Below are 70,299 nucleotides of genomic sequence, written 5' to 3'. Positions count from 1 at the left end.
TAATACTTTTATTCCCATGGCCTAATAAAACAGGTGAGCTAAGCTGGTGCAGGCTCAGCAGCACTTTCACATTTGCATCTATGAGAATGTCTGAATGTAGTAACTTTAACCAGCTGTTTCACCAACACTCTATCATCATTTTATCAGATCTATCAGATATTGACAGTTAACCATGTCACACACTGCTCAAGCCTTTAATTCTGCTGTTTTTTTTGTTACTGATATATCTTAATATACTTTTTTAAATGAAGATGTAGGCCTGTGTTTCTGAGCTTATGAAGAACTGTTTTTTCCAGACATACATGGTCCTCACAAGATGGCCACTACAAGCATGTGATTTATAGAGTATATACTGGACATTAAACAGAATATAACATATTTAAAATGAGCTCAACCTCAAACATAGGCAGCAGTAATATTAATTTAACATAACAGAATTAATACTTTTACTTTTGAGATAATCCAATAATACAGTTTTATGTGTAGTGAGGTGTTTTCATATTGTTTTTTTGCTTCTTTTCCTAAGAAACTATCACTGTCAGTAAATGAGTTTTGGTAATATAGCAGATATTTATTTAAAAGTACAAGTAATAATATTTTACAAGAAGGAGTGCACAAAGGTGAAGATGTCCTTAGAGTACAAACAGGCAGCATAAATGATATGGTTTAAACCTGATACATTTTATCTTCTTAAATTGTTAAATAGAGGAGGGATATTTATGTGTGTTTAGGAGAGTACAAATCCTCTCTGCTGGATTTATATGGAATATATATTAAAAACGTAGTGATCCTAAAATTGATCTTTGGGGAACTCCACAGGTTATTTTTTAGAAAAGTTATCACGTACAATAAAGAATTATCACCCAGAAAAATAATCCAAAATAAAAAATCAATAAGAAGACTTGAGGTGACTGTTTGGTGTGATTTGGCGCTATATAAATAAAATTGAATTGAATTGAACTTTAGTCTTCTCTTTGCCCTTCCCCACCTCAGCATGCTGGATCCCCATATGTCCTGTGGCCACCCTTTTATTATATTCAGCCCTGAAAATAAGGACCTGACATCTCTACCCAGTGATGATTTGGAAACTGAACAGTGACGGGAAAACAGCAGCAGGCCTGACGATGTGACTCATGCACACGTTCATATCTGTATCCTTTACTCTGTGTTTAGATGAATAATAAGATGTGTTTGTGCTCATGTGTGGAGTGAGTGGTACCTTGTATGACAAACTTACATGAAGCATTTCATGCAGCAGTGTAAACAGAGCTGGTGTGTGTGGATGTAGATGTGTGCGCGTGATAAGGTCTGCAGCCTGCAGGTTGTTCCAGGGCTTCAATAAAAGGACAGCAGATGCTCATAATTACACTCACTCAGGTCTGTATTTCTGTCTTTATGAGGACCCTCACCAACGTAATACGTTACCAGACCTTTCATCCATTTCAATTAAAAACATTTAACACTGACCCCGATGTGAACCTGATTCTAACCCGAACCCTAAAACCACATCTGAGCCATCAAACAGTTAAACATCCTCACGTTGCATTGATGTCCTCACAAAGACTTAAATATACATAGGTCCCCAGAAGGATAGGAAAACAAACACACACAGGTCAGCGAGTGTGTCAGTTGTCTGTGTGTAAATATGTGTGTGTGTCTCCGTATTGTCTGTTTTTGTCATTGTCAGAATAAAAAGGAAGATAACATTCACCTCCTCACGTACTCCCCTTCCACCCTTCCTCCTCTCCTTACCTCCTCTTTCCTCCCCTGTCCGTTGATCTCTCCTCCCCTCAGGTTGGATATATAGCTGATTGATCAGCATCTGAAATATTAGGAAAACGAGCGTCCATCAAACAGGTAGGACCCAAGTCTGTTACTGTTCATTTAATATGGAAACATTTTGCTGTTTATAGTTGGTTCTGTTTATATTTGAACCTTTTATAGATGAGTTTTATAGCATATTTCATTTTTAAATGCTTTGTTTTAGTAAAGTTTTTATTTTTCTCGATGATCCTTATTTATTTATTTATTATTGATTTACTTACATTTATAGTAACTAGATTTGACATATAATTATGAAACTTATAACATTTCTAATTTTAATTTACTTTAATGTTTAATTTTTAAAATAAACTTCATTGTTTCCAGATTTAATAGCTAATATTTTTTTTATCATTGTTTATTTATGTATATTTGTGATTATTTTGTTCTTAATTATTTTCTTATATCTATTTATTTAGAGCTAGACAGCAACTGTCTTATTTTTCATTTAAATTTCACTGAAAAACTTTAATTGAAATTGTACTTGATATTTAAATTTAGTCTAATGATTTTCTTATTTCATTTTTTATGGAAAAGTAATTTATCTATTGATAGGTTATTTGTTGCTGAGTTAGCTTCTCAGTGAGGTTATTTTAATGCTGACAATTTTTATATTTATCTTCTTTTGTTAATTTGTGTGAATAAAGATTTACTCAATTCTTAATGTTCATCCATTCATTCATTGTATTTTACTCAAAGTTCCATTTCTTGTGAGCTTTTATTTTTTTAACTTCAAGATTTGTTTAACCTTATTTCTGTGTATATTTCTTATCATTTTGTTCATCTATTCTCAGTTTATTTTAGGATGCTTTACTTTACTAAATGCAAAGATTTTATAGATATAATTTACTATAATTTTGTTCACAGTTTCTGTCAGTATGATGTCTGTCTGAAGGTCACGTATCACTTCAGCTCTGATTGACTCACACCTGTTGCTCACTCAGCATCACAATGTGTTTTTTTCTAATTTTGGATTCTTGATTAGATGTTTCACTATTAATATATTAAATACAACACAAGTTAGATCCTGCAGATCATCTCCATCAGTGTGTTCAGCAGGTCTCTGCCTCGCAGCTGCATTACACAAAAGATTCTGCGGCAAAATTACATTTCAAATCAGTTTTCCATCAAACAGGAGAGACAGAGGCGGGGGCAAAGCAAACGAGATGATGGAGATACGAGAATAAAAGGAGGTGTGTGTATGTGAGATAACTGTGTTAGTGAGGCAGGAAACGGCCTCTAAAACAATCAGCAGTCAGCAGACAGCAAACATGACGTTCATGCTAAAGAGGACAACTCTAAAAACACTGATGACGTGCTGAAAAGTTTTCCTTCAGTTTGTTTTCTGCAGATGCAGTGAATTCCTCTTAAAGGATCTTTTTAAACATTTTAAAATCCAGGGCCTGTTGGTGTCTGGTCTTCATTTGGGATAAAATTTAGACTTAGACATGTTAGACCTTTTTGGAGTTTTTTGTGTTTACGTGTGGCTTGTTGGTCTTTGCTTTAATAACTTGATTTCAGAATTCAGGCTTCTGACTTGTCTTGGAGGTTATGGGTCAAGGCTTGGAGACTGCTGGTCTTAACTTGGATAACTTCTTTATCTTTACTTGGCTGTTGACTTGCTATTTGTCTCAGTCTGGGAATTATTAGTCTTTACATATTATACTTGAGACAGTTTGGTTTTTCTCTTGAAGCCCAAATGCCTTGATTGAAAGTTCCCCACTTCTGTCTGTCTGACCAGTTCCTCAGTGGTGCTCACTCTGTGACAGTCTGTTGTCATGTGTTACTGGGCTGATCTCGTCCATTTCCTACAGTGTATTTTTGATGGAGGTGCACCTATTTCTGATTGTCTGGCCCACCCACGTCCACATGAGGTCAACAAACGTGGTTCTTTTGGTGTAAAAGTTAGATATCTTGTTGAAGTTATCATTCTAGGGTGGACATAACCCAGCTCTGGTAAAGCCTTGGCCTTACTTTGGTCTTGGTTTGTTGATGTGTTAAGTTTTTATCACATATGTGTAGCTTATTTTATCTCATTAATGATTGTATGCTCACCGAAGAGTAAAAATACTTGGTGATAGATAAAAGCTACTTCATTTAGTCATCACAGGAGGTAGCTGTGCATTTTTGATTTGGCAGACTTGTTAACACTATAACGCCGGGCGATCGCTACTGAAGCACCCATTATTTGCCCCTACTAGCCGTGAACAGCTGGTTAAGACCAAGCTGAGCCTGCTGATCAAAGGAACTTTGAATTATCATAATTCTGCAACCGTTTGTCCTATTGGAAAAATTCAAATGGTTTCTGAAAGCTGAGAAATTGTGCTTCACATCCAATATAGGATTATTACGGTAATTGTACCCAGAAGTCTGCGAAGAGTGGCACTTCTGAAGTACACTGTGTTGCCAAAGGCACATTTGGGGTTATAGGGTTAAATACCAGATGCCCTTCCTGATACAACCCTAAAGGGATTTGTGACTCCTCCCAGGAACAAACCTTGGATCTTTTGCTTGTTAGGAGAATGTGTAAAGCATTATGCTGTGTAGCCACCTCAAATATTAGTAGATACATTCATATAATTGGCACATTAGATTTGTCAGTGATAAACATGAAGAATTCACAGCCCGTTGATGTTCAAGCTATACAGATCCAGACACTGCTGTTCAGAGACCAAACCCCCATCCTGACAACAGTGAACATCTGTGGTCTGGAGACAGACTAATATGTGGAGTCCCTGATAATAACAGCATGTTCTGCTGTTTTATTAAAGATTAAATGTGATATGACGGCGCTCTCAGTCTCTGCCCAGCTGCTCTTATTGCAACACAGAACCATTATGAAGCCAAAAAAACACCATACAGATTCAACCTTTAACCTCATTGCAGAAATACCTGTTTGCATGCTGTGTCAGCTAACTAGTTGTTCTTCTGACTTTGCCCACCACTTGATCAAATACAGAATTAATTTTTCTAAATAAGGTTTTTTCCACAGGTATAAAAAAATACTAGTTTGTGATATGATTTTGTTTTACATTGGAATTTGACTTGGGACTTGATATCTTTGTCTTTATCTGGAGTTTATCTTGAAAGTTTTGAGCCTTTAATTGAATTGGGACAGAATAGTCTTTCCTTGTGACTTGAGGCTGTGTTGGTGTTTACTTGAAGTTCAACTTGTCTGAGTCTTTACTTTGGTCTTAAATTTGAACTTTCAGGTCTTTACTTCAGTCTGAAATTGGAGATGTGTTGGTGTTCACTTGGTGCTTTTCTTGAGAGTTGTTTGTCTTTCTGTTTGTCTTTATTTGGTATTTGACAGGGGCTTTACTGTCTTTAATTGAGACTTGAAATGGGACATAATGATCTTTACCTGGAACTTCCTTGGTGTCTTGTCTTTTACTGAGGCTAGATTAGCAGATATGTTTATCTTTGTTTAGTGTTTAACTTTTCGGTCTTTACTTTGGACTTTAATGGAGACATAATGCTCATTGGTCTTGAAATGGGATTCAGATTGTAATGTGTTGGTGTGTAGAATCAGTTTTTACTTGGGACATATGGATCTTGACTTGTGTGCATGTTTATCTTTATTTGGTGCTTAACTTCGGACTTGAAGCATGACTTCTGAAACCATAAGGTGGGCCTACATGTTATACAAACATTGGTTATGGTTTGTCTCCAGGAATGACTGTAAATTGCTGTGATCCTGAAGTGATGGCTGACTGGCTGTGTGTTTTTGCAGACATGGCGTGGCTCCATCAGAGTCGAGAGTCACCCAGACTCGTCCTGGTGGTGGTTTGTGTTGCTCTGCTGCTCGACAACATGCTGCTTACTGTGGTTGGTGAGTGAACAAGCACGCACAACACAAAAGGATGCAACATGAAGAGTAAATATTTGATTAGAAAGATGAGAGCGTCAGAGCAATGTCACAGAATATCTTCATATGTAAGGAGGGAACCGTTACTATTTATATATCTAATTCAAGCCCTGTTCAGCCAGTTTGGCTGAATCAAGACAAAGCAGAATTCAAATTTTCATAGCTTCCGTACAATTTATTTATGGATTTGCACACAGCCACCACTGGATTCATGCAAGACTGAAGAAAACATAAAAACAGAAAGATTCTCAGGCAGGTTCTGCAGCTTTAAGGAACTGTTTTCCTTTATGATTTCTAAATTAGTTTACACACACATTTAGTCATGTTACACATCAAAGATGTTTGTTTACATGGTGTCATATTGAGCCCAGGTAAAGTGGCCAAATGATCCTCCAGAATTTGTTACAGGCAAGGTATGGCTGGAGTACTGTCACGCTGAGTATTTTCAGCGTGACAGTACTCCAGCGGCTGAGCCGCCATCAGAGAACCATGAATGAGAACACTGCACAGCTCAAAGTATGCAGACAGATGATTATAGAGACTGCAGCTCTCTGATGGCGGCTCAGCTGCTGGAAACAAATTTGTGACGCAACTGGAAACCTCGAGGTCAACGCCGTCTTTAGCGGTTAGACTCAGAACTGTATGTGCAGGCTGCAAAGGTCATCTCACACACACACACACACACACACACACACACACACACACACACACACACACACACACACACACACACACACACACACACACACACACACACACACACACATTCATCACCTCCTGACCTGAACCTTTAAAGTGTGCTGTCAGCTCAGTGATGTCGACTTCTGTCTCCTCTCAAATTAAATCTTTTTCTTCTCCTGTGGTCTTTTATCCTCAAATGGTTTGTCTTTACAGCTTTATATATATTTTTTAATTAAAAAATATATACTGTCTCAGATTTGAGGACCTCGTGTTTCAGAATCAATCATTTTTATCTCCCTTCTGCAGTGCCAATCATCCCAACATTCCTCTATGCCATCGAGCATCCGAGTCCAGAGCCCCAGACTGCCCAGCCATCCCTGCTCCCTCTGCACGGCCTCCATGCATCACCCCTGGGCACTGCACCCTCACAGCCTTCCTCCTCCACCTTTAACTTCCAGACCTCCAGCAGGACCTCCCAGCTCTTCCAGCTGCTTCGGCCCAGTAACCGTGGACCGATCCCAGGTACAGGGTCTCCTCGCCCGACCCTCTCAGCTCTGGTGTCCTTGTTTGATAACTCGACCTTCAGCCTGCAGGAGGTCTGGACTGAAGCGAGCCCTGGCACAGACTCGGTAGACCAGACCTCTGTGACCACGGACCTGCAGGTCAACGAGACCACAGTAGGTGGAGATGGCCTACACCTGACCAGCCTATCACTTCCTAATCAATTTTTTATTTTGTCACCTCTGAATTTTACTGCTTCTCTCCTCATTTCTCTCTGTTTCCTTTATTTTTGTCTACTTTCTTTTTCTATTGCTGTTTTGTCTCCTTTTTTCTTATTTCTTCTTCTCATTTTTCTCATTGTTTTTTTTACTTTTTCCTTCTACACTTTTTTTATTTCCTGATCTCATCTGTTTCCTTTCCTCTCGTCCTCTCCTACTGTTTCCTCATGTCTTTGAAACATTTTATCTTTGTTGCCTTTCTTTTTCTTGTTTTTATTCCTTTCTTTTGGTCACCTCCTCTCTATTATTAACCACCTTGTTTTGTTTGCCCATTTTTTCACTTCTTTCCAAACTTTATTTCTCTTCCTTGTTTCGACTTCCTTATTTGTCTACTTGTTTTGGCTGTATTGATTTCCTTTCCTTTCCTTTCCTTTCCTTTCCTTTCCTTTCCTTTCCTTTCCTTTCCTTTCCTTTCCTTTCCTTTCCTTTCCTTTCCTTTCCTTTCCTGTAGGACTCTTCCTGCCTTCAGGACAGTTTGTTTCTGGAAGAGGAAAATGTTCGAGTTGGGTTGTTGTTTGCCTCTAAAGCTCTCATCCAGCTGCTTGTCAACCCCTTTGTTGGTCCACTGACTAACAGGTATTATTATTATTATTATTATTATTATTATTATTATTATTATTATTATTATTATTATTATTATTATTATTATTATTATTATTATTATTATCCATGATGGGGCGGAGTGGGGTGTGGGGTTGGAGTCTATCCCATCTATCACAGGGCTAACAGAGAGACAGACAATCACACCTATCGGCATCTCCGGTTAGCCTAACCCCACTAACTGCATGTCTTTGGACTGTGGGAGGATGCTGGAGAACTCAGAAAGAACCCAGACAGTCACAGGGAAAACATGCAAACTCCACATGGGAAGAACTCTGCTTGGTTTCAAACTGTTTGCTGAATGAAAACGTTATTTTTCTCTGTAGGATTGGCTATCACATCCCCATGTTTGCTGGTTTCATCATCATGTTTATGTCAACCATCAGTAAGTTGTTTCCCACACCCACACACACACACACACACACACACACTCAGGGGTGTTTTCTCTGCAGAAATGTGTAATCCTGGCTGTTTCTGTCAGTGTTTGCCTTCTCAGGGACGTACGCTCTGTTGTTCTTCGCTCGCTCTCTGCAGGGAATCGGCTCATCCTTCTCCTCAGTGGCAGGTTGGCACTTCACAACTGAAACAGCAAATAGTGTTTAACAGGACCTGTAATCACATCTGTAAGCACTCAGGACAGGAAGTCCCTGCCAGGGTCCAGAGAGTTTATAGAAATATGAGGTCATCCAGTGAGGAAGAAGGAATATTTTTTTCTTTAAAGAATGGATTTTAGAGTTTGTGCAAGCCTGGTTGTTAAAATGTATACATATGTTAAGTGTAAAGTGAAGCCACCTCAAGTGGCCACATGACAAAACTCAAGTAAAATGTGACCTTGGCACTGGAGCTTTCTCTCCAGTTTAACAATAAAAACATCCATTTGTTACAGAGAAAATGCCATACAGCTGCTTTTTACAGGAATAGTGCTGGATCATGATAAGAAAGAACATTACGTCCTCGTGTTCTGTAGGTTTGGGCATGCTGGCCAGTGTGTACACAGATGATGAGGAGAGAGGCATCGCAATGGGCATTGCACTGGGAGGACTGGCCATGGGAGTCCTGAGTGAGTCGCAAACACACTCGCAGCATATTGAACAGATTCACTGTGTTTTCACACCTGCTCTTCTTTAACCTGCTCCGAATCAGCTGATGAGTCTGTAAACTCAAAGCTTTTTCCTGTTCTTTGGTTCCTTTTCACACAGAAAAAACTGGTGAACTCAAAGTGAACCAAAATGCTTCACAACAAACCATGTGAGAACATTCAGTCCACTTATTGGTCAGATGTGTGTGGGGTGAAAACCTCAAAAATACAGGAAGAAGGTTCTGCGTTCTGACCGAGTGGAGAACATGGAGAATTTACGTTCATTTCGCAGCTAGCTGCTAGTCTGTACTGACCATTTGTGCACGATTTTGTGTCCCAGAATGCAAAGCACACGTGGCTATGGGAAGGTGTTTAGCTCAGACTTGCAGCATACACCCGGTAGCTGGGTCAGATCACGTTCACACCATAAACAAACTGCATCGGAGTACGAATACCGTGTTAACACCTGCACAAGTGAACTGCACCTGTGTATAATCTGTGAACTTCTGAGCTTCTGTACTATCATTAAAATAACATTAAAAACCAACATATTATATTATTCACCATTTTATTGACATGTAATCAGGGAAAAACAGTTTGTTCTTGGTGTGCTCAAATAGCGCCCCCTCATGTTCAATAACATGTTCAGAACCTCATCGTTAATAAGAAATCCACTGAATGCTGTTAGAGTTGAACGATTTTATTGTATTTTGTTTATATGATTAGTGTGCTGTGTTTCAGTCGGAGCTCCATTCGGCAGCGTGATGTATGACTTCGTGGGAAAGAGCGCCCCCTTCCTGATCCTGGCCTTTCTGGCTGTGTTTGATGGAGGTAAACCTGGAAACAAGGCTGTTACCACAGGTGCCGGTCATAAAATTAGAGTATCATGAAAAAGTTGATTTATTTCATTAATTCCATTCAAATTCCATTACACACAGACTGTGTGTTTGTTTCTTTTCATTTTGATTAAACTGACAACTAATGAAAACCCCAAATTCAGTATCTCAGAATATTACTTAAGCCCAATACAAAAAAAGGATTTTTAGAAATGTTGGCCAACTGAAAAGTATGAACATTGAAAGTATGAGTATGTACTGCACGCAGTACTTAGTTGGGGCTCCTTTTGCCTGGATTACTCCAACAATGCGGCGTGGCATGGAGTCGATCAGTCTGTGGCACTGCTCAGGTGTTACGAGAGCCCAGGTTGCTCTGATAGTGGCCTTCAGCTCTTCTGAATTATTGGGTCTGGTGTGTCACATCATCCTCTTCACAATACCCCATAGATTTTCTATGGGGTTAAAGGTCAGGTGAGTTTGCTGGCCAATTAAGAACAGGGATACCATGGTCCTTAAAGCAGGTACTGGTAGCTTTGGCACTGTGTGCAGGTGCCAAGTCCTGTTGGAAAATGAAATCTGCATCTCCATAAAGTTGGTCAGCAGCAGGAAGCATGAAGTGCTCTAAAACGTCCTGGTAGACAGCTGCCAGTGGACCAACACAGTGGACCAACACCAGCAGATGACATGGCACCCCAAACCATCACTGACTGTCGAAACTTTACACTGGACCTCAGCCAACATGGATTCTGTGCCTCTCCTCTCTTCCTCCAGACTCTGGGACCTTGATTTCCAAAGGAAATGCAACATTGACTTTGATCAGAGAACATAACTTTGGAGCACTCAGCAGCAGTCCAGTCCTTTTTGTCTTTAGCCCAGGAGAGATGCTTCTGACGCCGTCTCTTGTTCAAGAGTGGCTCGACACGAGGACTGCAACAGCTGAAACCCATGTCTGCATACGTCTGTGTGTGGCAGGGTTATAATAGTTTTGGATTTTACATTATAGTTTAGTTTTAGTTCGTTTTTACTTTTGTTTCTCTAATTCAGTTAGTTTGAATTAGTTTTCAGAGTGGTTTTGCTCGTTTTTATTAGTTTTTATTTTAGGTTTAATGCTTAGTTTTAGTTTAGTTTCGTTAGTTTCAGTATTAGTTTTAGTATTTTCATACTTTGTCAGGTGCAAGATTCAATGCGCAAAAGTGACTATTGTGTAATAAAAACTCAACAAAAGATACCATAAAGAAATATATTCAACAACCAACGGTTCACAAGACAGAAGCACTACATGCTAAATGTTTAATAATTAGGACACACATGAACATCAACAGGGAGAAACAAAGAAAAACAGGAACTCCAAACTCAATAAATTCTACAATAAACTCCCAATAAACGCCAGTGTCAGTGCAGTAGATTAACAACACCTACATGTGGTGTTTGACAAAAACAAACTCTTTGAAGGAGTCAAAGCTCAAATCCAGCTGCATCCTGATGTTCTCACCACCTGAAGCTTCTTCTATTTTGGAGCTAGCTTGGTTAGATGCTGCTAATTAAACTTGCAGGGTCTTTGCAGCCTCTGTACACAACCTACAGAAGTGCCCGACCTCATGTCCGCATTTATGCTTGTGTAGCTGTGTGTATTGTGTGTGTTAATTACCTTGTGGTCGTGTGCTGCAGTGCCAGCTGAGACTTTTTTTGGTCCTCGCTCTTTGTACTCAGTTTTTTGGCTGCAAACATATTTGTCCCTGTTTTTCCACTTCCTTCATTTCCTCACGTCCATTCCGACAGCAGTCTCCCTCCAGGAATCTGCTGACATTTGTGAGTCCTTATACTGATGCTTTGATTATTATTCCTGATTGTTATTCTCTCACTGATAAAGTAGACGGAAACGCACAAGAACTGAACAGGTTAACCACAGCGTTGCGGCAGCGTGGACCCGCTCTGAACCCGGTCGGTTCAGAGCGACTGCCGCTTTCTCGTGCACACGCACGCACACAGCTGCCCGACGGCGCTCCCAGCTTAAACTCGGAGAGCAGAAAAATTATCAATCCACAATAATTTCAGTTAGTTTTATTTAGTTTTTTAAACTCACAATACAGTTTTAGTTAGTTATCGTTTTTTCCTTTTAATTGTAGTTTTTATTTATTTCAGTTAACGACAATGTTTTTTCAATTTCAGTTTTCGTTATTTCGTTCGTTTTCATTAACTATAATAACCCTGGTGTGTGGTGGTTCTTGAAGCACTGACTCCAGCTGCAGTCCACTCTTTGTGAATCTCCCCCACATTTTTGAATGGGTTTTGTTCCACAATCCTCTCCATGGTGTGGTTATCCCTATTGTACACTTTTTTTCTACCACATCTTTTCCTTCCTCTCTATTAATGTGCTTGGACACAGAGCTCTGTGAACAGCCAGCCTCTTTAGCAATGACCTTTGGTGTCTTGCCCTCCTTGTGCGAGGTGTCAGAGGTCATCTTTTGGACAACTGTCAAGTCAGCAGTCTTCCCCATGATTGTGTAGCCTACAGAACTAGACTGAGAGTCCATTTAAAGGCCTTTGCAGGTGTTTTGATTTAATTAGCTGATTAGTTAATTAGTTAATTAGCTGATTAGAATGTGGCACCAGGTGTCTTCAATATTGAACCTCTTCATAATATTCTAATTGTCTGAGATACTGAATTTGGGGTTTTCATTATTTGTCAGTTATAATCATCAAAATTAAAAGAAATAAACATTTGAAATATATCAGTCTGTGTGTAATGAATGAATATAATATACAATTTTCACTTTTTGAACAGAATTACTGAAATAAATCAACTTTTTCATGATATTCTCATTTTATGACCAGCACCTGTAATGCAGGATGAGGATGACAGGTGTAACCACTTTGATGCCAACCATTGTTTTCAGCCATTGCGAGCCTCATGTGGCCATCAGAGGAACTGCAGGTTTTGGCACTCAGACCCAGAGGGTGATGGTTAAACACAACATGGTGTTCATTTTATAAATTATGGCCCCATTTGAGTCAAAAATGAGAGTAAAACAGCTGCAGCTCCACCCCTCATTTATGAAATCTGGTTTGAAAACACCATGATGGCGATGACTAAATTGTTTAGCTTGAAAGATAAAAGATCATTCAAAGATAAAAGTTCACAAAGGTCTGGTTGATGTCATGTGACTATGTCTGTGTTTAAGCCAAACCAGCTCACAAGCCTCACTCCAGCTGTGTGTGTGTTTGTGTGTGTGTGTTGTAGCATTGCAGTTGTGCATCCTGCAGCCATCAAAGATCTCTCCTGGGGTGAGTCCACTCTGAAACACTCTCATCTGCTTATTAAGTCAAATGGTTTTGTTTGTGACATTTGAAATAACAGACTCACTGGCTTATAGTTCCTTTACATCCTGTGCACTTACATCTCTTTGGGAATGTTGCTGCCCTCTTGGGCAGGTGTCTCTTGGCCAGGTTTTCTATGCTTGTAAGATAATCTAGTGGTGAGCCACCATGAACCATGTGCTTAGCTAGGGCAAGTATAATGTTATGATTTTCTGTCCAACTGCCACTTTTCCAGCACAGGAAAAGTCGGCTGAAGACACAGATGGAGAATCCCAGCTGGCACAGAACAAGCTGAGCAAAGATACAATCAAGAGCAACCTGAGTTACCAATACTTGTCTTTTGCATTTAATCAAGAAGTTCTGAAATTTTAGGAAACATAAAAAGTAAAAACTGAAAATTTTGAACAGTATGCTACATCACAACTGTGCTAAAACTGAATGAAATAAAAGGCAAAGATTTGGGGCAGAGATTGGGCGAAACTGGGGAGAAAACAGCAAATATTGGGAGCAAATGACCCAAAATATGGAAGAAAACAGGAACAAATGGAGCAACCTGAAGCATAACCAGAAATTTATTTTTTTGCTGATTAAAAATTATATATGGCTTTAACAGAGTGGATGGTTCTCTATGCTTATTTTGGGCTCTGACAGTTTCTGCTCAGGTTCTTGTTGGTTCTCCATGTTGTCCAGCTTCAGCTCGTAGTTTCTGTGTTTTCAGAGTGTGGAGGGAACACCGTTACTGACCCTGCTGAAAGATCCATACATCCTCATCAGTGCAGGTAAGCTGACTTTATGAACTGCATGTTTGGGGCTTATTCATTCAAAACAGAAATCATGTTTTTGGAAGTCTGCAGATACTCCTCATATTCTCCTCGTATAAATCTCTGCAACTGAGGTGACGAGAGAACAAAGTTAGCTTGACTCAAAGACAAAAATGACAAATTAATGGGAAATACACCATGTTGGAATAAAGTGGAATTATTTGGAATATTGTTTCAGTTAGGGATGGAGGAGGAAAAACTCAGCAGGTTGGTTTGCGATCCATATTTGATCACCAAACCAAAAAAAGCAGCAGCAGCACACCTTGAATAGACAGGTGTGAAAGTCCTGCCTATCAGATCACGGTAGTAACCTATGTGAATCTCTGTATGCGTCTGCAGGGTCTCTGTGCTTTGCTAACATGGGCGTGGCCATCCTGGAGCCGACTCTGCCTATCTGGATGATGCAGACAATGTGCTCCCCAAAATGGCAGCTGGGTACGTTCCTTTCTTCCTGCTCCTAAGCCTTTTCTGCATCTTCAAACACTTTGCATAAAGCTGCTGTAATCAGTGTTTTATTTTGATGAACGTTGCTGCTTGGAGTAGCAAACTCACAGATAACTTATCAGCACCTCTGTGCTGTTCTTCAACTTTACTAAAAACAACCCAGAGCCTCTTGTTTCTTCATTTGGATCTGAAATTTGCACCTCTGAGGTAAAACATCACCTCTGAAGGATCCTCCAGTGTGTGGTTCAGGCCTTTGAGGTTAAAATGTAGTTTTAAAATTAATAATTCAAATTCTAAATTTCTAGGTCATATTGTCCCATAATGGAGCATCATAGAGGACTTTCGAGACGCAACTACCTAAAAAGCAATTTGCTTCTCATGTCTTTGTAGCCGACATTTGGTCACTATAAGGGACAGTCCAGGCTAAGGTAGTGTAGGTAACCCTGTTGTTTATTTTACACACAGTCCTTGAAAGTATTATCAAGAAATTCCAGGAACAGACCTGCAAAATTTAGAAACCTTACTCAGTTTAAAACTGGCACCTCTCCAGCAAACTCTTCGTTTTGGACCAATCCAGACTTTCCACTTCTGAGCTCTTGTACTTTGGTTTCTGACTTCACCACAGAAGTTCAAACTTCCAAACAGAGCAAACATCATCTTTTCTTTCAAGGTGCCTTCATCGGTCACATTTTCCAAGATAAAGATGGTGTGGCAAGTGTATCCAGTGAGGAGTTAAACCACAAGCGCACTCATCATTTGTTCAACATTAATCGGGGTTGTTCACTGTGAATTCACCCCCGGGGTGAGACTTTCAATGCAGAGTTCTAGATAACAGGACTTTCAGGAAGGGTCTTAAACTAGCAGAAGTTACTGAAAAAGCTACAGATGATCATGTGACATTGACCCCAGCAGGTGCATGTTGTGTTGCAGGTATTGCCTTCCTTCCTGCCAGTGTGTCCTACCTGATAGGAACAAACCTGTTTGGAGTTCTGGCCAATAAGATGGGACGGTAAGTTCTTACCTATCTATCTCTGTGAGGACTGAGTTCATGTGCATGTCCATGTAAGTCCATGTAAGTTTTTCAAAGTCTCAGAGTGAGGAGGCTGGCCTGGGCACAGAATCAGAGGCCAGGAACCAGGCAGCCCCTGTCTGGAGGGAGTGTTGGTGTTTCCTGTTGGAGCTGCCAGATGAGACACATCTCATACAAATAGCAAACTTTAATTATAAGAAACTTTATACTGACTCTTTTCAGAAGAGTGTTTCAAAGTGTTTCACAGGGATTAATCAAGTAAAGACAAACCATATCTGAGCTGATCAGCAGCTCAAACCTTAAGCTTTCTTCTCCGGTTTTTAAGCTCTACATTGATCAAATCCTTCTGATAGATCCCTCAGTCCACAAGATGTTTCCTGGGAATCCGTCCAGCGGTTAAATCAGCAGATTAACTCTTCAGGAAAGTGGACTATTAAGATCCAGTTCAGACCTGATGCTGAGGGTTTCTGGTAAACCAGCAGCTATGAGAGGCTGATGAGTGTTTGTTGTCTCCAGGTGGCTCTGCTCCATGTTAGGGATGTTTATCGTTGGTATCAGTCTCCTGTGTGTGAGTACAACATAATTAATTCCATCATTCACTCATCCTTCCATCAGCCACTCATTCATCCATCTGTTTTTTTTAAATCTTACTATAAATTATCCATCCAGCTATGGCAACCCTCTTCCTGTCAGCTATCTATCCTTTCATCCCACTAACCAATGTTTAACCCATCCATCCTTAACTGGTTCATCCATCCATTCATTTTCTTATTTGGATTTGTGCAGCAGTGGTAGCAGACTAAGCATTCCCAGTTTAGATGAGATATATAATGTTTCCAACAGCTTCTCAAAGGTGCCCAGGAGGCATCCTGATCAGAACCACCTCACCCAGCTCCTTTGAGTGTGAAGGAGCAGTGCCTCCTCGCCGTCTGTCTGAAGGCCTTTACACAGCAGACGCACAAATTACGTGTTTTGTGCGTTAAAATATTTTTTGGACTTGCCTGTTCTTAATGCAGCTGTTCACACTGATCGCATCATTTCACAGGACAAATGTGCAGCATTAATTTTTTCATATCAAGTTCGATTTTTCTGACTTTTGCAAGTGAATAAACTGATCTGACCAATCAGAGCGCTGCATTTAGCAACATGTGAGCTCATAGCTCAAAACACACACCAATACACTGAATATACAATGATATATTTTACCTCTCACACACACCCCAACTCTGGGATCAAACCGTGAAACTCTCCATGCTAATGCTTTCTCATGAGAGTTGGATGAACCCAGAATCTGTTTCTTCCTTCTCTTGTTTAGAAACATCAGGACCTCATTACATCATCGCTTTACATCAACTGCATTTTTTTCACACTGCGTGTTATAAGGATGATTTAGTCGCAAAAGCGCAACACGTCTGGTGTGTACATAGGTTACACAACAAGTTCGCATCTGAAAGATTTGGAATTTCGTGCTGTTTTTATGCAACGCGTCCGGTGTGTAAGGGCCTTAAGACTGAACCCTGCAAGTTTTCCCAGGAAACTCCTTTTGCTAAAATAAGCAGCCATGCAGAGAAGCACAAATTACAAGTTAAAGCCTACATCAAAGCTTAAAAATGTACTTATTCACATACACTCTGCTCGTAAACTGTAAACTTGTTTTTCCACCATGTAAGTAACATTAGCTTTTGTAGATGAAGTAGTCAGGTTTCTATCAGCCAAAGCCCTTATCAACCTTTATGTGCTTACAGCAACCTGCCCTCAACATAAAGTTTGCTGGCATTGGTTTGTGGCTTGCCAGTGTGCTTGTTTTAACTAGGCAAGTCTTGGTTCCTGACTTAAATGCACTTTCTGAAGAAAGTGCATTTAAGTCAGGAACCAAACCTCACATTTAACTGTAATGCTTCCTGTGTGTATTTCAGGTTCCTTTTGCCACCAGCATCTACGGTCTGATCGGACCAAACGGAGGCCTGGGATTTGCGATAGGTGACATGTTAAATGTGTAACAACACATTTATTTGTCCAGGAGTGTTCAGTACAGCCAGAATGGAGTTTCCCCCAGAACATTTCACACCGGACCAGACTTTTCTTGCCAACCTCTTAATTGGAGGGGAAGGCGAAATGTCAAAAAAGTAACTTAAAGGGCCAAATTGTATGTTATTTTTGACATCAATTCGCAGACCAGAGGTAGGGACGGGGCCGGAAGCGGCCTGTGGGCCGTGATTTTGGGCACCCCTGATCTAAGGGATTTGACCCAGTGAGACCAAAATGGCTCAGCATCATCTAGACAAGCAGGGCATCAAAAGTTGTTGAAGGTTTTGTAGAATATTCGACGGCCTTGTCACACCAGGCCGATGAAGTTGGCCTTCGTTTTTCTTTCTTGCCACAAAATTGTTTGTGCACTCGTTCGCACATGCTTTGCCCGATCAGCCTAAAAATGTAATCACTCATGTACAGAGCCAGGCTGAACCCATACTTATGGATTCAAGGCTCTAGGTGCAATATCGCCCCCTACAGAAGCAAATGAAAATTTGTATGGCGATCCACAGAATTCGTTTCTCGGAAATGCATGAAACTTTTTTCCAACATTCTTGACATCATCCTGATCAAAAAAGTAAATTAGACCCATGCCCCATTTTGCATGCTGCAGCCCTGACCACCCCCCAAATACTGCTCTCCATATACTGGGTTTATATGGAGAGCAAAAATTTACTTTCCCGGAAATGTATGAAATTGGGTATATACATTCTGTACACCATCACGATCAAAAAACCTCAGAGTGTGGCACGGCTCGAGCGCGCCATAGATTGACTTGCACCGGGTGCGAGGGCCCTATCATCGCCGCTTGCGGCTTTAATTAATTGACCTCCTTTAGCAGTAATGGTACTTGTAATAAAAGTAGCCTTGTTTGTAGCCTTGCAGGCCAGGAGCAGTGAATGGGAAGACCCGGCTCCGCACCCTGGAAAATCCTGTGGCTAGCCAGGCCCCAGTAGTTCGTGCAGACCAAGGTAGCTTAGCCACTGTTAGCTACCCAGGAAATCAGGCAAGATGGGTGACTGTGAAGAGGAAACGTAGTCCTAAACAGAAATGAATGAAAATGTGCTTTACATCTACAAAGCACATTATTCATTATTATTATTCCAAATTATCTAATTGGGAAACTTTCTGGGAAAAACTTGGTCTTGTTAGGAGAGATGGCATCCATTCCACTTTGGATGGAGCAGCTCTCATTTCTAGAAATCTGGCCCAATTTATTAAACCCCCAAAAATGTGACTACCCAGGGTTGAAACCAGGAAGCAGAGATGCAGTCTTACATGCCTCTCTGCAGCTTCTCTCCTCCTGCCATCCCCCCTAAATCCCCATCCCCATAGAGATGGTGTCTGCTCCCAGACCACCAAAAACTAGCAAAAAACAACTTAAGGATAAAAATTCACAAAGAAAGAACACATATAGCATCTTCAACTGCACCAAAGAGTGAAACAGTTAAATGTGGATTATTAAACCTTAAGTCTCTCTCTTCTAAATCCCTGTTAGTAAATTATTTAGTAATTGATTGAAAAAACTAATTTATTCTGCCTTACAGAAACCTGGTTACAGCATGACGAATATGTTAGTTTAAATGAATTTAAATGAGTCACACTAACTGTCAGAATCCTCGAAGCACAGGTTGAGGAGGAGTAGCCGCAGCAGCAGCAGTTTTCCACTTATTATTTAACCAAAGACCCAGACAAAGTTTTAATTCATTTGAAAGTTGGACTCTTAGCCTTGTCCACTCTAATTGGAAAATTCAAAAACCTGTTTATTTGCTCTTCTCACCTGTCATTCACCTGGCCCATCCTCTGAGTTTCTGTCTGATTTCTCAGACTTTTTATCTGACAGGGACTAGAAAGAGAGAGCAGACTTCTCCCATATTGGCTTCTCTTCATTGGCTCCCTGTTAAATCCAGAATTTAATTTAAAATCCTTCTCCTCACATACAAGGTCTTGAATAATCAGGCCCCATCTTATCTTAAAGACCTCATAGTACCGTATCACCCCAATAGAGCACTTTGCTCTCAGACTGCTGGCTTACTTGTGGTTCCTCGGATACTTAAGAGTAGAATGGGAGGCAGAGCCTTCAGCTTTCAGGCCCCTCTTCAGTGGAACCAGCTCCCAGCTTATATTCAGGAGATAAACGCCCTCTCTGTTTTTAAGATTAGGCTTAAAACTTTCTTTTTTGATCAAGATTATAGTTAGGGCTGGATCAGGTGACCCTGAACCCTCCCTTAGTTACGCTGCAATAGGCCTAGGCTGCTGGGAGGCTCCCTTGCACCCCAGGCCTGTTTCTTCTTCATTCACTTCTTTTCACTCTGTTTATACCCCACTCTGCATTTAATCATTAGTTATTATTAATCTCTGGCTCTCTTCCACAATGTGCCTTTTGTCCTGTCTCCCTCCCCTCGTGCCCAACCAGTCTCAGCAGATTGCTGCCCCTCCCTGAGCCTGGTTCTGCTGGAGGTTTCTACCTGTTTAAAGGGAGATTTTCCTTCCCACTGTCACCAAGTGCTGCTCATAGGGGGTCATCTGGCTACTGGGTTTTCCTGAATTATTGTAGGGTCTTGCCCAGACAATATAAAGCACCTTGAGACAACTGATGTTGTGTGGTGCTATATAGATAAATTTGAATTCATTGTGTTCCACTCTTTTACCATGTTGACTGTGATGACACGTGCAATGCACTGTGGTCCTTCAGGTATGGTGGACTCCTCCATGATGGCCATTATGGGCTACCTGGTTGACATCCGCCATGCCTCTGTCTACGGCAGTGTCTACGCCATTGCTGATGTGGCGCTGTGCATGGGCTTTGCTATAGGTAACATATTCACAAATACACACAATGGACAGTAAAAAGATAATGATATTAAAATCTCTTCCTGTTATTCCAGGGCCATCCACAGGGGGCGCTCTGGTCCAGGCAGTGGGTTTTCCCTGTCTCATGGTGTTCATCGGTGTGATCAATATCCTGTACGCGCCGCTCTGCTTCCTGTTACGTAACCCTGCTGTCCGAGAAGAGAAGATGGTAAATAAAGCTCATCGGTGGAGAAAAGAGTGGGGGGTGATCTGTGACAGAAGGAGAACAGCAAGAGTGAAAGGGGAGGTTTACAAGATGGTAGTGAGACGTGCTATGATGAATGATTTGGAGATGGTGGCACTGACACAAAGACAGGAGGATGTGGCCGTTGTGGTGGCAGAGCTGAAGATGTTCAGATCCTCATTGGGAGTGACCAGGACGGACAGGATTAGAAATGAGGACATTAGAGGGATAGCTCAGCGTCAGAGAGGTGAGGCTGAGATAGTTTGGACATGTGCAGAGGAGAGATAGTGAATATATTGAAGATGGAACTTCCTGGCAAAGAGGAGAAGAGGAAAACCTTAGAGAAGATTTATGTATGTAGTGAAGGAGGTCATCCAGAGGGTTGGTGTGACAGAGGAGGATGCAGGGAAAGGGTTAGATGGAGGAAAATTATTCACTGTGGAGATGCCTGAAAGGAGCAGCTGGAAGACGAAGAAGAAGAAGAAGAAGAACTGAAGTAGACGATTGTGTAGGTGCGGTGTGATCACCAAAGTCAGCACTGCAGGTCAGCTGCAGCCATCAGCTGTACATCAAAGATGGACGTAGCCACTGTGATGTCACCTGTTGGGTGTTTAAATCTTTTTTTTATTGTTTTCTTCTACATATGGACAGGTCAGATTTCAGCCAGCATACTAAACGCAGGTTCCCTGCTTCCACCTGTTGTTATTGATGCTGTTTGGTGGGAAACCTCCGTCTCTGTCACAATTGGTCGCTCAGGATAAACTCCTGCAGGGCGTCGTGTGTCTGTGTCCTCAACAGAGTTCTGACAACTCTCAGCATGGTTTGGTTTTGGGGGGGTAAATTAGTCTGGGTATGAAAATTGGCTCAGATGCACTGAGGGCCGCAGCAGGTCCCGACACATCAGCAGGAAGTATGAGTGTTTCTGTGATGTTGGAGCCAAAGCGTGTGTGTGAAGTCATTACACAATGATTAGACTGATCACAGATCAGAGGCAGCTGCCTTCAAAGCTGCAGAGGAAACATTTCTGCTTAATAAGCAGCCAATTACATACAGATTACAGAGACATACAGCCATAATCCACCCTCTGTGTGTGTGGGTGTGTGTTACTCTTGTTTTCAGGACCTAAAGCCGTTTTTTTTTTTTCAGTCACTCTGACTTCCTGTTTAGTGTGTTTTGGTATCATTGGCCCAGCAGTTCCATCCTCCGAGGTTGGAGTGACAGATTTATCAGCCAGGAGACCATGGTTCATGAGCTGCCTGGACTTCCGTCTCTAAACATGGTTTTCCTGTTGTTTCAGTTTTATTTACTTTATCCTTTCAAACTGTTGGAGCTCCAAAAACTACTTGTTTGGATTTAGGTTTCCACGGAGAAGAGATTAGCAGCAATGCAGACTGTGGAAATGTCAAAAAACATTCATCAATTTGTAGAACTGACCAGGGAAATAATCGTTATCAAAGTGCAGTAAGTGGCTATGCAGGTAAACTCAGGTTTGAGGGGAGCAACTGAAAGTCCTACCAGAGGGTACAAAGAATGTTATTGGCTAATGGGACGGTCAGCACATTACAGCCCAGCAGCCCTAGCGATGCAGGAGGAACTGATCCCAGCTGGAATCCAGATGTTTACGAGCGAACACTGCAGAAAATGTTTTTTAACATCAGGAAATGTGGGCAGTGCTGAGGTCATTACTCAAAAAAGTAATGGATTACACGTTATTAGTTAGTTTTCTTAAAAGTTATGCAATATGTTACTCAATTACTCACTGAAGAAAGTAATTTCTCATTACTCCATACATGACCTGAAACACCATAATTATCAGTTAACAATACAGACCTGAGACTACAGCCCCACACAGCAGCACACACCTCGATCCTAATACGGACACACACACACAAGCTTTCTGTCAATTACACGTACAAACACAAAGCAAAGATGGAAACCAGCACAGAGACTTCAGAGCGACTTTCACACCGATTCTGCTGCAGAAACAGGTGGAAATGGAGGCTGCGGGCCGACCGCTCATCACCGCCTTTGTTACCTGCTGAAAGTCGGGCTCTGCTGCTGGTCTGGGGTCAGCGCATCTCTCTGAGTTCTTTCTTTTGTTTTAGCGTTTCTGTCCTGGACGCAGTTTGCACTTCACCATCGCGCTCTAGTTCTTTTGTAGCATAAAAATAAAAGTAGCATCCATATCTCAGCTCCTCTGAAGCTGTAGATCCTCCACCACGTCCTCCTCCCTGCACGTGACCTGAGAAGAAAAAAGTTAGATTTTTTTTTTCTTTTTGTCCACCTGGCCTGCAGATAACTGAGGATAACGCACGTAACTGTAATGTGTTTACTTCCTTTATGACAGTAACTCTCCACATTACTGTTACTGGAAAATGTGATTACAGTATGCATAAGCCGTTACTGATTGGTGTTTATTGCGGCACATAAATGTGTGTGTGTGTGTGTGTGTGTTGCAGGCGATCATTGATCAGGAGTGTGTGATGCACAGGAAAAGCTACAACACACACAAAGAGAGTCGTGAGTTTCCTCTGAGCGACTACAGCGAAGAAGAGGAGACGGAGGAGTGACGCACGCGCGCACGCCAAAACGTCCACATTGTAAAGTCACCTTCACCTTCGCACTTCCTGTCATCACGGTCAGAGCAGAGCAGACCTCAAAGGCATCTGAAAGGGTCGGCCCTCATCATCACTTGTTTTCCTGTAAAAGTTTACATGCAGTCATTAATGTGAAAACATTTTAATCCCATTAAAATGCTCCAGATTAAGTCCAGCTGATGGTTTTCTATAAGCCCCGCCTCTCTGTGGTTATGATAAAGTACTGCAGGAAAAAAGGGTTAGCATTTAGCTCAAGGTTGGTGGTTTTCTCCAACACAAACTCGTTTGCTAACAAGCTTTGGGTTTATTAACCGGACCGTTGGTCTTATATGAGTAAATAGTAAAGTAGATAAAATTTCATGAATAACATCTGGAAGGCCTGGGTTTGATTCCACCTTGGCCCAGGCCTCTCCCTCTCTGTGTGGAGTTTGCATGTTCAAACCGTGCTTGCGTGGGTTTCCTCCAGGTACTCCGGTTTCCTCCCACAGTCCAAAGACATGCACTTACTGGGGTTAGGTTAATTGGCTAATCTAAATTGCCCATAGATGTGAATGAGAGTGTGAAAGGTTGTTTGTCTCTCTGTGTTGGCCCTGCGACAGGCTGGCGACCTGTTCAGGGTGTACCCTGCCTCTCGCCCTATGACATCTGGGATGGGCTCCACCCCCCCACCCCACCCGCGACCCTGAACAGGATGAGCAGAAGCGAATGGATGGATGGAAAATTTCATGACAATCACTTTAAATAGCTCGAGATGACAAATGTTTGAAGCCTTTTCCTGCCTGAATGGAAGCAGCAAAGGTGATTTTAAAGACTGTGTTTCTTATTTCTTGTCCCACACATGGATGTTCAGCAGCTGCTTTCAGCTGATTCACAGGCGCGGGGTGCGCCCACATTTGATCTGGTAGATTTTTGTGCCGGATGCCCTTCCCGACTCGGCCCCGAAGGGATCTGTGTCTCCTCCCGGGATTTCTGCTCGTTAGGTGAATGCGTGAATGCTGCAGAGTCGCTGATGTTACAACATTGGTAAACATGTGAAACGTGATCCCTGTGAGTTTTTATATGTTAATCTGCTGCCATCACAGCAGACCCACACCATGCAAACAGCACAGCTCACAATACTGGGTTCTGCCCCTCAGTAGGCTTCCAGATGCTGGCCAATCAGAAGAAAGAAGAAAGGGAATTTTTTTCTTTTTTTTTTTTGTGAATCATGCTAAGCTGCTCTGGTGCCCAGAATGAAAATATGAAATTATAAATGATCAGAATCAGTTTAACTGGGCTGAAGGTAGTCAAAGGCATTTGGATGCAAATGTGAGTCTCTGTATGTGTAGAGATTAGATTAGATTAGACTTTATTAATCCATTTAGGAAGATTCTGTCAGGGAAATTAAAGTTCCAGTAGTACCTTTTACAGATAAAAAAGGGACACAAACACAAATAAACAAACATATGAATAAAGAAAGAAAGAAAGAAAGAAAGAAAGAAAGAAAGAATAAAACCGACAACAATGAAGAAAGGTAAATAGAAAATGTTTAGCAGACATGTTCTATTCTGGTATTTTCTTCAGTCTGGAGTCAAAGTGCTGAGATGTAAAACTGTACCTGAGTCTGTATCTGACCCCTGACCTGTGTCACCATTAAAACCTGCCCTATCGTGGAGTGCAGCTGCTCACCTGTGTGTTTACCTGTCCATCACAGAGTCAGGCTCACAGAAGCATCTGGTGTGTGTGCGTGTGTGTGTGTGTGTGTGTGTGTGTGTGTGTGTGTGTGTGTGTGTGTGTGTGTGTGTGTGTTTACATGCTTCTTATCAGCTCTTTAATTTCCTGACTCCTTGTTGCTTCTTCAAAGAAAATGGAGAGGAGACAGAAGCTCCATCAGGTGGAAAGGCAAACAGGAAGTCACTTCACAAACACTGATACCTTTAACATCGGCTGCTGCTGTTGTTCCAGCAGGAGGACTTCAGCATCAGCTCAGTGCTTTAACTATAACCCACTGACTCAGTGTGAAGGTGGATTTCTTAACCCTGAGCTAACCTTAAATGTGACTTAATCTGAACTGCCAGCTTTTCTTAACCTCAGCGGGTGAGCAGCTTATTTCACCTGCTTTGAAACCACCCTGGATGGATGGATAGGTTTTATATTCTAAATGAAGGCCGTTCTGGGACAGCTAGGATGTCGGTTTGCAGCCCAGCTCGGTGTTTTATTTCCCTCTGCAGGCGCTTTCATGTTTCCTCGCCTCTCACTGAGCTTCAGCTCGGCAGCTTTTAAAGCTGGGAAAGCAAATCAGTGAGATGAAGAATGGCTCTGTGAAATAATCTGTTAAGAAATGTTTGTGTGATGGGAATCCCACGTTAAACGGCACATTCAGAGGCTCATGTGTGTGTTAATTACATCCTCTGACAGCAGCTTCAAACAGCTGCTTCAAAACATTTCCTCCTGCTTTGAAATATGAATAAACTCACGCACTGCTGATCCCTGTGTGTGTGTCCGCTCATCAAAGGTGCTTAACCCTTTGTGTTTCTGCTCTGATGTGGTCGTGTCTGTGTAAACATGCAGGAAACACTTCACTCTTTAACTCGGAGTCTCTGACCTGCTTTATGATAAATAAGAGAAGAATAAACATTTTAAAATGGCTTTTAATCTGCTGCTAATATCACCGCAAACACCACCACAGTGTGTGTGATGCCCGGCGGTCTGATCTGTCCCACGTGTATGAACATGTTTGCTTCTTGTTTATGAACACTGAGCTCATCTTCAGTCTCTGCAGTTATTTTAAACCTTTAATAACACTTTAGCTCATTTAATTTGATGTTTCGGATGTTTAACTGAAAGAAATCTGATGTCTCATTGAGCACTTTTCCACTTCCAGGCCGGGATACACGACCAGCTTTTACACAGCCTTCCGCTGTGATTATCAGCCGTTCCAGCTGCAATAGACACAATAAACATTTATTTCATTAGGAGATATTAAACATGCTCAGCTGATTTCGTGCATTAAACACATTTGATTCCCTATAACAGACTGTAACTTCAAACTGAGGCCCTTCTGACTGCAGCTGTCTCTAACAGAATGATTCCTACATGAAAGACTCAGGATGACTTTTCCACTTAAAGTGTGGGGTGGAGGTGAGGTGCAAGCATCGACTCTCACATAAGCCGTGCAGGACTTATGTAACGGCTCAGCACACCTGAGCAGAGGCAGGACAGGATGTGATGAGAAGGTGGGCATCGAGCCCTGCACAGCGAGCGCTCTACCCTCTGAGCTAATTCACCTGCTGCTGTTTTTTTGTACACAGTGTGCAAGCTTGAAGTGCAAGCTCTGAAACCGCAGGTGGCTCTCCTTTTACCTGTGGCATCACCACGGCAACTGATGCTGAGCACGTAAGATTGTCCTTGGCACGTTTCAGTTTTATTTTTATTTATTATTTTTATTTATTAAATTAATTTCTGTGTGGAGTTTGCATGTTCTCTCCATGTCTGTGTGGGTTCTCTCTGGGTTATCCAGCTTCCTCCCACAGTTAGGTTAACTGGTGACTCTGAGTGGGCCATAAGTATGAATGGTTGTGTGTCTCTGTGAGTCAGCGACAGGCTGCTGACCTGTCCTGAATGTACCCTCCACCCCCAGCAGCCCTCATAAACACAAGAAAATGGATGGATGGATTTATTTATGTGGTATTATGTTTCACCAAATAAAAAAAGATGAGTGAATGAACATACTAATAAATTTAAATAAAATGGCAGCAAGTTAATTCAAAACATTTGTTTAAATTCATAAGCTGAACATCAATAAGTAAATGATCAAATCAGTAAATTAATAAACATGGAACTAAATGCTGAAAGGAATATTGATATTTTTAGATTTCTGGACCCTGAATTTGATAAGTGGAAGAAACTGGATGGATTTATTTGACTGACAAATGTATACAATAAATAATAAAATAATAAACACATTATTATATAAATAAACATTGAATAAAATACATTTATACATAAAGTGTCAATAATCAATGCAAGTAAAAATTTATTATTACCCCCCCCCCCCCCTTTTTTTGTTTTAGCATTTTTTTCAGGCATAGTTCAGTCATGTTTGATCCTCTGTATAAAACACACACACACACACACACACACACGCACACGCACACACACACATACACACACACACACAGACACACACACACACACACACACACACACACACACACACACACACACACACACACACACACACACACACACAAACAAAGGAGGAGAAGCAAGTACAAAAAGGTACTTAAGGAGGAAAAAAACAAGTTTTGGGGATGACTTTGAATGCAACATTCACCTGATTTAACACACAGGTTTTTACGTATGTGTGTTTGTGTTTTTCTGGACCTCTTGTTGTGTTTGTTGCGTTCACGGACTTTGACGACCGTCAGAAACTCGCTCACACCTGAATTTCTGGATCGCTCAGTTTGAAGGTAACCAATCACAGCGCTTTGTGGTTACGTTGCTATGATGACCAAACGCTGACGCTCTCCTAAGTTCACAAGTGACTAACTAGGACTAACTACCACCAGAGGACCGCGGTGTTATAGCGCAGCACGAAGGTAAACTGCTATCTGCTTTAAAAAGTGAGTTTAACTTTAACCAGTTTAACCCTTTGAAGGCTCGTAATCAGTGGCTAATGGCAGCTGACGGTCAGTGAGCAGGTACGGAGATTTAAATAGCGCGAATAAAATAAATAAATAAACAACAGTGTGTACAGGTGAAGCTTTTGGTTTTCAAGGTATTTGTTTTTTTATTATTATTTATAATGTTCATAATTATGGGACCTTTTGTTTTAATTACATTTTGAATCAGGAGCGTTACAGCAACCACAGACTTGCATTCACTCTAATCATATCAGGAAGTTACTAATCAAGCTTTATTTACATACCAGTTAAAATATCAAATGCAATTAAAAGTGCTTTAAGACAGTTGGAAATAACAAATTTGAAGCAAAACTAACAAAACAAGATTAACAACTGAGCACAAAGCTACAAGAACAAAATATTAAAATAATGAAATGAAACATTCACGCTCCAACGCATGCGTAGCCAGGAATCAAGCCGCCAACCTTCCGATCAGTGGGTGACCTGCTCTACCTCCTGAGCTACAGCCACCCCTAAATGTGTATCGTTCAGGAGGATACTGCAGTGGCTTCCTGCGCTGTAACGGCGAGGATAAATGGATGTGACCGTGTGATGACATCACTCATAACGGCAACAGTTCAACAGGTTCAGCATCTGGTGGAGTGGTGCTCCCGTAACAGCCTGGACCTTAACATCATGAAAACAAAAGACATGATAACTGATTTCAACAAATCTTGGCACATAAATTAAATATATCATATTATATAAATTAATTATATTATAATATATTTATATTATATATATATCATATATCATGATTAAAAATAAAATCAGACTAATGTCCCCGCCCTTTGTCTTGTCTCTCCTCAGCTGTTAGCGCTAAAGATGGAGGAGCAGGAGGAGGCAGGAGGAGGAGGTGCAGACTCTCAGGAGAACAGAGGAGGTACAGGAAGCCATCTGTCCTGCAGATCCTCAAAACTTTGATCCTGTGCGTGATGCTGTGTTTTCCCCGTCCAGGTGTCAGGTTTATAACAGATGAGCTGCTGCTGAACCTGACCGGCCGTCGGGCTCTGGCTCCAGTTCGAAGTCTGAGTCTGTCATCATCAACTGCAGCCCAGCACTTCACGGTGAGAACAAATGGCCCATCCGTCCTTCTGACTGTTCTTCTGTGGACATTAAACATACAGCTGTTAGTCATGTTTCTGCAGCTGCTTCAGGACCAGAGTTTTTAGACGCTTTCGAAGGGCTCCAGGGGTCGGTGATGATTTATGGGACTGAAACTGATTTAAGGAAATTAAATAGATTTTTTTCTTCCACATTATTAAATTACAGGATGTGTGTGGTCTTCTGCTGCTGTAGCCCATTTGCTTCAGTGTTCGATGTGCTGTGCGTTCAGAGATGCTCCTCTGCATACCTCGCTTGTAGCAAGTGGTTATTTGAGTCACTGCTGACCTTCCTCTCAGCTCGAAGCAGTCTGGACATTGTCCTCTGACCTCTGACATCTTCTCCCAGCGCGGGGCTGCTCACAGGATGTTTCCTCTGTTTCAGACATTCTCTGTAAACCCCAGAGATTGTTGTGTGGGGAAATCCCACCAGACCAGCCGTTTCTGGGAATCCTGCTTATGTGAGGGGTTCAGCTGTATTTCTGACTCAGTAGGAATGTTTCTAGGACTTTTTTTAAGGCTTCTAATAATCCACTGCTCTGAATCATTTTATTGTCTTTCATTTAGTCAGTGGTAGTTTTCAAACCGATTCCCCTGTGACTACTCGCTGTAAATACCATAGGGTCCAAGATACAGTTTGTCCCACCAGGCCATGTGTTATCATTGAGCAAATTGCTGCTTCTGCTGCCGCACTGTCTACAGTGCATGATGTGAATGAGAAGGTAAGGCTATGGACTGCTAATCCATTGTGCCCCCCACATGTGGTCTCAAAACCCATCCTTGTCAGATTTTAGGACTGAGCTCTCAGATGTTGTTGCAGTATCCTTCACTCTGTACCTCTGTGATGTCAGATCAGGGTGGGGTTTACAGGTGTAGCTACTACAGTGTTAGGTTTACAGGCTCAGTGTTTTCTGTGACTCAGCTGTAAACATGCTGCAGAAGGGACCGTGAAGCTACAGCTGCTGCATTTTCCAACCTGACATGGGATTTAAATCAAATGGTTCGTTCACTTTTCATGTGAGAAGAAGTGGGTTTGATGCCACGTTCTTCAGGAGGCTTTGTTTGTTTGGTTTTTTTATTAACACCTTCAGGCTTTTCTGTGCAGATCCATCTGACCAATCACAGTAAATGGTTGGTGACAGGCTCCGCCCTATTGTGACATCAGAAAGGTTCAGATGGAGGGACTTTGACAATTATACACCACAAAACCAGCCAGATGTCCAGCAGTCAGTACTTATGTGGGATCTTAAAATTTTATTAAAATTTATTATTAATTAAAATGTGAGGTAAAAAAGCACAAAGAACTGCACTATGTGCTTTTTATATGAATGACTTTTGGTTAGCAATCTTTGTCTTTATCTATTTTGGGATGACATCACCTGGACTGACACACTGGCTCAGTTGGGTTTTAAAAAGGTTTAAAAAAAGTGTTAATTATGATTTTTACAATGGTGCAGGTACCCTGTGTGTGTGTGTGTGTGTGTGTGTGTGTGTGTGTGTGTGTGTGTGTGTGTGTGTGTGTGTGTGTGTGTGTGTGTGTGTGTGTGTGTGTCTACAGGTTTTAGAGCTGAAGCACCACCTGATCCAGATGATAGAGAGACTGAGCGCCCTGACACACCTGAGAGGCCTGCAGCTGGCACACAGCAGCATCAGGTGAGACACGCGGCGTATGCAGCCTGCTCTTACGACAGGTGTGAGAGGGTGTCATAAACATCCAGCTGATTTTGGGGCACGTTGTCAAACTCCCTCTTAGGACTGTTCTGCTGACAGATTCAGGAGTTTGTTTTTGGAGTTTAGGCGGACATTATTTTTATCAGCTTGAAGTCCAAAGCCCTGCACAGTGGAGACACAGTGGACAGTTTAAACTCAGCTGCACACCAACACAGAGTTGGAGGCTTTTTCCATACAGCAGCCTCAGCAGCAGAGGTGGTTTTACTGGTCCAGTCAGGAAATGACATTAGTCTGACAGTAGCTTAGGGCTGGTGTAACTGGAGAGTGATGCAGGAGAAGTAACTCAGCTGGATCACAGCTCTGCTTTTAACAGATGATGTCATCCATCATCTCACACGGGGCTGCTGCAGAGGACTTTTAATCCTGTCTTTTCTCCACTTAATATCAGTGGTGCCAGAAGTTAGAGCTAACCAGAAATTCTGTCCATGAGGCAGACCTGGCAGACTCCAGCAGCCACCAGGAACGAGTCTGACTTTCTGAGGTACCAGCCAACGTTTCAACATCCACAGGGAACTGAAAAGCTTTTAACAATGGTCCCAACTGGGAATTTCAGCTTATTCCTCTGTGACTGTTATCTGTGGATGCTGCAGAGTCCAAATCACAGTTTGTCCATCCAGACCACGTCTTCTGTGAACAGATTCTTCCTCCCTCCACCCTTGAAACACAAAACCAGCAGATCGGTTAAGGTGGTAGACTGTTAGTCCACTGTGGGCTGGAGTCCTGTCCTTGCTGATGTTCGCTTGTTGTCATGAATATTCAGGTAGTTTTGTGGCACATTGTTGGAAACTCCGTACCTTTCTGATGTCAGATTAGGGCGGAGTCTGTGTCAACTGTGATTGGACAGGAAGCTCAGGAAGATGTCATCCACAGTGCTAGTTCTTTTCTCTTTAAGTATATCTTTTCATGGGACAACACTGAAAAAATGACTTTGACACAATTAAAAGTAGTCTGTGTGCAGCTTATATAATAGTCTTCATGTAGAGCAACAATTCGTCTTTTAAGATCCTCAGAGAGTTCTTTGCCATGTTGGAACTTTCAGTGACCAGTATGAGAGAGTGTGAGAGCTGTACTACAAAACTGAACACACCTGCTCCTTATGCACACCTGAGACCTAGTAACACTAACGAGTCACATGACATTTTTGAAGGGGAAATGACAAGCAGTGCTCAATTTGGACATTTATGGGTGTAGTCTCTGAGGGGTGTACTCACTTTTGTTGCTGCTGGTTTAGACATTAATGGCTGTATATTGAGTTATTTTGAGGGAAGAATAAATTTACACTGTTATATAAGCTGCACACAGACTACTTTTCATTTTGTCATTTTGTCAGTGTTGTCCCATGAAAAGAGCAGCACCCTGATGGTTAATGTTTGGTGTTCTTCTACACGTGCTGCAGCTCAGCTGTTTGTAGTGATCCAGCTCTCAGCTCTCCTCAGCTGTCCCAGCTCTCCTGACATCACAAACACACTGATCCTCCTGCAGCCCCCTCTCACTGGGCTGAGCTGCTTTCACACAGAAACACATCACACTTAAGATGTGAGCTTGCACACAGGCATTACCTGCTCCTTTACCCAGTCTGAGCTGCTCTCAGCAGATTGATGGTTATCACCGAAGTGAACTGACTGCTCTTTGTGTGTAAATTAGCACATTGATAGTAGATCACCCTGCAGCGCCAGTAATTTGCCCCACTTAATGAATCTGTCCCTTTGCTTATAAAAATGAATAAATATCTTTTTCTCATATTTTCATGCTGAAGAGTGTAACACGTCCCCTCCATCCATCCATGATCCCAGATGAGCCAAAGTATCCTAAAGGCTGCAATAAAAATATCAGATATCACTGATCCAACCGAATTATACAGAACCATGAATGCACTTTAATCAGGTCATATGGATCATAATCTGATTTATATGAATCTGTGTTCTTCATGCAGCAGCAGCTGGACAGGAAACAGATGTTCTTCCCACAGTGTGATGTTCAGAGTTTAGCTGTGAGTGTAACAGGCTGTTGTTGAAGGTCAAAAACATTTCAGCAGGTGATGGAAATGGAAAACCCATTGTTAGTTCACATTTCAATGATCTGCACTACAGTTTTGTTGATCATATTCATGAATGGTCGGACAGTGCGTTGCTGCACATTGTGAGACAACACTATCTCCTCTCTGAAGGATGGTCCAGTATCTCCTCTGCAAAAGGAAGAAATAAAGGAAGCATTGAAGCGACTTTACTTATTTGGAGAATTCAAACAGGTTTTATTGTGGCTGCCATGCAGATACTTCTGGATCACTTCACACAGTTAGAAACCTTCCTAGGCAAAATGGGCTGTTTGAACACGCCCTCACTCAGTGCGCTGCTACTGAGAGAACACGTGGAAGAAATGGAGTTTCATCACCAGTGCCCCCATGGTCTGGAGGACAGGGGCATCAAGCCTGGTACCTTTCACATGCTGAGTGAGCACTCTACCATCTGAGCTAAATCCCCACTGATACAGCTCACAGAGCTTTACAGCAACATAGAGTAACACCTGATTTCACTCTAACAACAGCAATCAGGCTAAGTGCATGCGTGTGTGTGTGTGTGTGTGTGTGTGTGTGTGAGTCCAGGAGGATTGAGGGACTCTTGTCCAATCTGCATCATCTCAGACTGTCCTACAGCAGAATCGAGCACATTTCCGTGTACCTGGGGAAGGAGCTGCGCTCCCTGCACACGCTCCATCTGCAGGACGACCTCATCACATCTGCAAGTACCATCCAACTATTCCTACCCATCTGCACATCTGTCTCTGTGAGGACCAGAACATTTGACCTCAGCAGATGTTAGAGATCATTTAGGAGCTACCTCTGTCTGCTCCTGTCCTGCTTCTTCATGGTTTCATTTTTAACATTTTTCAGAAAAAATTACTTGCTTTTGGCTGGTTGGATAAAGAGGTTTTATCTGAGAGTTGTTCTTTCTTAATCTTCCTCTTCTGGGTGTAGTTCACATTTCACCTTCTGGTTAGCGTTCACTGAAATGTGGTCCTACCTCCACCTTCTAGTTAGCTTTCCTCTAACAAACTTCAGTTAAAATCAGGTGTTTTCAGATGTTCTCTGTATTTGTACAGCTGTATGAGGCCTTCACGCTGCATTCTCTGAGCAGCCTATCAGAGCTATCTGTGCCAGGAATCTCCGCCTCCTCGCTGCTGCGCTCCCACCTTGGGACTCTGGATAGGCTGGACGACCAGCCAATCAACGAGCTGGCGACGGGGCACGCCCACCGGCGCTTCAGTGGTGGTATGCACAGTAAAACTTTTATAATTTTCAAAGCATTTTGTTCCTCTTGTAAATGTTATTTATCAAATTTCTGTATTCTCCTGCTGCTAAATCCTACCGTCCACAACAAAAATAACGCAGCGCTACCTGGAATTAAAACTAATCACTGGAGTGCTGCAGGAGAACCATTTTTAGATACACAAAGAACCTTTTTGTGAGCGATCCGATAACGAAAAACTTCTGCTGATGTTTCTTAAAATAACTCACTGGAGGTGCCTCAAAGAACCACTTTTGGATGGTAAATAAGGTTCTCGTGTCATGACTGAATATTTTTTCAGTGACACAAATTTTACATTTCATCCACTTTACAGCTTCAGTTTTCATTTAGACTGTTTTTACGTGTTTCTATGATATAATGAAGAACAGTTTCAAAGACTTAATGGAAAACCAATCAGATCTGTATTTACAGCTCTGACCCGTCTTCTTCCATAACGTCTGTCGTTCTCTGCGGGATGCTGGCTCTCAGCTTCTGGGCCAAATCCTGATGGATGGAGATCCTCTCCTGCCTCATCAGAGCTCCCAGCTGATCAGTTTGTGTCTTCTGCTTTTTAAGGACTGACCACAGATTCTTGATCAGATTAAGATGTGAGGAGTTTCCTGGCCATGAATCAAAACTGTTCATTTGATGATCTCTGAGCCTCTTGGTGAGCACTTTAGCCTCATGACATGAAGCTCCATCATACTGGAAATGCACAGATTGTCACCAAACTGCTCCTGCATGGTTGGAAGATGTTGGTCTGTGAGGATGATTTCAGTTTGGCTCTGAAAATCTCACCAGGCGGCGGTCAAAACATGAAGTCAGGGTGGGTTTCAGTGTGCCGTGATGTTCACAGACTCGTGGAGATGTTTCCTCACTGATGATGGATAAAGGGAAGACTACCTCCTGACTGCTTCCTTAAAACCACCATCTGTTTCAATGTCCCAGAATTCCTTCCTGTACCTGTCTGCAGGTGTCAACAAAAACATTACTGTAATCTTCCAGATTGCCACAAACTCCGGATTTCCTGAAGTGATTCCAAAATAAAAGCATTTTGTTCTGTATGTGATCAGTTAGAGAAGATGACAACTGAGGTCATGAGAGCTTCACAAGAGCAGGGGTTAGCTTTCTGTAAGACAGACACCAGACTCTGTACACACACATGCGTCTGTCCCACCAGGAGATTAGTAAAAGTGTGGCTGAGAGTCCACACCTGTGCAAGGCTGGACACATCAGGAACACCTTCATCACTTCCACTCCCCGATCCTCTCTGCGGCCTCAGGAGGGCTCAGATGTCACTGACATGGAGTTACCACGCCCCCTACAGGAAGACAGCAGAGTCCAGGTCAGCACAGGCCCATCTCTAAGAGTAAAACGCAGGCTTTATGTCCCGTGAAGCCAGGGGAACAAGAAAGGGTTAAAGGTTGCAGCTATTGATCCTGCTAGCTCTCACATGCTAAGCAGATGCTCTGTCATTTGAGCCAATTGGCCCTGTCAGTGTTTGCCCTCTCCTGAACATTATTTTGTGGCATGTTGTAGACAAAAAGCTGAAGAGGTGCTTTGAAGCCAAACGTCACTTCAGAAATAAACCTGGCATACTCCAAAGACAAGCTCCATCAGGGGATGGGGCCATCTAAATTGTGTGACAGCTGGATGTCCTCAGCGTGCTGCCTGGTAAAGCTCAGATGGTAGCGAAGCCACTTAGCTATTTTTGGTCAAAACACTTGAGGAGACTGCAACACTGCCAACAGTAACTCTAAGGTGATGTAACAGCCAGGAGGCAGGATGAAGATGCATTCATCAGAGTTGTGTGTCGCAGCTTTTCAGACAGAAAAGTTCTTAAACAACTATATGTAGATGCTCCTCAGGTTGATGTTCACAGGTTCTCTGACTAAGAGTTAGCTCACAGAAAGAGTCTTTCTTCAGCTCGATGAAACAAGGTGCTGAACGTTATGGAAAGTTTCTGCTTCATTCAGCTGGTAATATAACTTCTGCCACTGGCTTCTGCTGCATTTTGTAAACTGGACTGAAGTGGCAGATTACTTTAACCCCATCTAGTCTTTATAGTTTTCTGGAGAATTTACAGGTCAAAGACGAGAAAACGTGTTGGAAGTGCAGCCACTGAGCTCACTACCACTCGCACTGCTTTATTCATTGCATGCGTTAGTTTGTAGTCTGTTAGCTTACTGGGTCATGAACTCTGTCATAAAGTCTCTCAGTGCTTGTTCTGGGGGCTACTCAGGAAAAATATGAGTTTGCAACCAGGTCAACTGTTCTAGTTTTTCTGTTCAACAGATGATAAATTACAGCTTCTCTAGCTGAGATTCAGCACATAAAAAGCTTTTTTTTCCTGCTGAAAGTTGATTGGGCAAGAATGCGATAGTAGGATATGATTTATTTGTTTTGAAAACCACTGAAACAAATGACATCACAACAGTACAGAATTTCTGTCAATGCTTCGGCGCTCATGATAAATGAAGCAAATACCCGATGAGGATGGGATTTGAACCCACGCGTGCAGAGCACAATGGATTAGCAGTCCATCGCCTTAACCACTCGGCCACCTCATCTGCTCTCTGTGCGAGTCTGCAGCAGGACATGAGGGCTCAATCAGCAATACGCAGACGATTAAAGACTAAAAACTGAAGGAGACTTTCTGCATAATAAGTCTGTTACTTTAGGTACCTGAAGCTGTTAATACTCATATCATTTTAATTAAGCCTCATCTGAAACCTCAACAGAACAGATGCAGCCTTCACAGAAGCAGCACACATTTCCACACGTTGGAGAACACAGTATCACACAGACGTTGTTCTTTCTGTGTTAAGAAGCTGAATGCAGGCATCAGTCCGGCTAAATAAATCACTGAAACAGGGGTGGAGACGATGGCGTTTCATTATTGTTGAAGTTTCTACAACACTGCTGGATTCGGAGATCCTTTGTAGGTCCTGCAGGTCCAGGTTACAGTTCATCCATCGTCCACATGTGTTCTGTGGACAAATTCCTATTTTTACCACAGGTATCTATCGATCTCCTGTGTTGTCGACCTTCAGTCATTTCTGTGGAAAGGTGAACCCTTTAAATGAGCGATGAAAGTCAGATACCTCTCACATGCAATACCAGTCAGAAGGCCTCTGATTTAACATTCTGCCCATAAATAAAACGACCGATTCCTTTCAGTCGTGTTTAAACCTCGTCAGTGATTTTTCCACCTGTAGTGACAGCAGAGTCTGATGTTCCACACAAATTACGCCACCTATTTTCTCTCTAACCTCTATACAGCCAGTCAATCACAGCAAGGAATCAGGCGCAGACCCCGCCCTGAGGTGTCTTCAGGGTTATGATAGCTGATCGCTCTGTGTCCTGGTCTCTGCATCTTTTTCAGTGGGGATTCTGGAGGAGATCATTTTGGGATTGATGGCTGCATCCTCCAGGATGTTCCCTCTGTATAGGATGTGATCTGGATAAATCTTAGTCAATGAGTTAACTCTTACATCTTTGGTTCTACAGTTTTGATGCTCTGAACTCAATGTCGGTGCTTTCTTCTGTGTAGCTGATGCTGACCTCCTTCACACGGCCAATCAGCTGGAACCTGAGCACCTGGTGTCACAGAGACAGGTAACACACATAAAATATTTTAACACAGGATATTTTCCACATATATCCTTTCTCACATGTAGCTTACAGCAGGAAATAGTCCATGTCAGGCATGTACTAGTGGAAATACTTCACGTCATTCAGGTGAGGGAACTACCTGGATAGAGCATCCAGGAGGCAGAACACATGATCGCTAGCTGTGAAGTCACCTGACCTTTACCGTCACACTCTCCATTGGGTAATCGGGTAATTTCGAGAGAACTTCAGGACTGCAGTTCATGTCTGAAAACATCTATACAAACATGTCTGTGTGTGTCCAGCAGGAGGGGCTGAGTCATCACTTTAGTAAACGGTCTGTTCTGGAGGAGCTGAGAGACGAAGCTGAGGACGCAAGACGACAGATGGACGGACAGACAGAAGAGCTACAAACACAGCTGCTGATGATGGACGCAACAGACCCACAACAGGTGAGTTCAATACACCTGCTGACATCACAGACCCACGACAGGCGAGAAAACAAGTGCAAAATGCGAGTATTAATGATAAACACAGAAAAGAGAATAAAAGCAATAATAACCATTAAAGTGACAAAAATGAAAAAATGGGCATGAGAACATTTAAAAATTAATTCAGTGAGCTGTAATGATATCAGTATTACCAGCTTCAGGCACCTAAAGCAAAATACTCATTATGCAGAAAGTCTCCTTCAGTTTTTGGTCTTCAGTGTTCTGTGCTGTGTTACAGATTCAGTCCTCACATTCTTTAACTGACAAGGTGGCCGAGTGGTTAAGGCGATGGACTGCTAATCCATTGTGCTCTGCATGCATGGGTTCGAATCCCATCCTTGTCGGTTCCTTGTTTTCGTTGTTATCAGCATTCATCTCCCAGCAAACAAAAGTGAAGTTTATGGTGGTTCAGACTTCTTTGCAGGGCCTACGTACATAAGTAGAAGACTTGCAGAACCCAGCGCTCTAACCAGATGAGCGACTCCTCAGAACCACCCATCAGGTCGACACTGCATGGGTGGCTGCTCCTTTGCTGGAGTTTTTAAATTTATCAGTGAAAGAATAACAATTGTTTTAATATAAGGAATATTATAATCATCACAGCGTCGATATAAGGACACAATTGTCAGGAAATTCCTGGAGGGAGATTTCCGAAACTATCAGAATAGACTTGAGGCAATCAACAAAGAACGGTATAACTAATCTTCACCCAAAAACCTGACTACAACAAAGAGCGAAGATCCATTTAATTTGTTTCTACTGGTCAGCACCGCATGCAAAACATGACCACACAGTAATTAACACACAAGGATCACACACAATCATAAATGCAGCAATGACGTCGGCCACTTAAGGGTACGTATGTAGGCCCCGCAAAGACCCATCAGAAGTCTAAATCAGGCCTAAGAGTGATCATTACACAGTTGTGGTCAGAAGTTTCTCTGAGCTTTCTCTAATCCACACAGGGTCAAAAGTATATGTACACCCCCACTGATATTTGGTTGAATGCCCCTTAGATTGGCGGTCTGCCCAGGGTGTACCCTGCCTTTTGCTCTGGGCAGCTGGGACAGGCTCCAGTTTTGATGTGCATTCGGGATCATTGTCCTGTTGGAACACCCGTCTGTGTCCGAGCTTCAGCCATCTAGCTGCTGATGTGAGGTGAAGCTGAAGAATTCCTTCCCTTCGTGGCTCAGCACAGCTGCAGATGATAGAAAGTCCAAACAGTCAAACTCCATCTAAAAATGTTCATGATGCATTAAATGGGATGTGGATTTCTGTGTGTGGAACGAGGGTGTCTGATAGCGTCACTTTTTCTGCCAAACGCCTCTTTCTATGTGAGTGTGCGTCAGAGCCTGAAGCAGAAAGGGTTAACGGAGAAATTTGATCACCACAGTGGTGATACCTGCTATCTCTGCCCGGGGTTCCTGCTGTGTTTCAACCTCAAGGATGTTTGTTTCTGCAGAGGAGCATGAAGGACAGCTGGAGGTGGGCGACCCTTGGAGGAGGTCATGGTTGTAGTGACCGCAGAACGAAGCAAGCGATGGAGGGGAGTTAGGTTGAATGATAGCGCACTGGCTTAGCGTGCAAGAGGTAGAGGGATCGATGCCCGCTCACTCATTGTGAACACCTGAGTGGAAAAAAGGTGTAAAAAACCTCTGGAGAACATGTGCATCAAGCCCCCTGCCTCTCATGTGCAAAGTGAGTGCGCTACCATTTGAGCTTGGTTCCTTCTTTTTGCCAGCCTCCTGCAGGCAGAGAAACCCTGAGCCACAAACACACCAGTCTGATATCAAACTTCATGACTGAGTGATGCTGGCACTCAGTATAATCATTAATAACATGGAAACTGCTCAGTGTTTCTGATCAGTGATGTTTAATTCTTGTCTGATTGTTGTGTTCTGCACGCCCCTGTTATGGACCAGGATCACATTTGGTCAGCGTATCTCAGGGTTGCTGTGCCTGCAGGAGCCAACAGTGAGCTGGTAAAGTCGCTTAGCCTGAGGGCCTGAAACCTGTGCTCTACACCGGAGGTTTAACCCTGTCTGAGCTCATCAGTGAAACGGTATCTGCAGCAGATCGTAGAAACACTAACGTACAAAGATCATTTACGAAGCAGAAGTCAACTTGTTGCTTCCTTCAGATTAATATTTTACACAAACACACAATCAGCTGATGACATGAAACAGCACTGAAACCAGTTTGGTTAAATGATGCTCACACATTAGGCATAACTACTTTACTGTTCTTAACTGAAGATTACAACCTCAGGTACATTCATTTCAGTTTAAGAACAGCTGTTAGCAGCATGTGTGTGTGCTCATGTGTGTGCGCTCATGTGTGTTGAACCAATCACAGTAGAGAGGAGAAAGCCTTGAAACTTTAACAGATGATGGAAGCCGTCGGTGTCCTCAGAGGTTTCTGTCCCGCAGGACTGAAGCTGAGCCTGGTGTTCAGCCTCAGAGCAGCAACAGCTCGCTGTCTCTTTAAGAACATACCCCCCCCCCCCCCCCCATCAGAGGCGGGGCTTACCCAGCTTTTCCTCTCCTGTTGGACAGAGGGAGACTGTGATTGGGTGGGAGTAAGATTTCCTGTGTTGATTCAAAGAAAGACAGAGAGGAGGAGAGGAAGAGGAGTTTGTAACGAAGGAAAGGAAACAGAGAGGGAAGAAAGTGAAGGTGGGAGGAAGGTGAGATGTTTACTGTGAACTGACAGACACGAGGAGGAGGAGGAGGAGGAGGAGGTTACCCAGCAGCTCCCAGTGGAGCACAGTCCATTACACTGAAGTGAGAACAGTGAGCACAACAACACGTCTTTGAGATGAAACACCGTCAGCAGGATTTCAGTCTGTGCAGGAGGTCTCTGATGACCCATGATGCGCCGCAGAGGATCTGATCCCAGCTGGAAAACCTGAAAACAAACCGGTGAGACTCACGCTGAAAGATTTCTGAGAAGAGGACAGAAGGCAAACGACCGAGTCTAAGACAGGAAAGACAAAGACTGAAAGAAGGACAGGAGAATCAGGTTTAATGAGATTAAAAGAACCAAGAGAGCGATTTATCAGGGTTAAGGTCCAGGAACTTTCAGGAGTTTAAATCAAAGTCTTTCTAGAAGGACTTTGAGAGCTCAGCTGACTTCCTTGGACCAAACTGGGGAGCTCATTTCTGATGAATAATCAGGGAGTCATATCTAATTTTACTGGTCATCATCATTTAAAAATTGAATCGGCAGGCAGATCTGACAAACTTTTACAGGTTTGATGATTTTCAGGTTTAATTTCAAATAAATAACTAAAACAGTAATCAGATTTTATGGTCCATATCACAGCGGGACTGTTGCTTCTGCAGAGCTCGTCTGTGGGTTTCTGCTAAAAAGTGAGATAAACACGTTGAAAGGAAGCAGCACTTGATACATAAATCATAAAAAAGATGACAAAATTAGATACGAAGCTTTCATTGTTTGGCTTCTTAAAATATGCCGATAAACTTCTGTAACTAACTCAAGGCTTTTATTTGGAAAATCTGAGGTATTTTTGAGCATCCTGTTAAGTTTCTAAGATTAACTAAGAGTTTTTATTTTGAAAATTTGACAGCAAAAGCATCTGGATTAACATCCAATAAGCATTTGGAGGCTTTTATTTTTAAAATATTAGCATTTAACTAACACTGTTCAACTCCTATATTTATCCTGGGGCTTATATTTTGAAACTTCCAGATGTTAAAGCATATTTGGTAAAGTACAGCTGTCTGTGTGGAATCAGTGGACTCTCCCTTTAATTACTGCAGCTCAGGAAAGCAACGTTCTGACTGGCTGACATCTCTCTCTCTCTTAGGTCCATGTGACCTCTGAGGTGTCCAGCTGCAGGCAGCTGTTGGGCAGGATGAGCAGGATGCAGCGTGAGCTGGAGGGTCGCCTTGATGACCTGCTGTCACGCATCGCCATGGAGACGCAGGAGATCAAGGAACTGGAGCAGCAGCTGACCAATGGTGAGGAGAAATCAGAACAATGAGAGAGCAGCACTCAGACCAGAGCCCTCTGATTGGCTGTTGGTTAATAAAAGGATTTCTGTCCTCCACCTTCTCAGGTCAGATTATGGCGAACGAAGCTCTGCAGAGGGATCTGGAGGAGGTGATCTCTGGACTTCAGGAATACCTGCGAGGACTCAGAGAGCAGGTGCAACCTGGCCTGATGACCCATGCCCGGGAAAATGCTGTGACCGGTGTCGATCCCTGACGTCATTAGCACCACCCTAACATTAATAATAATAATATTTGCTGGTCAGGGCTTCAGAGGGACAGTGGGGAACAACAGATATACCCCAGAGCTCCTGCTCCACAGGTGGTGCTCTCCAGCCTGTCCAGAATGGGTGGAGCTCCAAATGTTTTTCTTCTGGAAAGTTCATCGTGGTTTGACTTTAAAACCATAGAACAAGAAGTCATCAGCCAATGAGCATGCAGATTCATGCCACAGATAATCCTCCATTTTGAAATACAGTATGACCAAGATTTACAAAACAGAATTCATTTTTTTAGACAAGTGTTTGCAGAGGTCAGAGGTCAGAAAGCTGTTTTCCTATCGACTTCTGTAGGACTGGACATGTCTTTGCAGCCACAGCTATCGCCCTCTGGTGGCCTTCAGATAGAAGGATGGAAGATAATCTGTGATCCTATGAAAGGGTGTTACTGCTGAAACTGCTAAACATTGTGTGTGTGTGTGTGTGTGTGTGTGTGTGTGTGTGTGTGTGTGTGTGTGTGTGTGTGTGTGTGTGTGTGTTTCAGGCTCATCGTTCTCAGCAGCAGGTGCACAGTCTGCAAGCCGAAAACCAGAGTCTGCAGCTACACCTGGAAGACACTGAGAGGCACTGCCGGCAGCTGGAGGACTCGGTTAGGACTCACACACAGGTGAGTGAGTTACTCTGCAGGTGTCACTGTGTAATACATACACCTGTCTGCCTGCCTGAGTGCCTGTCTGCATTTCAGAACATGTCTGTCCAGCAGGGAGAGCTCTTAGCTCTCAGGATGGAGGCGCAGGCTCTTAAGGACAGACAGGTGCAGAGCTGCAGAGAGCAGGTGGAGCTGGAGGCAGAGCTTCAGCAGCTGAGGGAGGAGCTAAGCGAACAGGTGATGCTGGGACATGTAAGCGTGTGGTATGTCTGCTGATCTCTATGACCTCGGGGTCCTCCACGTGATTATTATTTCTGACATCTCTGTGATATAAATCAGTGACCCAGAACACAGCAAAGAGCAAGGCAGCATTTCAGCCTAAACAGCCTCTGTCATGTGAGCTACACCCATATTTGTATTTTGTATAGTAAGTGAGTGCCTCTCAAGTCCTGACAGAATCCCACATTAAGCAATCACTGACATAAAGTGCAGTGACATAAACACACCGGTGCTGCGTTAATATGTATTTGTGTTCAGCGCGATGCTCGAGACCAATGGTTCTCAAAGTCAAGAGTGCTGCAGCCCAGTTACAAAACAGAAAATCCCATGGGGCCGTGAACCATACTTTGGGAATGACTACCTAGACCATCAACCTGCAGCAGTCTCCTCTGTCCGCAGGATGAGAAATCGTGTCTTCAGAAAGAAGTCCACAGACTTCAGGCTCAGCTGGACCAGTTTACAACCGCCCTGTCAGAACCTCAGGAGGGCCTGCGTGGAGCAGAGGAGCCGGATGGAGATAAATCCAGATACCAGACGAGCAGGTCGGTTTTTGTTAAGTTCCTCCGTTAACCTGGACACAAGCACAGAACACAGTTGTAGGTCAAACAAATCTTTATTAGTAAGCATGCAGTCTTTGCAGCTGGCTATGCGGCTGAGGCTGCGTTTCCACACACTCTGGCTTCGGTTACCTGGTGGTTCCAAGTTGGCCATAGGTGTGAATGAATGTCTGTCTCTGTGTGGATGGATGAAGTTAAAGGTCATAAAAAAATTTATCATAATTAAAAGTAACCCCCCAAAATAGTCAAAGAAATCATAAAAAATTCAGTAATCAGACATAAACAGGAAATAAATTAATTCTAAAATAAATAAATTCAGTGATGGATAAATAAAACTGAATGCTGGAATAAATGATAGTTCGTAGTTTGGATAGAGCAGACCTCGGCTCGCCGAGTGCTCTTTTGCTTTTTATATTCAAATCAATAAAATTCATCCTGCGCCTCTCTGCCCTGCTGAGTTCCTCACCTCGTCCCCTTCAGTCCCATCAGTCCTGACCTCACGTTGTCCAGAAGCTCGGATCAGCTCTCCGGGATGATCCAGCAAACCGGGACCTGCAGACCACAGCGGGACATCAAATACAGCCAGGAACATATAACCAGACTGCAGGCTGAGCTGACCCGGCACCAGGCTGATCATTTTGAGGAGCAGGAGTCAGGCTGGAAGCTTGAGGAGCTTCAGAGGAGTGAGCGCAGGAGTAGACTCCTTCAGCAAAATCTGGTGGGTATCATTTAATCACAAAGACAAAAGCAGCTACTGTTATATTACGTTTCAGCAACGTAAACGATCGTCAGCACAATATTCTGCTTCTGCGATCTGATTGTCAGGTAAGGATGTAGGATAGGGCGCCCGTTTTCAAATGATAACTCGAGCAGATATTAGGAGTGAAGTTAAAGCCCAGCAGAAACCAGCTGGCTGCCTCGATTGAAGGTGATGCTAACAGGAGGCTGCTGCTCAGTTCACACCCCAAATCAAACTGGAGGATGCTGTAAAGCAGCTTGTGGTGCTTGTGGTAACATTAAATTAACTATATTGAAACTGTAAACATGTTAATTTCTGCCATAAAGTTTTAACATGGGAGTCTATGGGGAATGACTCACTGTGGCGCCTCTGCTGGACTGTAGAGGAACTGCAGCTTTGGAGTTTCAGTGATGCTTCATGTTGGTGGCCCTGCAGAAACTCCTGTGCTCAATCTGAACTGTCAGACATTAAATTCTATGTTTACTCGTATATTTTTGTCCTGCAGGAGGCGCAGCTGCAGGAGAGTCGTCTGCAGCTTCAGGACGTCCGGCAGGAGAGAGACGAGCTGCTGCAACAGGTCAGACACCATTCGCCTCAGGTCAAAGGTTACAGCATCACAGGTCACTCACTGGTTTATGTGTCTCAGGGATCCCATCTATGTTGTCTGGGGGCTTTTACTCCCTGGTAGGGTCTCCCAATCCAAATTGGTCCTGGTTGAGGGGCCAAATGAAGAGCAATTCAAACGACCCCTGTGAGAGGAAGATCAGGGGAACAGGTTACCCTGCTCGGGATAGGATGATGACCAGAGCCCGCTCCTGGAGCCAGGCCTTGGGAGGATGATCGAAGGAGAGCAGCCAGTCTCCAGGTCTTAGCCTGTGGGGCCCGGCTGTGCGCAGCCCATCTGGAAACATCCTGTAGGCCCACCACCTGCAGGAGGCACTGTAGGGGTCAGGTGCAGTGTGTGTTGGGCGGTGGCCAAGGGCGGAGGCTCTGCTAGACAGATCCCCGGCTATCGATGATGGCCATCGGGACATGGAATTTCACCGCTCTGGTGGGGAAAGAGCCTGAGGATATTCACGTGTGCGTGGGAGCTTGTCCATCCAGTTTACACGTGTTTTGTGGACCTGGAGAAGACATTCAACCGCGCCCCTCATGGCATGCTTTGGGGGGGTGTGCGGGAGTCATTTAGTCCCTGTACAACAGCAGCGATGGTCATGGTCCTCAGCCGGAAAAGGGTGGAGTGCCCACTTTGAATTGCTGCCCCAAGTAGAGGAGTTTAATCTTGAGGTCTTGTTCACGAGTGAAAGAGGGGAGCAGGGGATTGACAGACAGACTGGGGCTCCGGCTGCAGTGACACAGACACTGCATCCTCACCTAGGATGCCTCCTGAGTGCCTCCTAGGTGAGGTGTTCCAGGCATGTCCTGCTGGGAGGTACACCCAGGACTGAAGATTTTGGATGGTTTGACTTTTGTAAAAACAAATTGTTTGAAGCTCAGTGAAATAATTTGATTAGATTAATTAGACCCTGATTTATTTTCCACATATTTCTGCTTTAAACGTGTTCCAGCAGTGTTTTTATTTCCGTTCATGGTGTCTGTCGTCATAAACAGGTTATTTTTTCATTAATGCTAAATTTTGGTCATGTGATTCACTTTGAACCTAACAGGTGGGTTTCTGAGAATGTTCTTATACTCTGATGATTTGGACTATAAGAGAAGTGGGCGCAGGAGTAGACTCCTTCAGCACAATCTGGTGGTTTGTTTACCTTCTGTCTTTTTAACAAAGCCCTTCAAGCAGAGGGAGAGTTTGCTTAGCGTGCGAGAGGCAGCAGGACAGATGTTTGCGTTCTCCAGGAGATTTGAGATAAACCAGCGTGTCTGCATGTGCTCCTCCTACATGCAGAGCAGAGAATGAAACCACTCATCCAAGTGTGAACTGGATCAGCTGGCAATCCTTAATTTAAGATACACTATACTGACAAAAGTTCTTAATCCATAGGGTTTAATATTAAGCCAACTAATGTTAGGCTCGAGTGTCCTAAAAATCACACTTTGCCTCTGATAAACAGTTTGATTACATTCTCACATTGTGCATCCATCCATTTTCTTCCACTTATCCTTTCTTTTTTTTCTTTTGGGGGGGGGGGGGGGGGGGGGGATCAACCTACATCTGAGACTGTCAGATGTCAGTTAACTGCAATCAGCAGTCAACTGACATCTAAATTGCCATCTAAATTTTATGAATATGAATATTAGATGATTGCTCAATATCTGGTTTTGGCTCTGATTCTGTCCGTGTAACTTCCAGCTGCGTTCACGGAGCGACGCTCAGCAGAGGAGCCTCAGCCGCATCAACAGGAAGCTACGGCAGCTCAGCAGGTCCACACGTGATGCCGATCAGCTGACCGCAGAACAGCTGAAATCCACCACAGAACAGCTGAGAGAGCTGAACCACACTGTGGAGCTGCTGCAAGCACAGGTGCGCACGCACACACACACACACACACACACACACACACACACACACACACACACACACACACACTGTTGAAGGGGCTACTCAAAGAGTCATATCCAATCACTAATATTTTTCCTCCACAGCTTTTGTTCCCACAGGGATGCTTTTTAACAGCACACTCACATTTAAGTTCTAATTATCAATTCTAATTATCTAATTACCAACCATACTAAAATGCTTTTAATTAGCTGATATTCAGATAAAAAGCTTAGTTTAAGAAGTTCTCATGGTGTTTTTACATGGCCGTTATGCAAATAAGCAAATAATAAGAATGAATAACCAAAAAAAAAGGGTTAAATAACTGTAGAGGTTATAAGAGGTTCTGTGTGGTGGTCGCAGCTTGGCCAGTTTTCACGTGTATTTCAGTCAGTATTTAGATTTAGATTTTTGTAGTTTGTTTTATTTAAAGTTTTTTTTTTTATTCTGTGACTGAACAGATTTATATCTGACATGCTCCAGGGGGCGCTGTTGTTACATGGACAATGCCCGGCCCTGTTTTTAACTTCAGTTGGTACCTTCAAGTCTCGTCACGTTCTGTTGAGGTTCAGGTTCATTTTAGAAAGATTTTAATTGATTTTTTTAGACGTTGTAATTTACCATAAATACCTTTAAACCCTCAGCAGGAGCAGGAATCTGTGGACGAGCTGGATGGAGACGCTCACCGGGACCGGGACCCACCCTCCCTGCAGGAGGAACGCACTGTGGAGGAGCTGAAGGCCGAGCTGGCCGACGCTCACAGACAAACACGCAGGCTGAAGAACAAGCTGGACCGGGTCAGGACCGAAACCAGGACCGGGATCAAGGCCGGGGATGGGGGACGGTGGTGGTTCGTACCTGCTGGACTCAGTGTGAGACTTTTCTGCCTTTCAGCTCGAGATCAGAGAGTGACTGAAGCAGCCGAGCAGTGTCTCCTCACAAAGCTCAAACCTGCTGTGTTTCATGCTGAATTTAGATGAAGATGATAGCAGCACAAAATGATTCTCATCATCTGTCACAGATTACTGTTCACGTTAAGCAAAACAAAATTTCTGCAGGGACTTTGGCTACAGGAAGGTTGTTTCGGGGTTTGATAAATGTTTTGTGAAAACATTAATTAACATTTTTTTTAAAAAGCTTCCTGTCTTTCTCAGGCTCCCAGTCTGGGCTCTCAGGGGACGCAGGACTCTGGTTTGGGGCTGCAGTACCTCTGTTCTCCTGAAAGGGGGCAGCATCAGGATGGACCTCCTGCAGGAGGGAGTTACTGGGTTTACACACTGCCGGCACACACCACCTCAGGTACACGCACACACCAGCTTTCAGAAGGAGCTTTTAGAGTGTCAGACTGATGAATGGCGTCTCCTGCAGGGTGGAGGGACAGCAGCAGAGGCGACACTGACGGGAGCTCAGGAGGACTGACTCCTCCTCTCCCTCCTGACCCCGCTGCTGGTGACAGTCAGACTCCACCCTTCGGACCCGCCTGGCTCCTCTACGGTTCACCGGCAGCTGTTGTTTACGGTCCTCCAGCAGGAGGCGCTGCTGCGCACGGTGACACGGTGAGAGTCTGCAGCTTTATTATCTCAGTAATCATCATAAAGTGAAGCAGATGCAAACACTGACTGTTCAGCCTGAGTTTTTATAACAGCAGGTAGGACCTCAGCTGTGTCCAGACTAAAAAAATAAAAATAATAATTTCACATATGTGTAATAACAAGAAAAGCAGGAAGTATTCAGGTCCTAAATGTTTGTTATTTCTGTAAAAGCAGTTTGTTCTACTGCTGAAATCCACTGAAAATGTTTGATTTGAACTTAATAACCTGAATGTTTAACTTTGTTTTGTTTTTTAGGTTGATTACCTGATTATTATTATTATTATTATTATTATTATTATAGTTCATTGCTCTTAATTTAACGAGAGCTGATGTCTCTAATCTCAGGAAACTTTCCTTGCAAACATACAACTTTATAATCTCTGGGTTTGCTGCTCAGAAATTTAAGAGTTTAATTTCAGGAGTTCTCAGCTTGCTCTCAGAGTGTCACCCCTCTCCCTCGGCTCCTTATTTCTTTATTCTTAATGGTCCTGACAGGCCACCGTATATTTTACATCTGTTTAAAGTTTAAATGAAGTAGGAGGGCAGAGCGTATATGTGGGCGGCAGAGGTGCACTGTCGCCTTCTTTAGGCTGGAGAGTGTAAATCAGGTTTAAACCGATGTTAGAATATCTTCAGTTTTATGACAGGTTTGCAGTTTGAAATCAGGTTAACCATAAAAATAAATTTAAGATGTAATTTATGGTCAGAGGAACGGTCACAGCTCTGTGTTCAGCTGCTGAGTGAACAATAATTTAAAACCTCACAGTGAGATTATTTATCCAACTGTGTGTGTGTGTATGTGTGTGTCTGTGTCTGCAGGGAGGTGGTTGTGTGTGTGAGTGTGTGCACAGTGAAGCAGAGAAGAAGAAGAAGAAGAAGCTACTACTGGAAAACAAAGAGCTGCGAGACGCTCTGAGACAACACAGGTAACGCACAGTCTGACACACACACAAACTCCGTGATCACACACACTGCTCTGGGATCAGCAGTTACAATGAAAAACTGATGTGGTAGAATCACGAGGTTTATTAAAAGCTGTACCTGGTTTAAAGATGGACGGTTTCAAAGCAGCTGTTATTCTCGATGTTTCACCACGACCTCAAACTTCAGCATCAACCAGAAGTTCAAGAACCATCGCTGGTGATGAGGGTCAGGGATGTGCAGGTTTCAGATGGAGAGTTCACAAGCTCCCAGACCAGGAGCTTGATGGGTGCTTTCTATATACATTCATGGGGTCATGAATCTGTCCCTCAGGGTGAACCTGTCAACATGAACGTCCTGAAGCATCAGAGGGAGAACATTCAGTGGAAAACACCTGAACTTTGGAGAAAAACACACAAGTTTTTGGACTCTACCAGGATGTAACTCCCTGCGACTTTGTTTTCTTCCCCAAATAAAATCCAAGTTAAAGGGTCACTCTTTGTAGTCAGTGAAGCAGATCCAGCACATCACAGTGCGCTCTGTGTAATTGGTCAGTCCAACGTCCAGCATTTAAAGGGGAGATCTGAGGAATCAGAGATTTTTATGGGCAGGTTTGCAGAACTGTGACCTACGACTGCTACCAAAACTTACAAACTGTTTTATGGAAATGTGGCAGTATTTTTATTTATTTTTTAAAGCTACGTGACAATGTTTTTATGTGTGTACGTGTGTGTGTGCAGGACTGTGATGCAGCTGTGTGAGGAGGTGGAGTGTGTGGAGAAAACTCTGCTGAAGAGACGAGCTGAGCTGCGTGAGGCTGACAGGAAGTTGCTGGAGGCTCAGAGCTGCATACACACCAGCAGAGAGCAGGTACACACACACACACACACACACTCACTCGCTCACTCACCTGAAGGTGTTTCATAATCTATAGAGCCTATATTAGATATTAGAAAGAATACCCAGCAATCAGATGATCCCCTATGAGCAACACTGGGTGACTGTGAGGAACAAGAGCTCCTCTTTTAATAGAACAGGAAGAAGCCTCTAACAGAAGCCATCATGGAGGGAGGAGGGGGGAGACAAGAGAGAAAAGGAAAGGAAGACAGGGGACAATATAAATTATGGGAGGAGAAGATAAAAGTTAATGACCTGCAGTGGTGAATAAACACACGGAGAGTGAAAAAGAAACACTCAGTGCATCATGGGAGCCCCCCAGCAGCCTAGGTCTATTGCAGTGTAACTAAGGGAGGGTTCAGGGTCACCTGATCCAGCTCTAACTATAAGCTTGATCATAAAGGAAAGTTTTGAGCCTAATCTTAAAAACATAGAGGGTGTCTGTCTCCTGAATCCAAGCTGGGAGCTGGTTCCACAGAAGAGGGGCCTGAAAGCTGAAGGCTCTGCCTCCCATTCTACTCTTAAGTATCCTAGGAACCACAAGTAAGCCAGCAGTCTGAGAGTGAAGTGCTCTATTGGGGTGATACGGTACTATGATGTCTTTGAGATAAGATGGAGCTGATTATTCAAGACCTTGAATGTAAGAAGATGGATTTTAAATATGGCAGAAATCTCTCTCTTTCTAGTCCCTGTCAGTACTCTAGCTGCAGCATTTTGGATCAGCTGAAGGCTTTTCAGGGAGCTTTTAGGACAGCCTGATAATAATGAATTACAATAGTCCAGCCTAGAAGTAATAAATGCATGAATTAGCTTTTCAGCATCACTCTGAGAAAGGATGTTTCTAATTTTAGAAATATTTATACCAGTTTTATTGGTAAAACTATTTGCTAATAATTTTGCTGCTCCGCCATCTTTTCCAGTCAGTCACCTGACATCAAAACAATCAACTTTTTCACAAAATAAAATCAGGTTGGATCCATTTTTTAACAACTGATTAATAATGTGATCCCGAAGACCTTTGAGCCGCCGCTCTAACCTGAACCCTCACCCGTCCATCCTCGTGTGCCTCCAGGCCAGCGAAGCTCAGCGAGATTCTGCCGTCCTGCAGCTCAGCATGGAGGACAGCGCCACCCGTCTGCTGGAGGCCACGCAGCACACCAGGTAAAGTGTTCCAGCTCAACCGCTGACCTCAAAGATCAGCACTGATATTTTCATCATTGCTATCATCTTCATCATGCAGGGAACTGCAGGAGGAGGTGGAGCAGCTGAGGAGGACAAGGGAGGAGGAAGAGCAGATGCTCAAGCAGGTGGAGGTGATGCTGAGGAGCAGAGAGGAGGAGCTTCAACAGCTCGACTCAGAAATACAAACAGCTAGAGACACGTAAGGAGGCTTTTTTTTTTTTTCTTTAAGCCTGTCCTTTCTGGCAGCTTTTGCAGTCATAATCAGCTGAATGCACTGTTGTGCCAAACATGTTTGCTTTTCTAAGATGAGCTCTATAAATGGACTAGTTCTTATATAACACTTTTCTACTCTAATTCAGCACTCAAAGCGCTTGTACAACATGTTTGCATTCGCACCCATTCATACAAGCACTTCCATATTTAACTAAGCTTAGTGCTTATTATCTAACATTCACACTCCAGTGCTCGGGTCAGAGAGCAACTTGGGATTCAGTATCTTGCCCAAGGATACTTTGGCACGTAGCCCGGAGCAGCTGGGAATTGAACCGCCAGCCTTCCGATTAATCGGTGACCTGCTCTACCAACCAAGCCACAGCCATAGGCTATAGGCTCCTCTTGTTAGTGTTTGCTTTTTATTTTATTTATTTATGCATTTCTATTATTCAAGTGCATTGGTAATATGGAAATGCTAGAGATGACAGTCCAGGAAAAAAGAGCAGGAACAAAGACGGGAAAAAAATAAGAGAAACAATAAGAATAAGGGGACAGAGCACAAATGGAAAAATGCAGTTTTTCCCCAAGTGCTGCAGCTGTAAACAACAGGACAAAAATAAAATATACAAAAATGTTGCAGAAAATTCAACAATCCCACCCTGTGTGCACAGGTGACTGTTTGTTGTGATTTGGTGCTATATAAAGAAAATCGAATTGAATTGACAAACAAACACACAATTGTGGTGTAGAGAGTGGTAAGCAGGGGTGAAAGTAAGCCGGTATAGTCCGGTACTGCATACCACTAAAAGATTCTGCACCAGTAGAGGAAGAGGAGGAGCAGCTGTCTGCTGGAAAGCCTCATTCAGAACCCTCTCCCTCTTTGCTTTTAATTGGGATATTTTGTAATAAGCAGATACACACACACACACACACACACACACACACATGAATATATATATATATATATATATATATATATATATGGATGGATGGATGGATGGATGGCAATAGGAAGCTTTTGCTGTGAAGGAGACAGGAAGATTTTATTGTGAATATGTGGCAGTGTTTAAATGTTTTATTTTGTATTGTGTTTGTGTGAATGCCTGCAGACTCGCTGACCTGCTGTCGGACTCTCAGGGGGCTCAGAGGCGCCTGGACTCTCTTAGCTGTCAGGTAACATCACACCTTTACCTGCAGATATAGGATGTGGTGTGAGGTGTAACGGTGGGTCCAAATCTTCCTGCTGAGATCAGATCAGAAAATCTGCGCTCTCCTGTTTGGAGGAGAAACCCTCCTGAACAGAATGGGGTGCTCTTTAATACTTCCTGTTTTTCACTAATGAAGGAGAAGATGTGGAGGAAAAGATGGAAACATTTAGAAAACATGTGCTGTGGTCTCTGCAGGAGGAGCAGCAGGAGCAGAGGCTGCTTCAGAAGAAGGAGGAGCATGAAACTGCTGTGAGGAGACTGGAGGAGGTCAGAGAGGAGGAACGACGACTCCACAACACAGCCAAGGTGACAGGACAGAAATCCTCAAACACAGTTTTGAGGTTCACTGAGAATCAGCACATTTTTAGGAGTCCTTCAGTTTCTGACCCTGTGAGTGGAGTGAGATGATCCACCACCTGCATCCGAGCAGCCTACACAGCTGCTGTCACAAGACCCTGAATTCAGTTAGCATTTCCCTTTTTTGTGCTGTAGAAAGAGGACATTTAACCCCAAAGCTTTTCTTGGTGTTATCAGATCCACATGGAAAGCTTTTTAGGTCACGTCACAGAGTCGCATCACGTGCTGATGAAGATCTGGTGTGTAAAAATGCTTCAGTGAAAGTGCAGCTCTCCTACCAACAGATAATAATAATAATAATAATAATTGTGTTGTTGTATAAAGCACTTTGAGTGCTATATAGGAACTAGTCCATTAACCAGACTGTGGTTCTTTTGGCTTCACTGAACAATGACCTCCTGCTCACACTTGCAGCCAAGTGTGAAGCAGCTGGAAAGAGGCCACGGTTCTCAGCCTGATGTGGGTGGAGTGTCCACTCTGGGTTTGGAATGGGTTGCTTCCCCAAGGAGAGGAGTTCAAGTATCTCGACACCTTGTTCCTGAGTGAGGGGAGGTCAGCAGAAGGAGCCACTGAGGTGCTTTAGAGTCTGACCAGAATGTCTCCTAGATGAGGTGTTTCGGGTGTGTCCTACTAGGAGGAGGCCCAAACTTGGTTAAAGGTGATGGATGGATGGATGGAGTCTGTTTCTTAAAAAAAACTGGGCAATACAACTTTAATAAATGTAGACACAGTAGTTGTAAAATTTATTTTACAATCACCAGTAAAATGAACATAATTGAAGATTTAACTATGAATAGTTTCAAATTTGGCTTCTCTGATGGATCATCTTCCTCCTTTCATGGAGCAAGGTCGTTTGCTTTTGGACGTCATATTTGTTTTAGTTCCTGCTCAGGTTTCAGCTAACACCCTGAAGGTCTGTTAGTTTTATTCCTGTCTCATATTTCCTCATCTAGAGGGGACCTTAAGTCAAAAATGGCACATATTACCCCATCGTGCTCAGCTCCTTTTTTTATGGCGCCACTCTGACTAAATGCGAATGAAACAGAGAGCACAGCAGCACACACCTGTACAGGTAGCTGATGTTACGGCAGCAGATGAATGAAGCTCACGACATGTTTCCAAACACATGGCGTGAGTAAAACAGTTGCACTCTTTACCTCTGCTCTGTTTGTGCAGGAGCTGTTGGAGCAGCAGGGGGCGCTGCTGAGAGGGAGGAAGGCTGCAGTCTCAGCTGTGAGAGAGGAAGAGGAGAGACTCGTCTCACTGAAGGCTGAGCTCAGCACACACAGAGAAGGTGACCTTATTCTGAATATTAATGCTGGCCAGCCTTTATTGTTGGAAATATTTATTATTTGCCCTTTATTCTAATACTGTCATTATTATTATGTTACATAGTTAAAAAGCAGATTTTATTCAGTTTGAAGTATTTTAACTCTCTTTGGAACAAAATAAAGAACTCCACATGGATAAAACATGGATTGTTAAATAAATGCAGATGTTAGGATGTGTGTCTGTGTGCAGAGCTGAAGCAGGTCCTGCAGGAGCTGCTGGCAGAGCAGCAGACACTGGAGGATGTGAAAACCAAAAGGACCCAGACTCTGCAGCAGCTCCACAGGACGAAGGAGGAGCTGCACAGGCAGCAGGAGAAGCTGGACAAGAAGCAGGAGCAGGTGGAGGGGGTGAGGGATGAACTGGACGAGCTGCAGGACAAGATGGACAGGAAGAGGGTGGAGCTAGCTGAGCTGAAACAGGACGTGGAGTCCCAAAGGAGACAGGCTGAGGCGTGTCTTGGAGAGAAAAGCCGACAGCAAGCGGAGCTGCAGGTCAGGAAGAACTCGTTCGCCACGATGTTTTCTGATGAACTGATGTGTGTTTGGAGGAGGAGCTGAGGTTTCACCCTGTCAGCTGACCCTGAACTGGATAAGCAGTTCAGAAAATGAATGGATGCTGATGATCGTTTATGGTTCATGTGCAGGAGGTGCAGGAGGAGCTGAGCAGGGGGAGGGAGGAGAGGAGGAGCCTGCGGGAGCAATGTAAGCACCTGGAGGCCAGACGGAGGCACGCCAACAGGTACGAATCCTCAGAGTGCTCAAAGACGTGTGATTGGTACAAACACACACTGACTCTGTTTGTGTGTGTGTGTGTGTGTGTGTCAGGTGTCTGTCAGTGGTGCAAGTGGAGCTCGCTAAACAGAAAGAGGAATACAACCACACCCACCTCCTCCAACAGGAAGTGATGAGGGAAACAACAGCCAGTCAGCACCAGCTTAACAGTATGACATCATCACATACTTTTTAAAAATTTTAAATATGATCAGCTTATGTTTATAAACAGGCTACACACCACAGGCTGTCATTAAACTGCTACTTAAAAAGCCATCACTGACCCAGCTGTCTTAGCTAATTATCTCCCATCTCCAACCTTCCTTTTCTCTCAAAGAGTCTTGAAAGAGTAGCTGTAAAACAGCTGACTGATCATCTGCAGAGGAACGGTTTATTTGAAGAGCTTCAGTCAGGTTTCAGAATTCATCACAGTACAGAAACAGCATTAGTGAAGGTTACAAATGATCTTATGATGACTCATCTCTGTTCTTGTCCTGTTAGACCTCAGTGCAGCTTTGCTGACCAGTGGTCCTCAAACTTTTTTGAGCCACGGACCGGTTTAGTGTTAGAAAATATTTCCACGGACCGGCCTTTAAGGTGTGGCAGATAAATACGCCGCAACGCTCTCTGGTCGCCATGGTAATGTTTAAACATGCCTTCAAAATAAGATACACCTCAAAAACGTGCATACAGTAGAAATCTCGTCAGTCAGGCCCAAATGCCCCATGGGATTTCATCCAGCATATATTAAAAAAAAATAAAAAATCCATCATAAGTGTAAGTCAGATAAAATCCGTTTCTTTAAAATATCCGACAGTTTGGGGTCTGATATCAAATTTCGCTGCAATTGCTCCTGCTTCATCTCTAGATTAGCTTCTGCAAATTTTATAATGTCATATTTTTGCTTGTAAGAGTGAGTTTGTGTTTTATGCTTGCCTCCTGGGCTCGCCATGATTTTCCCTGGTGAAATGAACTGATAGAGACATTAAAGTGATCTCCAGGCGTTGTTAGTGTGTGTAGTTGTGCATGAATGAGCCGGTGCATGGAAGTGGGCGGACGGGAGCTGAGGAAGGCTTTAGCACTAAACTCATCCGGCTTATGGATCACATTTAATTGGAAATGTATTACAATGGGAGCAGATTTTTCATCTGAGGTAGGTGAATATCTGACTGATTTAGGTGATAATTTTATTGGAATTAACGTCAAGAAAAATTGAGACCTGCAGAAGCCATCCGACTAGAGCGAAAATCCGATTTCTGCGACTTCGACTGAGGCGATTTTTACTGCTTAGTGGTCAGAATCTGCCATCATCACTGCAAGATCTTGGTGAAAAATTAATGCAACACTGGATGCAAATAAATCTTGTGACATTGCAGAAGCTTATTGAAACAATGCCACAGCGAATGCATGCCATAATCAAGGCTAAAGGCGGTCCAACAAGATATTAGTGTGCAATCATTTTTTTGGTAGCGATTTTTTTTTTTTTTTTGGCCATATCAGAGGTATATCAGAGGTCTTTGTACAGCAAAGAAGGATGTTGTCATTAAATGTATCTTAAGCCTTTTTAAGGTCCAGAAAGGTCTGTTAATTTGTTGTCTATGTGACGACACAAAAACACGGTAACTTGATGTTTGCCCTGCAGAGAGCTCGGAGCTGCTGTCACTGCTCAGCCAACAGGTGGAGGAGAAGAAGAAACACCTTCAGACTGTGGAGCAGGTACACTAGAAAACTCTGGGAACAGGTCGTTATAGAGCCGTGTGTTTAAAGGGTTAATGTGTGTGATGTTAATGTGTGTAGGAGCTGAGTGTGTTCAGTCAGCAGAGGGCAGAACAGCTGAAGGAGCTGAACACACAGATACAACACAAACAGGTATGACACACACACACACACACACACACACACACACACACACACACACACACACACACACAGTCTGGCAGCAGAGGATCTGTAATATGTTTATAGTTTTTACCTAAAATTAAAAAATTCAGACACAGGTGTCACATCCTCAGAGTACACACATACAATTCACTTAATAACCTGTTAGCTGTGCAGCAGAATTCATCCTGTTTTCATTGTCTAAAAATATATCAGCCAATCAAAGGTTTCCTCTCTCTGCTTGTCTCTTTCTCAGACTGCGTTGGATGATGTTAAAGCTGCAGTGAGTGAGATGGAGGACAGGGGGCGCCAACTGAGCGAACAACAGCTGCAGCTGGACTGGCTCAGTCAGTGATTTCTCCCCAAATATCCAACATCCACTTTGTCTGAGCTCAAATAAATGAAGTTCTCATTGATTGGTTCTGAACGATCAGGTGGGGAGCTGCGTAAGAGAGAGAAACGACTGCACCGCAAGGAGGAGGAGTTGGAAAAACAGTGGGAGGAACTACAGCAGAGAGGGGAGGAGCTAAAACAGAAAAAGGATGGGTTACAATTGAAGGAGGAGGAGCTAAAACAGCAGACAGAAGGGCTACAAGTGAAGGAGGAGGGGCTAAAAGAGCAGGCGGAGGAGCTGCAACATAGAGAGGAGGAGCTACAAATGAAAGAGGAGGAGCTTTGTGTGAAAGAGGAGGTGCTTCATAAAAACCAGGTAAGGAAACAAAAGTTCATCAGAGCAGTAAAACGGCAGCAAAGAACTTCAGATCCAGGAAATCTGCAGAAATACTCATTTGATGAATCCTATTATCCATTCAATGGAAGCTAGACCCAAACTTCCTGAAGCATCTTGGTGTCAGATCATACACGTCAACATAAGAAGGTTAAAATTACTCAGAAGTTTCCTTATACCAGATTTTATGTAAAAATGATTTGCTGACATTGTCACTGGTGTAGCAGTACAGGCAGTACTTTGGACCCATCCCCTGGAAGTCCACTGTTCACTGAGGCAGCGGCACCGGTCGTCTGCTAGTCGGGAAATGGATTCTTGCTTCGGTGGTACCAGTTACAGGTACCACCAGTGCAAGAGTCAAAGACGTGCTGCTCAGCAGTTCTTTGAATCTTGCCTTGATGGTACCTGAACAGGTACAATTCATTGCATCCGACCAAAATAACTGCAGATAAAGTATCAGACTTTTCTGTGCCTAGAAAAGTATGGAGATAACTTTAAAGGTCCTTTCTCTTCAGCATCACACATCAATTCAATTTCAATTCAATTTTATTTATATAGCGCCAAGTCACAACAAACTGTCGCCTCAAGGCGCTTTGTATTGTGGGTAAAGACCCTACAATAATACAGAGAAAACCCAACAGTCAAAACGACCCCCTATGAGCAAGCACTTGGCGACAGTGGAAAGGAAAAACTCCCTTTTAACAGGAAGAAACCTCCAGCAGAACCAGGCTGAGGGAGGGGCAGTCATCTGCTGCGACCGGTTGGGCTGAGGGGAGAGAAAGACATGCTGTGGAAGAGAGCCAGAGATTAATATCAATTAATGATTAAATGCAGAGTGGAGTATAAACAAAGTAAATAAGGTGAATGAGAAGAAACAGTGCATTATGTGAACCCCCCCAGCAGACTAGGCCTATAGCAGCATAACTAAGGGAGGGTTCAGGGTCACCTGATCCAGCCCTAACTATAAGCTTGATCATAAAGGAAAGTTTTAAGCCTAATCTTAAAAATAGAGAGGGTCTCCTGAATCCAAGCTGGGAGCTGGTTCCACAGAAGAGGGGCCTGAAAGCTGAAGGCTCTGCCTCCCATTCTACTCTTAAGTATCCTAGGAACCACAAGTAAGCCAGCAGTCTGAGAGTGAAGTGCTCTGTTGGGGGATATGGTACTATGAGGTCTTTGAGATAAGATGGTGCCTGATTATTCAAGACCTTGTATGTGAGGAGAAGGATTTTAAATTCAATTCTAGATTTAACAGGGAGCCAATGAAGAGAAGCCAATATGGGAGAAATCTGCTCTCTCTTTCTAGTCCCTGTCAGTACTCTAGCTGCAGCATTTTGGATCAGCTGAAGGCTTTTCAGGGAGCTTTTAGGACAGCATGATAATAATGAATTACAATAGTCCACCCTAGAAGTAATAAATGCATGAATTAGCTTTTCAGCATCACTCTGAGAAAGGATGTTTCTAATTTTAGAAATATTGCGCAAATGCAAAAAAGCGGTCCTACATATTTGTTTAATATGTGCATTGAAGGACATATCCTGCTCAAAAATGACTCCAAGATTTCCCACAGTGTTACTGGAGGCCAAAGTAATGCCATCCACAGTAAGTATCTGGTTAGACACCATGTTTCTAAGATTTATGGGGCTGAATAGAAGAACTTCAGTTTTCTCTTAATTTATAAGCAGTAAATTCTGAAACCTGACTGAAACTGTTCAAATAAACCGTTCCTCTGCAGATGATCAGTTAGCTGTTTTACAACTACTCTTTCAAGGATCTTTGAGAGAAAAGGAAAGTTGGAGATTGGCCTATAATTAGCTAAGACAGCTGGGTCAAGTGATGGCTTTTAAGTAGAGGTTTAATTACAGCCACCTTGAAGGTCTGTGGTACATAGCCAACTAATGAAGACTGATTGATCATTTTTAAGATTAAAGCATCAATAATTGGAAAGACTTCTTTGAACAGTCTAGTAGGAATGGGATCTAACAAACATGTTGCTGGTTTGGAGGAAGTAACTATTGAAGTTAACTCTGAAAGATCAACTGGAGCAAAAGAGTCTAGACAAATACCAGCAGTGCTGAAAGCAGCCGAACATGAAGATAAATCTTTGAGATGGTTATGAATAATTTTTTCTCTAATGTCTAAAATTTTATTTGTAAAGAAATCCATGAAGTCACTACTAGTTAACGTGAAAGGAATACTCGGCTCTACAGAGCTCTGACTCTTTGTCAGCCTGGCTACAGTGCTGAAAAGAAACCTGGGGTTGTTCTTATTTTCTTCAATTAATGATGAATAGTAAGATGTCCTAGCTTTACGGAGGGCTTTTTTATAGAGCAACAAACTCGTTTTCCAGGCTAAATGAGCATCTTCTAATTTAGTGAGACCCCATTCCCTCTCCAGCTTTTGGGTTATCTGCTTTAAGCTGTGCGTTTGTGAATTATACCACGGAGTCAGGCACTTCTGATTTGAAGCTTTCCTTTTCAGAGGAGCCACAGTATCCAAAGTTATACGCAGTGAGGATGTAAAACTATTGACGAGATAATCGACCTCACTGGGAGCAGAGTTTAGGTAGCTGCTCGGTACTGTGTTGGCACTGAAGAGCATAACAATGAAGGAATTAGATCCTTAAACTTAGTTACAGCACTACAGAAAGACTTCTACTGTAATAAAACTTATTCCCCACTGCTGTGTAATCCATAATATATCATCATAAAATATCTTCTATAAAATAAAAGGGAAACATGAAGGTCATCGTCCGCAGCGCATGAAAGCACACGTTTCAATTATAATCTTCTTCTTGCATAATATGCAGTGCAAATTGTGATAAAGGGATATTTTTGAAGGGAGAACATTTTAACATTGATCTTGTTCATGTGTTGGCAGGTGTCCAAAACAGGGAAGGCCGCCACCTGGTGTCCTAATAAGATCTAAACTAGACGTGATGCAGCTTCTTCCACAGGAATCTGTTCAGGGTTCTTCATTTAACAATCCTTTGAATTTTCAGCTTAAAGGCAGCTTCCAATCATGAGATGATAATTTGCAAAAATTATTTCTATGGCGGTCCAATTCAGGTCTACACAAGCCACCAGCTGATCATTTATGTTTATGCGTCTTCCAGTAACCATCCCTACATTACTAACATCTGACAACCATCCGCAGGATGGCTAGTTTTATGTTTGCCTAATCTTTTGTTAAAAAAGAGGAAGAGGCGCTCTGAAGACATTTGAGTCCCACAAATCCAGTGAGGCCGTGAAGTTGATCCAGAGGTTGAAGGTTTTTTGTGAAACAGCTGGAAACATCAGTCATGAATGACTCCAAACACACACACACACTTTAGTGTAGGAAATTTCAAGATGTCCCCTCACTGAGCACGCTCTGTAATGTGTATTTGTGAAGGAGAGCAGTGAGGTGTCCTCAGAGGAGGAGGAGTCTTTCTATCTGTCCACAACTGGTCTGAGATCAGCTTTCAGCACTGAGGTAAGTCCTCATTAAAGCCTTCCACCAAACAGACCAAAAATCATTTAACTCAAACTGAGAAGATCAGATATGGACACCGGATATGATTTTATATCAGTGCTCTGATTTCATTTGAAATCCCCTGAAAAGCTGAACCAGCAGAGTTTCTGATGGTTCTTCGCTCTGAGCGACGTTTGTGAACATCTGTCAGTGAGAGTGAAGCACGGAGAGGCTCAGACACACAACCTTAGCTTCATGCACAGCAGTGGAAAAAAAAAACCTTTTTCTGTATGTTAGGATTTTAAGATTAAAAATGAATATAACCTCCTGGTTTCAGCAGTTTGTTTCCTCTGTATGTGTTCAGGAGGAGAAGTGGAGGGCCGAGCTGCAGAGAGAAAAACTGAGGCAACACGAGGACCGGCTGAAGGTAAACCGATCACCTTTATTGATCAGTAAGTGATTCAGATACAGAGAGGAGCACGACCTCAGACCTGACTTATTTTAAGACACAAACATCCACCAAACCAGGAGAGCAGTTTGTCTCTGATTTCTGTTTGATAAGACGAGTGGTGTGTGTGTGTGTGTGTGTGTGTGTGTTGGAGGCTCGTCTGCGCTGCAGTTTACGGAGCCAGCAGGAGAATCTGAAAGTGAGACGACTCGAGACTGAGGAGACTTTACGAGGACTGAAGACCAGCGTGGACCGGCTCGACTCGCTGCTCACACACACTACATAACGCACACAGACACACACTGACAGACACACACTCACACGCCATCTAAAATGAGTGAAATTTACAAAAAAGAAACAAATTAGTTTGAGTGTTTTAGTCAGTGTATCGAGTTGCTCCAGTTTTCAAAGTTGAGTTGGAAAAAAATTCACATATTTGAACTCATCAGGACACCAACAGCACGTTTTTAAACAGCTCCAGTCTGCGCGTGCAGTCAGTGCACTGTTAGTGCAGGTCAGAGGTCGGCTGCCTTCATGATGTGATTGGAACGACGTGATGTTGGAGTTCTGATAATTTTTATATGATCCCAAATTTGAAGCAGCTGTGTGCAGTGACCACAGACTCAAACCGTCTCGATTTCTCTCATAAAATTGTCATTTTGTTCCTCAGAAATTCTCAAATTCAATTTTATATATACAGAAATCACAGCAACAGCTGCCTTGAGGTGCTTTATATTGTAAGGTACAATAATTACAGAGAAGAGAGACCAGGCTCGGGGGGGGGGGGGGGGGGGGGGCAGGAACAAAGACACACTGTGGGAGAGAGCCAGAGTTTAATCACTGATAATGATTAATGGCTTTAAAAAAAAAAAAAACCCCGGGTGCCACATCCAAAGTGCCGTTTCTTGGTTGCCATGGTGACATCCTAATGGATGAGTTTTTCTCTTTCACGCTCGCAGACCTGAGTTCCCAGAGTTCAGCTGTGCTTCATCAGGACCAAACACGTCTGCATCAAACTTCCTGTATCCAGATTACATCCTGAGACGTGCTGCTGGCGCTGCATCTTAAAGCTCCGCCTCCAGGCGCACAGCATCACCTGTCAGTCATCGCAGTCACTGTAGCTAGGCAACCAAGTACTTCAGGGCTGCAGCAGCTGCTGTCGACCTCCTGGAGAAGGTGCTAAGAGACAGATTAGATTAGTTTAGATTTCTGGGTACGATCAAAACTTTGCACTGATCAGTTATTTATCACCACAGTTTGCTGCCTCCAGCACATAGCCTCCACCTTCTTCATGTTGGACAGCAGCTTTCCAAGATGAAGGAGGGTGAGTTCATCAGAGGAACATGAGACAGGAAGGGGCGGGGCCAGATGTTTAGCAGGGACAAAACTTTGAAAATAAGAGGCTGAATCTTCAATGTAAAACACACCTGAGGAAACTTGATTTCTGCACGGAGAAAATATCTAAGGTAGCTGTTAAATTATGTAATAATTATGTATTAAATATACACAGTCGTAGTCACTTCAGTTTAATCAAGCATTACCTTAATTTTTTGAGTGTAACATACTGAGAAAAATACTTCTGATGGCTAACATGAAAATCAGTTGCCAAAGAAAATCCACAAATTCATGGGACATCATATTTTTCTAATATAAAATTATTTATTTTTTCAAATGTGGATCCAAAGGTCTGTGTTTGGTTTTACAGTCGATCATTTACGGGTTAAAATCTGACTAAGCTGTTTTTGTGGCTCCAATTCATTTTTCTGTCTGTTAAATTTTGTTGTTTTTATTTATTAATTTTTCATTTCTTTCATCACTCATTTCATGGATCTTTTAACTGGTTTTATTTTCTCTTTGTAAACATTTTGTACTCTGATCACCAGATTCCCTTTATGAATAAAGATTTTATTATTCTTACACCTTTAAAGTGAATCATTTATACACAGAATAAATAATCTGCTGAAATTACTCAGATTACTTTGGGCCTTCTTTATGCCGGCAGGTTGTCAAAATCAAGATAAAATGAAAAAAATAAAAACAGCTGAGAGCAGCGTGTAAAACAGAGAAAATTTAGAGATATTTTTGGGATTATAATCTGAGCTCATCCAGCCTGCCGATACAGCAGGTGACTCACCTGCACGCTTCCATGCGAGCAGGCATCCAGCAGCCGGATGCAGGCGGCGCTTTGATCCATCAGCTGCTGTTTGAGCGAATCACAGAGGTCTGTGTCCGAGGAGACGTCAACCAGCAGCCGCAACAAGCAACGGAGCAACGCGTTGACGCGACACTGCATCCTGAGGAGAGAAACGCGTAAGCCTGACGGTGAGTCGCACGGAACGCTCTGAGCGCCGTCTTCAGCATCAATAATCAACACAGCAAACCAACAAAAGCCTCAAACTCACATCTGTGCCGCGAGGCTCAGCGTGCGTGTGTGCGTGGTTACCGTGGCCATGCCGCTCTGGCCGTCTTCTGCAGCGCCTCCAGCATCTTCAGCCGGGTTGTCTCCTCAGGTGGATCTCTGACCTCCAGGTACCCGAGCACCACCCGCTCCAGCCGCCGCAGGTGTCTGCACACTGCCACGCCCATCCTGCATGCCGCCACACACAAAACAAGCGCACACTGAAACAACTAAAACACGTCTCCTCTGTTGTTTCACTTTTCTCCTCTAAAAAATCTTTTCTGTTTTTCTGGTAACTTAAACCGTTTATTCAAGTCTACTTGACTTCAGACTTCAGTCAGTCACAGCTGCTGATGTTATTAATCAAAACATTAATGAATCTGATGATCAGCAGCTGTAGATTAATTTAAAAAAACAAAAAAAAAAACAACAACAAAGGCCTGCAACTGGAAAACATCCAAAATCTGAGATCAGATTGAAACGGCGGCGCCCCCTGCTGTGCAGGCAGAACACCAACAAGCTGCTCTTTAACCCAAAGTGTGTCTGTAAACATCAACATCTGATTCATATTTTCTGTTTTAATGACGGCTGAGTCCATCATGTGGCAAAATGAAAAATTTTTTATTTATTTATTAAGGATTAATAAGCTAGATGTGATGAAGATGTGGAAGCAGTCGCAGGACAAGCTAAGACACTGCGAAGGACCCTCAAGCTCCCAGGCCCCACAGGGCGAGTAGGGAATTTATATATTTTTTATTACAAAAGTACAAATCATCACATTGATAGTTTGTCAATCATAACAATAATTATCAAAACAAATGTGTAATTTACAAAAAACAATTAAATATAACAATAAATGATCATTTTAGAATGTATACATTTTAACTATCTCATAACTATCAACAAAATACATCAGTGGTATTTCGTACAATAAATTATTTAACATATTGACATTTAAACAAATATTTTTTAATGATTTTTTATCATTGTTTATAATGATATTGTGATGTTTCCATGTTTTTTTTGAACCACAGGTCTCATTTTATTTAAAATGGAGTGAAAATCAAACGCACCTGGCAATGTACGCCGGCAGAGCGGCGGCATAGACGCGCCGTAGCACAACCTTATTCTCCGCCTCCATGTGGGTCAGGATCAGACGCAGCACATCGTCATGGCGACAGGGCTTCCTGCGGGAGGAGGAGCAGGAGGGGGGCTTCTCCAAAATCAGCAGCAGGTCCAAAAGGCAGGCGAGGACGAGCTGACACCGGGGGGGGGGGGGGGGGGGGGGGTTAGTGAGATGTCCTTTGAGTCCTCAGAGAGAGAGAGAGAGAGAGAGAGAGAGAGAGAGAGAGAGAGAGAGAGAGAGAGAGAGAGAGAGAGTGTATGTGTTACCTGGATGACAGCGGCCTCGGTCGTGTACAGGTGTTTGAATAAAGCCTGATAAAGAACCTCTGCTCTGTTGAACTGACGCAGCTCTGCAGCAGGCTACACACACACACACACACACACACAGTCATCCTCATTGTAAAACACTACAGACTTTACACTTGTGTGTGTGTGTGTGTGTGTGTGTGTGTTTGTATGTTATCACCGTATTGAGCACGATGTGGTGCAGACAGCGAACTCCCAGCATGCAGTTTTCTGGTCTGTGGTGGTCACTGAAGAGGAGGGAGGGGGGCAGGAGGTGGGGAAGGTGAGGTGAGAGAGAGGGGCGGGTCACCTGCACCAACACACAGGTAAAGAAAGAACACCTGAGACTGATGGTTACCTGGTGGGTCGATCAGCTCTAACCTCACTGTTAAGTGAAGGAACTACTTTCTGCCCACTGTATACATCCGCCAACCATAAGAAACATGCAGCGAGATGGGAGGGGTGCTACTGATGTTTACATCCTGTCCGGTTTTGATGCTTCCTCCTGTGTAGTAATACAGTTGGTGGATGAAGACAGTAGAAAGGAAATAGTTCCTACATGAAAGCTGAAGGGATGTTGAAGAGGCACATGTGAATGAGAGAGACAGCATTTCACAAAAAAAAACACCAAATAAAAGACCTGAATGAAACGCAGCCTCACAACTGTCCTTATACTTCCGCCTTCCTAGTCTCACCTGTACAGACAGTACCATCTTCACAGGTAAGCAAGGGGTGATCAAAACATAATCAACCAAAATACAAATAATCACGAGGACTCTGAAGTGGGACCTGGCTCCTGCTGACCTCAAATATAGATTTATCTCAATAAACAATAAGATCTCCTTGGTTCATGACCTGAGTGTGAATGAAAGAACCTGACCTGCAGGAGAGTCCAGGCAAACACCAGCTTCATGGCTTCACAGCGCTGCCATGCGTCCCTACACACACACACACACACACACACACACACACACACACACACACACACACACACACACAGTTGAGATATTTTAATATTTTCAAAAATAAAAAAAGAGCAATACAAATGTTATAACTAACTTTAGTATTTATTTCATATTCAAATAAAAAACCTGAATATGAATGTGTGAGACCCATTCTGAGGTATGTTTTTGATTTCATAAAAAAAAAACAGTTAATCACAAGAATCCAATTTTACCCAATCAGAAGACTGCTTCATGAATGAATGAATGAATGAATGAAGTTTTATTGCCATGTGGGTGAACAAGTTCACACATCAGACTTTTATTTGCACTACTGGAGTATGTTCACTGGGTGGAGCCCCAGAGTACTGGCACTCATATTTCAGAGATCCTGGTCTACACGATGACATTTTTTTGGAGAGTCATACCAATCAGACATAAAGGAACCTGTCCTGGCATTTTCTCTGTGAGGAACAGGCCAAAGTCCTCAGTGTGGGTGTCACATCAGAGGCTATTCCCCCCAGTAATGAAAGTACACACACACTCACTCACTTGGTGAGCTGAGGCTGCAGAATGTGCAGGATTTCTCCCAGAATCCCTCTGCTCTCCTCTGTATCCCCCATCAGTAGGTGGGCGGAGTCTCTCCATCCTCCTGCACTCAGCAGCGCCTCTTGCAAGTGCTGTGCTGCCGCTCTGGAGGCGGTGCTGGTCCACACCTGATCCTGACAAACATAAACACACCAGAACTCAAATAAACTGACAGTCAGTAAATGCATCACAGGGTCAGACAAGAAGCAGGTATGTAGCACAGGTGCATATTTGATGTTTGCAGACTTACCTGGAAATGTGTGACAGCAAACACACAGATGGGTGGAGCAACAGCAATTAGCAGACTGGTTGCCCCTTTTCTGGTCCCAACCCCTTTCTCCCAATCTCCCAGAGTTCTTAGCAGTGCTGTGAGAGCGGTGCACACCGCTGTGGCCCGTGCTGGGATGCTCTTATAGGCTGCCACACTCAGAGGGCTGCAGTCATCATCACAGAGCGGCAGAGCAGCACAGCCAATCAGAGCACTGATCAGAGAGGCATATGCCGCTTTAAGCTCTGCCCACCCACCATCCTGACTAGCTGGAGAGAACAGCCAATTAGGATCTGCCGCCAGAAAGAGCTGCTCCACACGACCAATCAGGGAGCAGGATTCAGGAGAACCATTCAGTTCCTCCTGCAGCCGTGAAAGGAGCTCTGTGATTGGAGGGAGAAAGGGAAGGGGCTCTTCCTCTGAGGAGGTGGAGAGATGGAGGTCGTGAAGTAAAGAGGCGAGCTCCATCCTGGAGAGATGGAGAAAGAAGAGGGAAAACATCATCCTATTCAACTCTTCCTCCCCCAACCAGCTTTCATTTTGAAGCAGATCCCACATATTCTGATATCCTGCACATTCCCCAGCTCCCAACTCCCGCTAGTGACGGTAGGATAAGGCCCCGTGAATGTGTCGAATCTTTCCCGCCAACTGATTCACACAAAGCCCCGTTTAACAGCACATTTAGAAGTGCAGGACATCTGCTGTACAGCATTCCTGCTGTTATGTTGCATGTTGACAGGCAGATCTTTTAGCATAATTCAGGAATAATTATGCCAAAATCTCCATTTGAGGTATTGTAAAACTAGATGTTTCCCGTGTCTTTTTCAGCTTCGGCACACGATTCATTTGGACACGCCCCCTTTGCTCAACACAGGCCTCGGGGCTTTAGTACAAAACATATCATTAACTCGCTACTCTTCATTAGCCACAGGTTTAACTGTGGCTGCTGCCAGCTTGGTGCTCTGAGGCTAGAAGTGACCCCAGGCCTCAATTTCAACAGGTGAGTTAGAAAACACTCTCCACCCATGCAGGTGTTATGAAAGGGAATGCTCACTGCTACTTTAATACCAGCCTTCCCTTTCTACACCTGACACAGGTGAGCTACAACACTGAGTCACAGGTTCAGGAATCCTGAGCTCCGTCACAGCTCTCACAGCATTTTTAAGTCACACTTAATTTATTAACAGCCTCAGCGTGATGGACCTGCCTCAGAGACATTAACCTGAACAGGACAAAGGAACTTGGAGCTGAATGATGGAGGAGGTGTGGTCTGTGGCAGCAGGTCTGATCTCTAGAATGTTGTTTAAAACCATCCAAACCTGCTGAATGTTACCTTCATCTTCATCCAGGTTCAGGCTGATGCTCCTCAGGTGAGAGGACATCTGCTGTACAGCATTCCTGCTGTCATGTTGACAGGCAGATCAGGGAGCAAGATTAAGGAGAACCATTCAGCTCCTCCTGCAGCCATGAAAGGAGCTCTGTGATTGGAGGGAGAAAGGGAGGGGGCTCTTCCTCTGAGGAGGTGTGAGCTAAATGTGAGCACAGCTGTGCTCACATTTAGCTCACACCTCCTCCATGTCTGTGGTTCTTCTGCCCTCCAGCTGCTGGAAACGGGAATCTCAGGGCATCTGGAATAAATTTAGGATTTCTTCCTCGTTTCTGCCAGCAGCGGAGTAACGTCAGCTGTTCATGACGAGTTTCAGTAGGTTAGTGTGCCGAACATTCCGCCACTGATGAAGCCCACACCCACACTCTGCCTCCCTGTTTTTATCCGGTCATTAAACATCATTGCACTTACGGTTCCTGCACAGGTGCGTGCACACACCTGTCTATGATTACAAACAGTCACGCGCAGCGTGTGCACCGCGCGGACATGAACCCCGACGTGTCCGCATGCTCACCTTAATCTGGCTTCCTGCAGGAGAAACACACCTGCGGTCCCACCAGGTATCTGACTGAGGGTCACCTGTGCAGCGCTATGATGCAACCTACGCAAGCGGCTGACGTCGTCACCGGCATTTGTGCTACGTGCGCTTCTCCACCACTACGGACGGCCTCCAACCAGAATCATCCACACGTGGTTTCTGACCGCTTTTACCTGTTTAATCCAAACCTCACCTGAGGCTCACACCGGAAACGGCCTGATTAACAGATAAAAGAAACGATTTTTATCTGAAAACCTTTTATGTGAAACTGACCTGAGAGCAGCCTTCGGTCCTCACTGACACGGAAGTAGATTTAAATTCAGAAAAGCCGCCGCGTGTTTATCAGCACCTGCGGACTATTCAGGAGAACGGACGGTGTGTCTGCACAAGTCTTCCGGCTGGGTACGAGCTCCATATGAAAGGTTCCTTCCGCCTCCTCCTGCAGCCTTCTTGGGCGCTGCAGGCGGCGCTTCAAACGTTATTAACAAGTATATACGGAACATCGTAATGCCAGGGTTACATAAAAGAAAACAAATGAATAAATAAAATTAGAGGAATATAAAAAAAATAACAAAATAACGATATACAAAGTAAATATATTATGAAGTTACTAATTGAAATGAAATTTGTCCAGAATATGATTGGTTTTAATTGCCTTTTTATTCTCCAGTTCTTTAATTGTGGTGTATTGCAGACGTTAGTATTTGGTTTGGTGTCTGTCTGGTTTTATGAATATGAAATTTTCCTACGAGCAGCAGAAGTTGGATGAAGTAGGTGACTTTGTCCTCAAACCATACTATAATGTCCTTCTCTTTAAGTTTAATTATTTGTCCAGTTTTCCTAATGTAATGTTGTAAATTGATCAACATATTGATTTATTCTGCCTTACAGAAACCTGGTTACAGCAGGATGAATGTTAGTTTAAATGAATCAACACCAATGAATCACACTACCTGTCAGAATGCTTGAAGCACAGGCCGAGGAGGATATATTTTTAAACAATGGCTTTCATTTGTCCA

The 70,299-nt window shown here is 43.2% G+C and overlaps 3 protein-coding genes and 2 non-coding genes across 12 annotated transcripts; 3 read left to right on the top strand and 2 right to left on the bottom strand.

Moving 5' to 3' along the window:
* Nucleotides 1–1,752: 1,752 nt before the first annotated feature.
* LOC115777864 (chromaffin granule amine transporter-like) lies at nucleotides 1,753–23,040 on the top strand. Its single transcript, XM_030725880.1, has 17 exons — nucleotides 1,753–1,857; nucleotides 5,555–5,653; nucleotides 6,677–7,047; nucleotides 7,601–7,725; nucleotides 8,076–8,134; nucleotides 8,231–8,314; nucleotides 8,717–8,809; nucleotides 9,569–9,658; nucleotides 12,905–12,948; nucleotides 13,700–13,760; nucleotides 14,142–14,237; nucleotides 15,177–15,255; nucleotides 15,793–15,844; nucleotides 17,193–17,256; nucleotides 20,003–20,122; nucleotides 20,196–20,329; nucleotides 22,804–23,040. Exons 2-17 carry the CDS (start codon nucleotides 5,557–5,559, stop codon nucleotides 22,912–22,914), a joined length of 1,680 nt encoding a protein of 559 aa, XP_030581740.1. The 5' UTR covers nucleotides 1,753–1,857; nucleotides 5,555–5,556; the 3' UTR covers nucleotides 22,915–23,040.
* A 4,474-nt stretch (nucleotides 23,041–27,514) lies between these two features.
* LOC115777874 (centriolin-like) lies at nucleotides 27,515–62,517 on the top strand. Its single transcript, XM_030725896.1, has 36 exons — nucleotides 27,515–27,623; nucleotides 28,416–28,488; nucleotides 28,563–28,672; nucleotides 30,267–30,361; nucleotides 33,042–33,177; nucleotides 33,539–33,707; nucleotides 37,277–37,341; nucleotides 37,641–37,787; nucleotides 41,656–41,809; nucleotides 41,908–41,996; nucleotides 42,602–42,724; nucleotides 42,803–42,958; nucleotides 43,385–43,527; nucleotides 44,023–44,260; nucleotides 44,787–44,858; nucleotides 46,590–46,760; nucleotides 47,420–47,647; nucleotides 47,930–48,074; nucleotides 48,144–48,331; nucleotides 49,187–49,293; nucleotides 50,029–50,158; nucleotides 51,258–51,346; nucleotides 51,426–51,566; nucleotides 52,690–52,753; nucleotides 52,984–53,094; nucleotides 54,322–54,439; nucleotides 54,667–54,968; nucleotides 55,121–55,215; nucleotides 55,302–55,417; nucleotides 56,890–56,963; nucleotides 57,045–57,116; nucleotides 57,382–57,472; nucleotides 57,560–57,834; nucleotides 61,243–61,323; nucleotides 61,667–61,729; nucleotides 61,905–62,517. The coding sequence occupies exons 2-36, from the start codon at nucleotides 28,431–28,433 to the stop codon at nucleotides 62,034–62,036; spliced, it is 4,548 nt and encodes a 1,515-aa protein (XP_030581756.1). The 5' UTR covers nucleotides 27,515–27,623; nucleotides 28,416–28,430; the 3' UTR covers nucleotides 62,037–62,517.
* On the bottom strand, nucleotides 36,212–36,293 carry trnas-gcu (transfer RNA serine (anticodon GCU)). The gene has a single exon. It is a non-coding gene; the product is annotated as a tRNA-Ser (tRNA).
* trnas-gcu (transfer RNA serine (anticodon GCU)) lies at nucleotides 38,089–38,170 on the top strand. Its single transcript has one exon. It is a non-coding gene; the product is annotated as a tRNA-Ser (tRNA).
* A 62-nt stretch (nucleotides 62,518–62,579) lies between the features above and the next one.
* On the bottom strand, nucleotides 62,580–69,682 carry LOC115777857 (TELO2-interacting protein 2-like). 8 transcript variants are annotated; one of them, XM_030725860.1, is made up of 11 exons: nucleotides 69,257–69,657; nucleotides 68,675–68,833; nucleotides 67,338–67,824; nucleotides 67,052–67,221; nucleotides 66,439–66,496; nucleotides 65,740–65,868; nucleotides 65,541–65,633; nucleotides 65,222–65,406; nucleotides 64,194–64,337; nucleotides 63,885–64,044; nucleotides 62,580–62,929 (listed from the first exon to the last, which is right to left on the bottom strand). In XM_030725860.1, the coding sequence occupies exons 2-11, from the start codon at nucleotides 68,698–68,700 to the stop codon at nucleotides 62,843–62,845; spliced, it is 1,539 nt and encodes a 512-aa protein (XP_030581720.1). In that variant the 5' UTR covers nucleotides 68,701–68,833; nucleotides 69,257–69,657; the 3' UTR covers nucleotides 62,580–62,842. The 8 variants fall into 8 exon arrangements, with proteins under 8 accessions (XP_030581720.1, XP_030581722.1, XP_030581724.1 ...); XM_030725862.1 differs by having other exon boundaries at nucleotides 68,675–68,813; XM_030725864.1 differs by having other exon boundaries at nucleotides 68,675–68,813; nucleotides 69,554–69,647.
* Between the last annotated feature and the right edge of the window lie 617 nt (nucleotides 69,683–70,299).

Source organism: Archocentrus centrarchus, unplaced genomic scaffold (genome assembly GCF_007364275.1).
Source record: "Archocentrus centrarchus isolate MPI-CPG fArcCen1 unplaced genomic scaffold, fArcCen1 scaffold_82_ctg1, whole genome shotgun sequence".
NCBI classification, from domain to species: Eukaryota; Metazoa; Chordata; class Actinopteri; order Cichliformes; family Cichlidae; genus Archocentrus; species Archocentrus centrarchus.
This window is presented reverse-complemented; position numbering and strand designations above follow the sequence as displayed.

What these genes read in the sequence shown, in the direction of transcription:
- LOC115777864 (XM_030725880.1), top strand. Translation starts at nt 5,557, where the DNA reads ATGGCGTGGCTCCATCAGAGTCGAGAGTCACCCAGACTCGTCCTGGTG. An exon ending in CATCAAAGATCTCTCCTGGG is followed by an intron (nt 12,949 to 13,699) that starts GTGAGTCCACTC and finishes CTGTGTTTTCAG; the next exon opens with AGTGTGGAGGGAACACCGTT. An exon ending in ATACATCCTCATCAGTGCAG is followed by an intron (nt 13,761 to 14,141) that starts GTAAGCTGACTT and finishes ATGCGTCTGCAG; the next exon opens with GGTCTCTGTGCTTTGCTAAC.
- LOC115777874 (XM_030725896.1), top strand. Translation starts at nt 28,431, where the DNA reads ATGGAGGAGCAGGAGGAGGCAGGAGGAGGAGGTGCAGACTCTCAGGAG. An exon ending in ACCTGGTGTCACAGAGACAG is followed by an intron (nt 37,342 to 37,640) that starts GTAACACACATA and finishes GTGTGTGTCCAG; the next exon opens with CAGGAGGGGCTGAGTCATCA. An exon ending in GACTCCACAACACAGCCAAG is followed by an intron (nt 53,095 to 54,321) that starts GTGACAGGACAG and finishes CTGTTTGTGCAG; the next exon opens with GAGCTGTTGGAGCAGCAGGG.
- LOC115777857 (XM_030725860.1), bottom strand. Translation starts at nt 68,700, where the DNA reads ATGAAGATGAAGGTAACATTCAGCAG. An exon ending in TTGCCTGGACTCTCCTGCAG is followed by an intron (nt 65,869 to 66,438) that starts GTCAGGTTCTTT and finishes GTGTTGGTGCAG; the next exon opens with GTGACCCGCCCCTCTCTCTC. An exon ending in GCTCGCATGGAAGCGTGCAG is followed by an intron (nt 62,930 to 63,884) that starts GTGAGTCACCTG and finishes TCTGTCTCTTAG; the next exon opens with CACCTTCTCCAGGAGGTCGA.